Below are 72,089 nucleotides of genomic sequence, written 5' to 3' on the forward strand. Positions count from 1 at the left end.
TGATAATTATATCGTATATACATCCAATCATCATGCCCTATCCAATCACATTTGTATAGGGCATGATTGGATGTATATAGGGTATGAAATCACATATATATAATTAGCTTTGAATGATTGGATGTATATTTGTAATACTCAAAAAGAAGTAAAGTTGGTAATGTATATTATGTCCTATACATGTATGCTCTATACATGTATATCATGTCGTATATACATGTATATCATGTCCGTATGATCCTATACATGTATATCGTGTCCTTATGATCCAGGTGTAATTATGTCGTATATACATCCAATCATGCCCTATCCAATCACATTTGTATAGGGCATGATTGGATGTATATAGGGCATGAAATCACACATATATAATTAGCTAGCTTTTGAATGATTGGATGATATACATGTATGTCCTATACATGTATATCATGTCGTATATACATGTATATCATGTCCTTATGATCCAGGTGTAATTATGTTGTATATACATCCAATCATGCCCTATCCAATCACATTTGTATAGGGCATGATTGGATGTATATAGGGCATGAAATCACACATATATAATTAGCTTTGAATGATTGGATGTATATTTGTAATACTTAGAAAGAAGTAAAGTTGGTAAAGTATTCAAACAAATACTAGCTGTTAAGAGGCATTTCTCCTTGTCAAGCATAAAATGTGTTAACCTGCAAGTAAATAAACATTTTATCTCCAAACATAGATTGTTTTGTATTGTGTTGGCAGAGATTTGAACGTGTAACTTATCCAAACGCACATTTGCAAATAGGTTTTACAAGAACCTTCGGACTTTGTTGGAATTAGAAAACAATGGGATATCTTGTCGAGATACCATATTACGATAACGTCCTTGTGCATAAAACTGAGCTTAAAAACTCTTGTAGCCAAACCAGTTGCCAGCAGATAACATGCCATAAGATTTATTGCATACATGCAAAATACATCATGGAATGTACTAATACTCTGTGATCATGGAACGTAGTAGGACTCGAGAGGCTATTATCTGGAACAAGAAACAGAGAGAGAGAGAGAGAGAACTTGGAAATTAGGATTATAAGAGTGTTATCTGCGATAGTGGAGAGAGAGAGAGAGAGAGCTTGGAAATAAGGATTATAAGAGTGTTATCTGCGACAATGGAGAGAGAGAGAGAGAGCTTAACTGTTTGATGTCATTTGCTCTAGGCTGGCTGAAATCCTCGATGGCGCATCTCTTCATCGCCATGGCTGCTGCAATACAAATACGATAATTACACCAAAACTCCCTTAATTACATTGTGCACAGAGTCCTTCCATCATAATCAGGCTGTAAATATGCCCAGCTGATCGTCAACCCTCTTCCATTATGCTTAGAATTGATCAGCTCGGCGCACGAAAGATTGTTTTGCATTAAATAGAGGATAACCAAGGGATATTGGAATTATTATAACTCACACAGAGCGTTGATCCTGCAGTAGAGTACAATTACGATTAGGATTAGGCAGCGAGTAAGAAGAGAGACTGTGGTGCAGTCGCTTCGGGTAAGGCGATTATCGTTGGGGAGCTCTCTGGTCTCGATACCGCGTTGATTTGCATCGAGTGATAACAGAACGAAATTGAGAGAGAGAGAGAGAGAGAGAGAGAGAGAGAGAGAGAGAGAGAAGGAGAAAGTAACATAACATGGCATGATAGCTGCAACCTCTGTGTGTGTGTGTGAGAGAGAGATGATAGCTCTCAGAGAGAGAAAGAGAGAGAGAGAGAGAGAGAGAGAAGACCAAAGAAACGACGTCGAGGAGCCAAACTTCTGAACTAAAGCAATGATGAATATGGTTTCCAATAATTTATGTATGTATCTGCAATAACTGATGGTGGGACTCATCATGGGAGCTGGCATTTCATAGTAAGTCTCGCCGAGTCCACTGCTTTTCTGGCCCATCTTATCGATTAACGATCCGATGGAAATACCTCCTCGGAACCCTGATTTCTAAGATAGTAAAGAGAGCGTATCCAGGAGAGTAGATCCTGTGGATGTCCTCGTCGTTGCATTCAAGCGACGCAATAGCATGCAGGTGGAAAAATCAAGTCGGATCCATGAATAACCCTAGGGCTCCATCGTGTCGACACTAAAAATAATGTTATATGCATAAGTCACATCATCTGAGAACCCTAGGCATTAGCCTGTCCACATCATATCAACGAGAGAGAGAGAGAGAGACACACACACACACATCATATCAACGGAAGAGAAAGAGAGACAGAAAGGACATGTAATCTTTGGACAATCCCAAAGCATTTTGATTTTTGGGATACGATGCGCAAATATAGCAGAAATTGCTTGTAACAAACACAATATAGTGACATGATGAATCATCGGTGGGGCAGCAATATAGATAGTAACATCACGAATCATCGGTGTCAACAATTTACGTATTCGGGAATCTTAACGATAAATTAACTCATTGGAAACTTTCTATACCACTACGAATTTGCAACATGTTCATGTAATTTGAAGCTCATTTGAGGTGTTTTGAGGATTTGGGGGTCAATTCACACCTAAATTTTAAGAATTAAGACCCCCTCTCTCTCTTTCTTTTCTCCCTCCCTTTTAAATTAAATTCCTTCCCCCTCTCTCTCTTATTTGTAGGGCCTAGGTTCTCTCTCTTACTCTCTCCTTTAATTAAATAAAACTTCTCTTTAAATCAAAAGTCTCTCTCTCTCATTAAACTTTTTAATTTAATTTTTTTAATTAAATATTTTTAAAAATTTTAAATTTAAGGTTTTTCAAGCATAAATTTTCTTAAAATTTTAAATTTAAGGTTTTACTGTTAAGAAGTAAAGTCGGACCATATGAGAGGTTTGGTCATATTCAGGGACTTTATGAGAAATGAAAAATATGTGTGTTTATTTTCGCATCTATAAGCGCGTTTATAAACGCGGATATATAGACACGTTCTGTATACTAGCGTGAATAGACACACTGATACACACGCTTATAAATGCGCCCGCTTTTTCGCGTGTACAGTGCGCGTTTATAGGGCCTTTCTCTTGTAGTGTATGGCAATGCATCTAAGAAGATAATTATGCCTCCAAGAAAGGGGAAAACTGTTTTTGTGTCTGGATTGCAGGAATGGACAATATGTAGTCTTGGCAGTTTTAAGAATATTTCAGCCATGTGCAGGGTTGAAAAGAAATATATAGGATGGGTTGAAAAAGAACTGAAGACATATGGTTTGATGACTGCAAATGAAGGTATTTAAAGGTTAGTTTCAGGTGTGGTTGATGTTGATACGGTGGCTAAAATTTATGTAGCAATTAATGCTAAAAATATGACAGAAAAAGAGGTTACTTCTGTCGACACTTTAGAGATGTATGAAGTCATTCAAGAGTTTGCTGAGCATGAATGTTATGGGCTGCAATATGGGTTACAAAATAGGATTGAAGCAAGGGTGGACATAAAGTACAAAATAGTTGCAAAGAAGGTTAAGCCTATGGATTTGCCTTTACCACCTAAAAGTGATGGGTTGGCTGAAAAAGTGACTCGACATTCTAGTTTACGGGATCCACATGGAGTAGGACATAAATTTACAGTTGAAACTTTGCAAAAGTTGAAAATTGGTGATACAAGCTTTCTTTTGCCTGCAGAAATAGCTTCTTTCTTAGAGATGTTGGCAAGGCATGGGAAATCCTTTGCATTTCAACCAAATGAAATTGGATGTGTTGATCATAGTTGCACCTTTGGTGATCTTTGCAGTACCTCATCTGCCATGGAATTTAAAGCTTATTCTAGTACCTCGGAAATATTTGTCTAAGCTACTTGAGCTTCTGAACGACAAGATCATGATGTGGATTTTGGAGCCCTCTTTAGCTCCATATTCAAATCAGTGGTTTACTGTTCCAAAGAAGAATGGTTCTTTGAGGTTTATACAAGATCTACAACCAGTTAATAAGTTCACCATAAGGAATGTTGAATCGGGCCCGATAGTGGATGAATTTGCAGGCAAGGAAATTTACTCTATGGAAGATTTATATTCAGGATATGATCAGTTCCAGCTTGCATTGGAAAGCCAGAATATCACCACCATGAAGACACTGCTTGGATTGGTTATTAGGATGTGTATGCTTCCACATGGAGCAACCAATTGAGTGGTTCATATAGTGAATGCTATGCATAAAGTTTTGAGGGAGCATATTTCTCAATCGACCAAGAAGAATGAAGAGTTGAATGATCAAGGATGTAGAACGTGTGTGGCTGATCATATTATTGATTGTGACATGATTTTGAGCCATCGTGAAGAAGTGCATTTAACTCTATCTAGAGAAAAGTCTACTTTTGGAATAGAGGAAGTATTAGTTGTTGGGCACATATATGGACTGTATGGGAGAAATCCCTCACCAGTAAAGATTGAAGCCATAAGTAGGATGAGAGAGACATGTTCAAATTTATTCGAGGTGAGAATATTTTTGGGTGCATGCATCTTTTACTTAATATGGATTCCACATTTTCCTCATGTGGCTGAAAGTTTATATCAACTCTTGAGAAAAGGGAAAAAGTTTTGGTAGAGTAAACATCATACGAAAGTAGTTTAGAAGTTAAAAAGCTTATTGATTTCAACTCCAACACTAAAGAGAGAAATTTATGAGAATGGGTAGCCTATTATTCTCACCATGGATACAAGCCCAATTGGCATTGGTTGGGAAGTGGGTTAGGATTATGCTGATGGGAATAGGTATGCCATTTGGTTTGGAGAAAAGGTCCTCAGTGAATGGCAATGGCGGTATTCTCAGGTCAAAAGAGAGCTTTGGGGTGTTCTGACAACCCTTAATTGTGATAGGGGTTATTTTATGGAAGCACGTGTAGTGGTAGAGACTAATTGTCTACCTCTATTGAGCATGATGGTAGATTGCTGAACTTCTGATATTGCCATGTTACACAGTTGATTGCATATATAAAGTCACTTAATCATAATTTTTAGCATATTGCAGGTAGAGATAACCCCATGGTTGACATGCTTTCATGAGCGAGGTTTGAAGATGAAGAGGATGATGTGATAGGTGTTGAAAATGGCTTTATGACAACAGGGAATGAGTATGTTGTTACTGCAGGTACAACTCTTGTAATAGGGATTTCAGAAGTAAGAAAAGAAATTACATCCATGAAGAAGAGATGGGCAATAGAGAGAAACCATCATCAATGTTATGCTTCATTGAGAACACGATTTTTGGAAGAGTTGTATGAGGATGATTGGCTAAAAATAGAGGCCAATATCTTAGCCTCATGACAAACAAGGATGAGTGATCTAAAGCTGAATTCAAAAGGATTAAAAGAAAAGCTTATGGATTTTTCTTGAAAGACTGATATTTATGGAGGCATATAATCAACTACTCAAGTACAAAGACTACTCAAGTAGTTTGCAGATTCTTATTGGAAGAAGTCTTTTTGCAGGTATGGTTGTGTTGGCAATGTGGTTGAAGATAGAGGAGAATTGGATGCAAACTCGTCACTTATTTTCACAATTGGGTATCAAGATGGCTTTGACTTCAGCATATAATCCTAAAGAAAATGGCAAAAGTGAAAGAGATCATCAACCTATGATTAAAGCATTAGCAAAGTCATGCAAGGGCAAGATGAAAGAGTCGCCAAGATTGTTACCCTTTGCTTTGTGGGTTCATAGGACCACTCATAGTGTAATTACAGGGCATATGCCTACTGAATTAATGTATGGACAACAACCAATCATGCCTATTGAGGAGACTATTGCTACTTGGCCTGGAGTGCTCTACCATGGAAAGAGGGTTTGAATAGAGAAGAGTTGCTGACCCTGTCCATTAGACAATTAGAAAGAAGGCATGAAGACATTGAGGCAGCCTTGAAAAAGCTGAAGACTGCTAGGATCAAGAACAAGAAGAGGTTTGAAAAGAAACAGAGACTTCGAGTAGCAAAAATAATACTAATAGTAGCAAAGCAGAAGGAGAAATCAAAGTAGTAATCACAATGATAGTAGTGGTAGTAGTAGCAATAGCGATAGTAGTAGTAGGGAAGTTTAAAAATTCCATAAGGTTGTAATAATAGTGATTATTATGATATTTATGATAACTATATTAGTGCTTCCTATTTCGATAAATTTTTTCATAAACAAACTTAGGAATCATGGAACATGAAACCTCATATTTTTGTGACTTCTTGATGGTTTATTTTTTATGATTCTCAAATTTGTAAGTGTTGTGTGTAAAAATAAGGCACAGTATTGAAGAAAGGTAATGGCAACAATAGCATATTGATTTGTATAGCAATAATGTGTTAACATAGTGCGACATATGTCACGATGTTTTTGTGACCTCTCGATCGATGGATTACTTTTCATGATTTCCAAAAGTGTGGTAGCGACTCTTAATGAGGTTGTAAACCTCGACTGTGTAGCAACGGTGTCGAGAGGGTGTGACACGAATTAACATGATCACGGCAGTGTGGTGGCGACGCTTTTAATGAGGCTATAAACCTCATCCTTGTCGATGGCGAAGGCGGTCTGGAGCACGTCCTCGGGCAGCGGAGGCTTGGCGGCGAACAGAGCGGGGGCGACCTGGGAGGTGCCCGGGTTCTGGCTGTTGAGCGCGGAGATAGCGAGGGCAGGCTTCTTCTTATCCGGGTTGATCTGGAAGTGGACGAGGCCGCGGGGAAAGACGAAGAGATCGCCCTTGTACAGGGTCTGCTTGAAGAGGGTGTTGTTGGTGGTGGAGACGAAGCCTACCACAAGCGTGCCCTCGGCAAGGAAGAGAACCTCGGTGGCACGCGGGTGGACGTGTGGAGGGTTAAGCCCACCATTGGGCGCGAAGTCGATGCGGGCCACGGACAGGCCTTGGGTGTTGAGTCCAGGGAAGGTGAGGGCCGACGCCAGCTGCACAGCGGAGCCGAGCGCCTTGTTAAACTGGCCTTGCTGGCGAAGCAGAGGAGAGGCGAAGTCCTTGGCCTCCACTTGTTGGGGATTCTTGCACAGCAGACCGTTCACGGTTGTGATTCCGGCCGCCTGCGCCCACTGATCAGCCACGCAGAAGTCCTGCAAGGGGTCCTCATCCGCCGCCTCAGTGCGAGTTATCGGGTCGACGAGCTGCTGCGCCAACGTGATAGCTACAATTAGCATAGCAAGCTTTAGTGATGATGCCATGGATACAGTATTGCGTATGGTGAGTGCAGGACGGTAGATATGAGAAAACAGGGGTCCGAATGGTTCTCTACTATCTAGTTAACCTCTTCCGATCAGCGAATACTTTATAAACAGATCACGCTTTTCAGCAAGCACAAATGGGGGTTTCTAACGTCTAGGAATGAACAACTGCTGCGCGGGTGATCGAATGGTGGGAAGAGGGAGCCTTCGATTCCATATAAGTAGTACGAGCTAGATGCGTGGATAATCGTCCGTATACCAGGTCATGAGCTTGTTTACCAGGTCTTTCATGCTCTTGTGGATCCAATCACGCGGGGAGGTTTTTCGTCGCACAGCAGGTTTTATCCGGCCTGCATAACATTAAAATAAGAGACTCTACGTTTCAAGTAAGTTGTATGCAAAAAGTATTTATCTTATGTAAAATACATATGAAGTCGTCCTTCACTCGTTCATGGAATGCTTCCAGTCGCTCCGGCCTACGACTTGGTCGTTAATCGTTTCTCATCGGCTTTCTTGTGACACGGGTAGTTTATTGAAGTTTTCCAACGTCTACGATGTTTTTCCAAAACGGATACAAAACATGTTTTCATGAGCGTGGCCCGTCTATGGCAAATGGCCACTACAAGGTGTGAGCTTAAACCCAAGGTCAAGTGTTCTATTCTTATGGGTAACAATATTCTACAATGTAACAAGGTGATGTAATCATAAGGGCCTACCAAGGTAAAAGTGGAGGCTTAGTTCAGATATAATAACCACACGGGAAATTTACATAGGAATAGTTATAAAGGTGCTAAAATAATAGAGAAATTTGGCCCTAGATCTTAAGAAATAAGTTACTCAAATTACACATATCAAGTTCTTATTTTGCTTAGTCTTAAGTTTTTATTTCACAAGTTAATAGTAAGATATACATAAAGATCTCTTAAACATTTATCTATCATGTTATATTACATATATTTGATTTGGTTTAGGAATTTTCTCAATAACTCTATCTATGTGTGTGTACACGTGTGCATAGATATGTGCAAGTGGAGGATGGGCTTGAGGGATTCACTACATATATATCCTCTGTATCACATGCATTCAAGGCTTGTTTATAGATAACCTTATCAATGAATTTTTCTTGAATAAAACCGAGGGAGTTCACTTAATAGAACATGTAATGTAAAGTACCATGTGAATTCAAAGGAATTTGTATTTTACTTAGTAACATTTTTAGGATTATTTTTACAAACGGTTTTTTTCAATTATTGTTTGAAAAAACCCCTAATTTTAGTAAAGTAAAAAGGGTCATTTTATAGCCTTACAGCATGTAGAGAAAGGGTACTTACTACTACCCTTTCAATACACGTTATATAGATGATTTTTTATAAGTGCACCCTCGAAAATAGAACACAACCCTTATTTATTAAATCTATAAGTAACTCTTTTATATGACACCCTTCTATATATAAAAAATGTATAAAAATAGTATTTTTAAAAGCACTTTATTTTAAATCCATGTGATACACACATATATTCTAGACTAACCGCCTCGAGGGAATGGGTAATATATGTGTAAGTTACACATATATTCTAGACTAACCGCCTCGAGGGAATGGGCAATATATGTGTAAGTTACACATGCGTACATATTTATGTGTGTAGACATGCATATGTATGGATGTTAAAGATATAACATTTCCAAATATTTGTGCATATAGGGATATGTACTCATACATGCGTACTAACAAAATAGTTATCAAGGATGTTTAAAAGAAGTTCAAAAGATTTCTATAGCTAAGTTTAACACTTGCAAGCATGCATCTTCTAAAATAGTAAAGTACTTATTGATTGTAATGCAACTCTATTACACTACACAAACAAGGTTATTTGAAAACAAATAAGGAGGTAGTTAACTTTTGTGAACATCAACCATGTGTGCATATGGGAAAGTGAAATAAGCTTAATAAACTTGTTTTATAGAGATCTTTGCATTGTAGACTAATTAGACATCTTTTTCCTTGAAGATGATGCATTAGAATGATGATAACTGTGAAATTTTCTTTATAATATCATATTTACGAGTGAACAAGAAAAGTAGCACCACATTATCATATGCTAATGAGATCCTTTAAGACATATTTTACTTGCCCTTGTGTGTAGTGTATATGAGAATGTAAAAGCAAACGTGTATACAAGCGAGACCTCCTCACTACGACATATCCTTTGGCAAGTAAAGATTGTAATTACTATTTAACTTGTAAGAATTTGCTCTTCTTAGTGGGGTTTCACTTCCTAGCTTGAATGCAAGAACTAAAACACTACAATAGAAATGAGGCATAGACGCGCATGTTAGACGCGCAAAGTCGGGCGCGTCTATTACAGCGTCTATAGACGCGTCTAAACGTGCATGTAAATAGCCGCGACTTTCGCGTCTATATATCCGCGCAAATAGACTATACATGTAAAAATAGACGCACACGTCAAAATTCAAATCATACTAAATCATTTCTTTTCAAACTACGCCTTTCCTTTCCTACGTTTTTTGCGGTTCTAAAGCTTGAGTTTAGCCGACATGCAGTCTCTTCATGCCTCACCTATTCTTTTCATGCCTCACCTCCTTATGACTCACCTCTTCTTTCATTTCAAACACACAAGAAGGGAAAAAGGAAAGCCAAGGAGAGGAAGAAAAAGAGAACAAGAGAGAGGAGAACAAGAAGAAGCAGCAAGCAAGCAAGTAAGCATCAAGGGAGGGTAACTTACCAAGGAGAGGAAGAAAGAGAAGGAAGAAGCGCCACCAACCGCCACACCAAACACCCAAGGTGAGTCTCTCTCTCTCTCTCTCTCTCTCTCTCTCTCTCTCTCTCTCTCTCTCTCTCTTTCTTTCTATCTTCCTCTCTCTGCTCTGTCTATGTATTTAGGATTTGTGATTCCATTATGTATTGCATTTTGTAAATCAATAATGGCGGTTGTCTGCTAAAATCACCCGACCAAGTGCGTCTGATAGCGCGTCTACATCTCAGTGTAGACGCAGATATAGATGCAAAAAACGTTTCTCTAGGGGCGTGTCTTTGAGTGCGTGTGCGGGCGCGTGTGCTCTGCAGTGTACACGTGAGGATACACGCACTGACAGACGCCCACACAGACGCAGGTATAGACGCGCACAGAGACACAGGTATAGACGCTGTATGTAATATGTTTTATCTACACAGGGTAATATGATTTTTCTTGTGTACATGTGGAATCCTGGATCTTCCAGCACCCCATTCAACAAGGAGCAATTCATGGGGGAGATGACCAATTAACTTGGTCACCCTCCCACTGCAGATGAGGTTTTCAGTGTGATGTCTGGGACACCTATCACATCTTTGCCTACACAGGGATCAGCTGAGGTACATGGATCGGCCGAAGCACGTACATTTGCAGAGGCACGTGTATCGAGTGAGGTAGAGGGTAATGCACGTCGAGGGAGGAGGGAGAGTGGTGCGGGAGGACGAGGAGTTCGAGGGCATTGTGGGGGTTGCCTAGGTGGTGGCTCTCGATCACCCTCACTGGAAAATAAGAGAGGTGAGCCTCCACAGATGTACTACTCTATCACTGATGTTGGTGGTATCTTGCATGACTTCTAGGGGAGGAAAGTGATAGCCTACTTGAGGAGTGTCATGCATGCCATATACAAAGATTGCATGATTCCCTTGAAGCACCAAAAAAATGGTTTGTGGCAAGAGGTGCTGCGGGTAGTACATAAAAGGTACCCTAATCCTGAGAATTCACCAATCAGAACCTATCAGAATATCACAGAACCTCATATCTCCACTGATAAACAATCACGACCCCAACTTATCACCTGTATCTGAGATAAAAATACAACGAAAGGAAAACCCTTTATACATTAACACTTCTTATAAAACTAGAAATCACAACAAACTTGTAAAGGATATAAGAGTTTTCTTCTTCTTCTTCTGCATCATCTTCAACTCTCCAACCACGACCCCATCACCACAATTCTCCAAAATGTAGCTCGCACGAAATCCAATCCAATAGGAAACCACCACGTTCTTATTACATAAATGAACTCACAACACAAACACTACACACAACACAACCATCTGAATGACTCCTCCAAAAAGAGAGATTTTCATTAAAAATCATCCACCATACATTGGAAAGGTATCAATGAAGATGATCCCGCTTGAAAGATTGATGATTTCGGAAACGATCCATAGACAAGGATTCATCTACAAATGTTTTGGGAGGATTTTGAAAAAACTGAAGGCAGCACATCCTTTCCAACAAGACTAGGTATCTGCTAGGCAAACAAAGGGCATGAAAATACAATATATCCAGCTGCTGGGAATCAATGCTCACATTGACATTCATGCACAACTTTGGAATAGGCTTGGAATCATTATGAGAGTGCCTATGCATATACACCAAGTACCAAGCAAAGTGAGCAGTTAATCGCACTGAAGGATCTACAGACTGTGAATACTGCTGAGCAAAATGAATATAGTTCTGATAAGCTTGACTGGCAGCTGTCCATTCTCCTGGAATTACTGGCCAATTTATCTGAGGTCCTGTAAGGGAATCATTCGAGCTCCATCCCCTTCTTCTGGAAATCTGATGATCAAACCCGTCATAGTCACTAACCAACTGAGGTGGATGAGATATAGAAGTGTTAGGAGAGGGAAGTGGAATAAGAAAAAGTGGATGAAGTGAGAGATAGGCAAAATCATAAAAGGAAGAATGATTTAAAGAAGGAGTGGCTGAAATTTGTAGGGAATCAGTTAAGAAGGATGTTAACTGATAAATAGGAAAGGTGGAAGGTACATGAATGGATGGAGAAGGACATGGTGGAGAAGGGAAAAATACTCTATCCTCAATAAAGGAGCAGTATGTAAAAATGGGAATTTGAGGAAAAGAGAAAGGTTGGAAAAGAAGGGGTAAAATGGTTGTGGAATTAGATTGACAAAGGGAAAGATATATATGATATCGGTGAGCCATTTGTTGGTAATACAGGAGGGTAGGAACAGAAGGTCCTAAGAGAGATCTTCTATGATAGGCATCAAAAAAGGTAGAATCAAACAGATTATGTTTTGAAAGATAAGCTAAGAGATCCACCCTCAGTTGATTAGTACTCTGGGCATAGGTAGGGGCTGTGTTCTGTCTTTGATTTAGGACCACAAAATCAATCATGGTATGCCAGGAATTATCAGGGCAATTAGCCACTTTGGAGAAGTAACTCTCGAACATGTCATCTATGCGCAACTCCAAATGGTTGACATACAAAACAGCTTGTAGAACCACATCTCCCACATACCAAGCCATATCCACTTCATCTGGAATTAACAAGTCTCCTCGTAGATACATGTAGGATATCAACATGGTATCTGTCATGACAGAATCTTCAAACACCAGCCTTACCACCTCTGTCAGCAACTCAGCAGACCAAGCCCCACTCCATCCATCCTCAAGAAGAGGTAAATCCATCGTGGAAAGCTTCATGTAGAAGGCCAACTTCTGTAAATGGTAGTGGACAAAGAAAGAATGGTCTGGTGCAACATATTCCTGAAACTACTCAAATGTAGACCATAACAAATCCATTCTGGATTGCAATCTTTCCACTTTATCTTGGAATAGAGGACACAAGGTAGCCTGTCTCTGAAGAGCAACCAAGTCCTGCTGTGAGAGAGAAGGGATCAAGGGAACATTAGGGCTTGGAGGAATAGACCATGACTTTTCCAGTTGATCGTGCAACTGCTTGATTTTGGAAGCTTGCGATTCCACTGTGTCATTAGCAGTCTGTAAGGCTAAAAGTTTGGCATCTAAAAGAGTTTGAAACTCTTGCGCTTCTCTGGACATCCTCTCCTTCTCCTTTGAAAGGCTAGTGACCTCTGATTGAGCCTCTAGTAACTGGATCTTCAAAGAAGATATCTCATCTCTTTGGGTGGCAACCAGTTGGGTTTGTTGCTCCATCTGCTTAAACAAATCTGCTAGGGTATCCTTAGCAGAGGCTAACTCGGATGTTGCCTTATGCAATTGGTCCTTAGACTGCATGAGTTCTTCATAAAAGGAAGCGTACAGCTGTTGAGCACAGACTGTCACTGACAATTCAATGGAACTCTGAATGTCTTTACAAAGGAAAGGAATTGCATCTCCCGAGACTAGATGGTTCAGTGAGGGGACTGATATATCCAACGAACCTTCTCTATGTGCTCTGAATAGGTTATTACAAGTGAGATACCCAGGGAGATCACTGCCAGAGGTAGCAGGAATGGGCACTGAAGGAAGAACTGAAGGAGCTTTATCCGTTACCCACTTCAAGCGTTTGCGCTATATGACCAGGGGAGGTGGAGAATCATCATCCTCTATATCAATGGGTTCTGACTCATCTGAAGGTGGAGAAGGAGGTACTGGATCTGATGGAGGAGGTGGAGGCACACTCTTCTGTAAACCTGAGTAGGTCAAGAAGGCAGACAAATACGATCCATAGGTGACATTGGTAACATTACCCCTGGTGACTTTAACGAAATGTTGAACCATTTTAGTGAGTAGGTAAGTGCTCCAGTCAATAGCGACTCTTTTCAACATCATCCTTGAAGCTGTGAAAAACTCTTTGGACAAGTACTAGGATGGCGTTTTGGCAGGCATAAACCTGTCCTAGAGAAACTGACAGACCATCTTCCACACATGATCAGTGATCATGGAAAAGGAAACTCCTGAAGAGTTTATCACCTTCTTAACATCCAGCATTTCCCTTGTCTGCTTTTGTAACAGCTTCAAAATCTCTTCATTAGAGAAAAGCTGACGAGTGGTAACAAAGGGTTCACCTTTGGAGGAAAGAGACAGAGCCTTTCCTAGGCCTCGAGGTGTCAAAGTCATAGAAATACCCTGGACCGGTCCCGACTTCTTGATGTAGGAGGCCAAAAACTCGTCACACATCGACGGATCCTCTGGAAGCAATGGAAATGAGGTAGCCACAAAAGCAGCGAGTCCCGCCTTCGTGAGGGGCTCAAAAGTGAGTAGGGAAGAGTCATCCCTACTGACTAGTGGGACATACTGGATAGGGGGAGGAGCGTGAGAAGGCGCCATTCAGATGGTTACACACACACCATAAACATAGACAATCAAGGAGAATGCCTGCAAAGCAACAGACAAAAAAAACCAAGGATAAGAAAACAACCAAAATGATAAAACGTGACTCGACCAACTATCTCCAAGCAAACCACAGCCTAGAAAAAATTCGACATGACCTCTAGACTTATGCGACCGAAAGCTTCATGCTATGCATCATACAAACACCCAAATCCCCGTATCAGGCAATAAAAGAAAAAAAAAACTACACACCGTACCCTTAACCGTAACAAAGAAACTAAACCAAAACATTACAACAACCTACACATATCAAGACCACATCATTGATAAACCGGTGTTTGACCATGGAAATAACTCCAAAGACTGCGCATACCCATCCCACGAAACGGGTTCGTTAAAAAGGGAAATTAAGTACGGTGAGGGGGGATTAATTTAATGAAAGGTTCATTTTAATAAATTATTAAGAATGGATGAATTTTTATTAAGTGATAAACCTTAGCAAGAAAACTGTGGTTTTTTCTTAAAAATTTAATTACCAATTATTAGGTTAAAGCGGTGCGTTAATTCAAATCCCCGACTTCGATACCCAGACTGGGTCTCTAAATGCAAGTTCATTTATTACAAATTAAGGTAATGTGGAGCACTTTTTTGCCAGTGCGTGCTCTTGTGACGGCTGGTTTATTTTAATTAAAAATATTAAAGTCCCTCTTTAGCACACTTAGCACGTGCTAAGTGAACAGCGGGTTTATTTTTATTAAAAAAAATGGTGTGTTTAGCGCGAATGCACGTGCCATGGTGGTATTGAGGGTTCATTTTTTAATTATTTATTTGGTTTTTTTTTTGAATTAACCATGGGTTTTAGAGTAGCTGAAAAAAAAACAAATAAAAAGGAAAATACCTGGTAGTGGGTGTATGGAAATGCAAAGAATGCGCCCTCCTCAATCCAAAAATATCTGGATTTTTTTAAAGATGTTTAGTTTGTGTTTGGATGAAAAAGGTTTTTTTAGTATGTTTGTGTTGTATTTTTAAGGAATTTAGGTGTGAAATGAAATAGTATGACAGCTTAGAAAAATATGCCAAAAATAAATAAAAATATTAATAGAAGTGTTAGGAATTTTTTGAAAATTAATTTGGAAATTTTTAGCATTTTTAATGATTTTTTTCATTTGTTTTGGTATTTTTAAAAGATTTTGGAATTTTAAAATGGTCGAAAATGTATTTTTTTGAAATTTACAGGTTTAGAAAAATATGGCTATGGGTGGCAGAAATAATAATAATTTTGCTAGATTTTTCTGGAATTTTTTTCAGAATTTTAAAGGTTGTTTTGTGTTTAATTTTTATTTTTTGATTTTTTTTAAAAGTATGTTAAAGGTTTCGGGTGTTTGAATGAAAAAACTGGGAAAATACCCAGAAATAAGTTGCGTGGCAGCAACCGACGAACAAAGTCCTGCACCCGCACACGATCACGAGCAATCACACGCGCACGAACAGCCACGTGCGTACACACCCGCGCGTGTGTCAAAGGACGGAAAATGGTATCTGCGTGTATGGTGGGAACAGTGGCTTAGGAAGGGGTTCTGCGGTTGTCGGCGTATGAACAGTGGTTAGAGGGGGGGTGGTTGCTACGGGTGTGCCTGTGGGGGGGGTTTAGTGTGTGTGTGTGGGCCTTGGGGAGGAACAAGGGTTTATGAAGGGTCGTGTCTTGCGGGTGTGCCTGTGGGGGGAAGGGGGCTTAGGTGGGGGTGGGTGGGATTGTGGTGTGCTGGGGTGGGGGTAGTGGTGGGAATGGGGGTTAGGTTGGGGGTAAAGAGGTGTGTATGTTAGTTGAGGGAATGGGGGCTAAGTTAGGGAAATGGGGGTTGGGTGTGGTTGATCTGGGGGAATGGGGGCTAAGTTAGGGGAATGGGGGGTGGGTGTGGTTGATCTGGGGGAATGGGGGCTAAGTTAGGGAAATAGGGGGTGGGTATGGTTGATCTGGGGGAATGGGGGTTTGTGTGGGGGTGGGGGGGGGGGGAGTGGGTTTGAATGGGGTGTGAAGGCGGGAGGCGGGAGTCAACGGCGGCCGTGCAGCGCGGGCGGCGACTGGCAGAGGGCGGCCAAAACGACGGCTGAAGGGCGAGGCGTCGAACGAAAGGGCGGAGGCACTGGCAGGAGGAGGGGCCAGGGCGGCGGAGGCTTGGACGTCGCGGACGGGCGCTGCATACACGGACGGGCGGCCTGTAGGGCAATGAGGCGGCGGGGCGAGGGGACGAGGTGCTGCAGGGGGCGGCGCCGGGCTGACGAGGGCATAGGTCACCACGGCGTTGAGGAGGCGTCAGCAAGGGCGCCACAGGAGAGGGGACATGGGCGGCCCGGGCATGGGCGCCAGAGGCGGGCTGCTGGAGGGCGTCCACACGGCGAGCAGGGGCGCTGCAGAGGAGGACGAGGGGAAGAGGGAGGGGAAGGAGGGGAGGAGGGAGGCGGGGAAAGAAGGGAAGGAAGGAGAGAGGAAGAAGAGGAGTAGGAGGGCGTCGTGAGGGAGGGGAGGAGAGGGAGGAGAAGGAGGGAAGGAGGATGAAGATGGTGGAAGAAGGAAGGGTGAAGGAGATGGAGGTTGAGGTGGAGATGGAGAGGGGATGAAAGGGGGCACGCAGGAGCGGGAGAGGGAGAGAGGAAGGTAGGCAGTTGGGGTGGGGAGGGGTCGGGGAGAGAGAAGGGTGGGGGGGGTGAAAGGGTGTGGTGGGGTGGAAGGGTGTGGGGGGTGTCCATAGGGGTGCCCAGGGGGGGGTACCTAGGGGTGGGAATGGGCGGGGTGCCCAGGGGGTGGGTTAGGGGTAGGGCGGGGTAGGGGTTGCGTTATGGGCGGGGTAGGGTAGGGTTAAAAAAGGAGGCGTATCCCCCATCCCGCGCGGGGCGGGGGTAAAAAAATTTACCGTGACGGGAGTGAAAAGGCGCCCGGATGCGGGGACGAGGCACGCGGATGCGACCGGGGCGCGTTAAGACGCGTAAAATCGAAAACCGACGCGTTCATGTGCAAGACGGGACGCGTAAAAACACATAAAAATAGAAAAAAAATTAATAACTCCCAATCCGGACGTCAAAACGAAATGGCATAAAAACAAAAAGTGGGTAGAACGGCAGGGGGAAGACAGGGAAAATGTGCAATGGGAGTTCCGGGGGAAAGACAGGGCGGTCACGTGCAAAAAACACAAAAAACGAATCAAAAAACACAATTAAAAATTAATATCGGAAGATCCGTGCATCGAAACGATGTGCAAGAAAAAGAAAAAATGTGTAGAAAGACGTGCCCAACAATCCTATCACATCAAAACATAGTTCCGACTGAGATAAGACGCGTTCACGTGGAAAAAACCCAAAAAAAACCTGAAAATGAGATCGAAAATTAATATTGGATGAACCATTCACCAGAAGGACATGCAGTAAAAAGGAAAGATGTCCGCAGGAAGGGGTGGCACAGGGTTGTCATGTTAAAACACAGTTTTGGTGGAAATAGGAGGGGTTCACATGCAAAAAACACAAGAAATACGCCCAAAACGCATTTAAAAATTAATAATAATAAATCCAGAAGGCGAAGGAGGGTGGAGGAAAATGGAAAAAGGTGGGGGAAGACATAGGGAACATGGCTATCAAATCAAATTGGAATTCCGATGCAAACAGGGGAGGTTCACATGGAAAAATGTCAAAAAGACGCACGAAAAAGTCTTAAAACACCGGAAAATTAATATTGGACAAATCGTACATCGGAATGACTCGGAGTAAAAAGGAAAAATGTCAGGGAAAAAGTGGTTGTCAGTGTTATGACGTCAGATCACAGTTTCGAAGCAAGCAAAGCACGTTCATATGGAAAACCGATTAATTTACGTAAAATACTTCAAAAATTAATAACTCAAAAATCGTGCACCAGAACGGGGGTAGATAAAAAGGAAAAATGGACAGTTCAAAGGGAGGAACATAGCTGTAAGGTTGGATTTGGACTTCGATGAACGTAGGGTGCATTCACATGGCAAGACCTCAAAATCAGGGAATGAAGGAAAACTGCAAGGGAACAGTCCCAAGGGTGGGTGGAAAATGAACGCTTGGGTGGGAAGGGACCCCATCAAGGTCAAAACAAGTCATGGCATAGAGGCATTAGCAGGTTGAGGCATATGTAGAAGGGTAGGCAATGTAGACACGCAGGGACGCGTCTCCACACTTAAAACCTTAACGGACAGGGGTAACCGAGCAAGAGGGACCTAGGACCACACAACAGACCATCTGCTAACGTCCCCACACTTAAAACATGAACGTCACGGAGAAACAGGATGTAGGGTTAGAAGAACTTGGCCCATTTTGTTGAGGATCACGGTTGATTGTCAATGGCACGTCCTGTATTGTTGTCGGCTATTGGAGGTACCAAGGCATCTTCTCGGCACACGTCCTTCATGGCAGGGACCATGCGGCAGCACCCAGGGAGGTAGTTGGTGGAAGGGATCGCAGGAAAATTGTCGATGATGAGGGATGATACACAACTCACAGGCACTCAAATGGAATGAAAGAACTGTCACTCGCTCCATGACTAATATCACTCGAGAAATAATGATTGAAATCCATATCTCATACCCAGTTTAGGAATCAATAGGGGAATGGTGCAGAAAGAGAGTATGCCAGGGTGCACAGTTGATGATGCATTAGTGCATCCAACCCGTCTGGCATAAGTGCAAGGAGGGAGGTAAGGGAGCCTGATAGTGCAGTGTACAGAACAGGGTGATGTGTCTTGTGTTGACGGTAGAGACCTATCCCGTGGGTGCATAGGGAGACGGGAACATACCTGACTCCAAGTGTCGTAACGTCCCTCAATCTCATCTCTCGGTAATTGATTGAAGAAACTCCAGTCACACTCAGCCCACCCTCTGTCTCATGCTCGGTTGATAGATACAGAAGGGCAACCATGTCCTGAAACCCATTGATGTAATCCTCACAGTCACTTGTGCAAAGGTTGTATGCCTTGTGCGCATTTGATGGTGCAATTGTGTATCCCGCCCTGTGTCGGCATACAGTGCAAGAAGGAAAGCCAGGGAGCCTTATGGTACAGTGCACAGAAACAAATTGTGCTTTGTGCATTGAGAGGCCCATCCCGTGCGTGCAACACTTCATTCACACTTCTCACCTCTCATTTAATTTGAAAGGAAAAGACTAGTCTCTCGGCCCACCCTTTGTCTCACTCTCTGTTGATAGATAGAGAGAGCAACCATACTCACTTCCTCATCCGGTTAGGATGAAAGCTCACGTCACTCGATTGTTTGTCAATGAAGATCGCGTCATCAGTTGCCCAGGGAGGTAGCCATTAAATCGAACATTGTGTTGGATAGGAACATGTCGTCTGCTAGAGGACAATTAGACGCTCTACAGAGAGGCCCAGGACACAGCATACCAAGGGAGGTAGCTTCGAAATTGGATCCTGGGGATATCAATTGATGAATCCGCTGTCTGGACTACTGGGTGTTGCCACCTTTTCCATAGCAAGCTTCCCGCCCAAGGGTGTTTGCCACCTTTTCTTGGAATGAGGCCTGCTATGACAGGGAATTGCTTCCTTTTCTCCCATAACAGATTTGTTTTTCTTATCTTGTTGTTTTCTTCTTCTTTTTTTCTTTGTTTTTCCCTATTCCCGAGGGTGTTTCCACCTCTTCTCGAAGAATAGGTCAGTATGACAGGGACCTAAGTCATTTTCTCCCATGACCGATATGTATATTATTTTTTTTCTTTTTTTTTTCAATTTAAGCAAGGGAATGGTAGAAATACTATTTGTCAAAACCCACTGTGCCACTGCCGCTGGTGAAAAATAGAGGATAAGAGATCAAGGCTGGAAGATGGGGTTGAGGGGACAGAGGGTTGCATCCACCTCATCAAGAGTGGTTGAAGAACGGCTATCAGAATTAACATCATAAGAAGTACAGTGCCGCGCCAACAAGGGAAAGGATCTCGTGACCATGATTGTCAAGATCCCCAAGGAGGAAAGTACTTCTTTAGGTGATATCCATTAATCAGGAAGGGATCATCAGAGGCATCAACGGTCTGCACTTGGACAGAGCCATTAGGGTTGACAACAAGTACCTTATATGGGCCCAACCACCATTGTTGGAGCTTGCCAGGAAACTTGGCAAATCGTGAGTCATAGGCTAGGACCAAATCACCTTCCTTGAACTCCTTGTGCTTGATGAAGCTGTCATGGTAAGCCTTGCGTCGAGCTTGCGTGGCTTCCATGCACTGTAGAGCCATCCTGCGAGTTTTTTCCAAACATTCTAGGTGCAGGAGATGGCGTTGCAGTGAATCATCATTCCCCAGACGCTCTTTGATAGCCACTCTCAAAGAGGGTAATTCCAGTTCAATAGGGAAAACAACTTCTATACCATACACCAGCTGAAAGGGTGTCTGTCCTGTTGCTACTTTATGGGAGGTTCTGTATGCCCAGAGGGCCTCTATAAGTCGATCATCCCAGTCACGACGATGTGCGGCAATTGTCCTTGTCAGAATCGAGCAGAGGATGCGATTCGTGACTTCGACTTGGCCGTTGGCGTTGGGGTAATAAGGAGTGGACTTGCGATGGCGGATCTTATACAACTCCGTCAACTTTTCCATGACTTTATTAATGAAATGCATGCCTCTGTCACTTACCAGCTCTAAGGGACTGCCAAAACGGGTGATGATATTCTTGTACATGAACAGGGCCACGCTGTTACCATCGTCCCGCTTTAGGGCTTTAGCCTCACACCACTTTGTAACATAATCCGTACATATAAGGATGTATCGGTTCTATTTCCTTCTGGTAGGAGGATCGATTGGACCTATGAAGTCGATGCCCCACTTCTCGAAAGGCTTCAAAGGAAGAATAGGTTGCAGTGGCATAGCACTTGTCTTGGTGGATTTCCCCATTCTCTGACAAGCATCACATCTTTTACAGTAATCATAGGCATCCTTGTGGATGGTCGGCCACCAATATCCTACGAGCAGAGCCTTTCTGGCTGTGGCTTCTCCTGCAAAGTGGCCTCCACATGGCTCGTCATGGCAAGCCTTTAGAACAATCGCAATCTCATCTCCTGCAACACATCTTATGAGCACTTCATCTTTGCCTTTCTTGTACAGTGCCCCGCCTAGCAGGGTGTAGGGGGTTGATTCTAACATAAGCTTCTTTCTCTCTCGACTAGAAATGCCATGAGGATACTGTTGGGTTGCCAGCAGATTGGCAATGTCTGCATACCAGGGAGTTACAGTTTCTACCAGGAATAGGGAAGCATCAGGGAGGTTTGGATCATCCTGCTCCTCTTCTGCAGTTTGTGGGATACGCAACAGATGATCAGCCAGAACATGGGAACGACCAGGTTTGGTAATTACCTCAAAGTCAAACTGCTCAAATAGAAGGAGCCATCTCATCATTCGTCCTTTCACATCTTCTTTGTTCATTAGGAACGACAGGGCCTCATGATCCACATAAAATTTAAAGTGGGTGGATAGGAGATAGTGGCGGAACTTTTCTAAGGCAAACACCATTGCCAAGCACTCTAGCTCTCTCACTGTATAGTTCCGTTCCCTATCAGTGACTTTTCGGCTCGTGTAATAGATGGGTTGATCTAGCTTTGAGGAGCCCTTCTGGCAGAGAACTACGCCTAAGCCTTCAATGGATGCATCAGTGTGTACATGAAACTCATTCGTCCAATCAGGAGGTTGGAGAATGGGTGCCTTAATCAAACACTGCTTCAGAGTGTTGAAGGCTTTGTCACATTCTTCCGTCCAAGTAAACTCTGCATCTTTCCTCAGAAGCTTGTATAAGGAGGCTGCCTTTGTTGCAAAATGGGCTATGAACCTTCTGTAGTAACCCACATGGCCTAGGAATCCCCTCAGATGTTTGAGGTTGGTGGGTGCTGTCAAAGCTGCAATCTTTTCGATCTTTGTAGGATCTATTGATATCCCTTGTGCAGAGACAATGTGGCCCAATAGAACTCCATAGGGGATCCGAAAAATGCATTTGTAGGGGTTGAGGGAAATCCCATACCCTCGGCATCGGTCAAAGCATTGTTCTAGGTGTCCCCAGTGTTCACGGATCAAACTATAGACACAGAAGTCATCCAAATATACCTCAATAAAGTCATGCAGATGATTTTGGAATGCGGCCATCATGACTCGCTGGAAAGTAGCAGGGCATTGCAGAGTCCAAAAGGCATCACTCGGTAAGCGTAGGTCCCCCATTTTGTGGTGAAGGTTGTTTTGGATTGGTCTTCTTCTGCGATTTGGACTTGGTTGTATCCACTGAATCCATCCAGAAGGGAATAAAGCTCATGTCCTGCCACTGTGTCCAACAGTTGGTCTGTGAAAGGGATAGGAAAGTGATCCTTCTTCGTTTTGGAATTGAGCTTGCGGAAATCCACACATATACGAAGCTTGCCATTCTTCTTGGGTACAACCACGATGGGTGAAACCCATTCACTATTTGCCACTGGATAGATGAACTCGGCTTCCAGAAGCTTCAGCAGCTCGGCTTTCACCAATGTGGAATAATTCGGGTTCATTCGCCTCTGTCGTTGCCGTACTAGCTTGGCATCAAGCTCCAAGTCAATATGATGCTGACATATTGTGGGATCAATCCCCTTTAGGTCTTTGTAGAACCAAGCAAATACGCCCAAATTTTCTTTCAACAAGTTATACAAGGTTGACAACTCCTCTTCTGGTAGGCTGCTACCCACCTTCAAGTGGCGTTCAGTACTATCTGCATCCACAAAGGTTAACTGCCTTTCACCTTCTTATTCATAGATGAAGGTCCCGCGGACTGCTTCTGGGTACAGATCCCACTCCTTCAAAGGAGTGGTATCCTCTTCTGATGTCCCGCTAGAACCAACTTCTTCTTTTGGTGGAGACTTAGGTTGCTCCTTGAGATGTTGAAATGGAATTAGAGCCGTTTCGGGTTTGATTTCAAGATTAGTTACCTCTTGGATCGAAGACTCATCTTCTGATGACACATCTAAGAATGCCACATAACAGGGACCCTCTGATTTCTGTTGGGTTTGTGGGACTGGTGCTTGTTGGCACGGTGCATCATCATCATCTTTTCTTGGCAAGGATGGGTGAGGACGGCATGAGCCACTGCTGAAAGACGGCTTAGTCTTCTTAATCCATTCCTTAAAAAGATTTTGCATGTGAGAAGATCCATTTACCAGACCAAATGGTACCATCGCCATTCTATCCCATAGCATGAGCTCGTCTGCTTCTGATGCTTCTGAAACTTCTTCTCCAAATGTATCCTCTGCAGGTGGGATAGACTCTTCCGTCTCACTTTCATAACCTTCTTTTTCCATATCATCTCCCTCCTCTTCTGTCTCTGTCTCCGTCTCTGTAGGAGCTCTGTAAGAGAAGGACATGTGCTCTGTTTCATCTTCTGCCTCTGTCTCTAGCTCTGCTATGGCCATGTAGCAGGGAGAGCAGTACATCCATGCTTCTATCTCACTATCAGAAGTGATTTTGGAAATCGTTCCTGGTTCAGGCAGGAAGTATTCACCCATTGATAATGGCTTTGCATCTCTTGGGAGTTGGCTTACAGTATCCACTGTTAAGGAACGTGCCACTGTTTTCTTGGAAAGGATCTGTTTGACAGCATCTTCGTCTGCTGATGTTCCATCTCTAGCCTCATTAGGCGAGTCTGAAGATAATTCCAAGGAGGTGGATCCATGTCCTTTTTGAGCACCATATAGCTTCAACACCACTTTGTTGGGTCCTCTACCCAAGGTCAAGGTTCCTTTGAACCAATCCGTCCTTGCTCGGGCTTCAAAAAGCTATGGTCTTTCCAGTAACAGAGGGTAGGATGTACCATAAGAGTTCGGCTTCACTACTAGATAGGTTAGCCAATAATCTTTTCCAGCCACTATAGTCTTCACATATGGGAGAATGCCCAAAGGCTTGATTCTGCTCTGATCCGCCAATCTGATGAGCCATTGGGTGGGTTGCACACCTTGTAGGCCTAGATCCTTCATTGTCACATCCGTCATAATGTTCACTGATGAACCACCATCAATCAGTGCATTTGCAATGAAGGAGCCTTCTATCCACATGCCAGTCTCTGGGGTACCCGGATCTAGGAAGGCGTTAGCCACATCCACTTCTTTTACAGGCTCTGAAGCTTTGTTGGACTTTGTTGCTGTTGAGGGAGCAATCCTTAATCCACCTCTTTTTATCAGTATACTTTTGAACCTTTTTCGGCAACTGGGAGACAACACCAATAATTGTCGAAATGTGAGATTTGGTTTAAAGGTATCTAGATCTCTGACCAGATCGTATTCCTTAATAGGATCCACTGGCTTCTCTAACCAGTTAGGGAATGGGGCAACACCCATTTTAATTTTCCTTGTTTCTTCCAACAGGGGCATCATGGGAACTTTTTCTGCCACTTGCGGCGCTTCCTCCTTTTCTATCTCCTGGACCTCTGGTCCTGTCTCTGGAACTGTCTCTATAACTCTCTGTGGCACTGTAGTGCTCTGTACGGCACTGTCAGGCTCTGTGATGTTCTGTTCTGGTGGTGAAAGATTAAACTTCACTGTTCTGGCAGGAGGATTATTTTCTTTCTGGATAGGTGGCTCCTTCTTCTTTGCACCCTTTTCTATCTTCTGGACCTCTGGTCCTGTCTCTGGAACTGTCTCTGTAACTCTCTGTGGCACTGTAGTGCTCTGTACGGCACTGTCAGGCTCTGTGCTGTTCTGTTCTGCTGGTGGAAGATTGAACTTCACTGTTCTGGCAGGAGGATTATTTTCTTTCTAGATAGGTGGCTCCTTCTTCTTTGCACCCGTGATGGCAGCAACTTCCAATTCCACTAAATTGGAGGTAGGCTCTTGGGCCTTGGCCGGACTATCAGTAGCACTGTTTTTCACTGGGGCTGGGCTTGGACAATCTTTTGCAGTGTGGCCTTCTCCTTTGCATCGACTGCATAAGGGCTTGTAATCCACTGACCTTCTGGGATTTGGACAATTTGGTGAGATGTGTCCCTTTTCTCCACATCTGTAACACTCCACTTCTGATCTCTGACCACCGCCAGACTGTCTTCCTTTGTAACTTTGAGAGGGAAACCTTCTAGGTACGAAATTAGAACTAAACTCTCTAGGCTTGGGTCCAATATCCTGTGTTGTCATTTTGGATTCCAGCAAGTTGAATCTTGCGTCTTCTTCCTTCCTTCTCCTATCATGCATCTCCTTCAGAGAGCAAATGTCCTGTGTATGGTTCTTCCGCAAACAGTAGGAACAGAAAGCTCCAGGGATGGTTGGTTTTTGTGTACATTCAGTGGCTAAATGACCTGCTTGATGACACTTACCACACCAAGTATTTGACTGCATCACATCTCTTCTTGCTCCTACCACATTGGATATGCTGGCAGTATTCACTTTCAGCGTCTGTAGCTGCTCTATAATCACATCCATCAACTCCTTTTTGATATTTGTAACTGAGTTGGATAAGTAATCCTTCAAGATTTCTCCTCCTGAGGTATTGGTAGTAGGGTTTCGAGGAGTCTCTGTAATCACTGCATAAACAGGTTGGGCTGGTGCAGAAGGGTCTCTGTTCAGATTCGGATTCAGAGCTCCTGTCTGAACTATTGGCTGTTGGCTCTAGTTGGTAGGGTTCCACTATTGCTGCTGATTTGGCATTGGGGAAATTGGTTGGGACCATTGTTGTTGTGGTTGAACCATCATTTGAGGCATTGATTGTGGCCACTGTGGATTTGGTGCATTGTACTGGGATACTGGGGGCATCTGTTGGTAGGGGTAAGGGACTGTCCCTGGGATTGCATTTGGTGGGTACATCATTCCTAGCATTAGAGGAGGTAGGACTCCTCTTCCTGGATTCATCGCTAATCTAGCTTCCACTTCATCGTACAATCGTGCACCTTCTGTTGTAGCTTGCAATGTGGCTGGTCTTTGCAGCTCCACAAACTTACGGACTTCTGGTTTTAATTCTCTGAGAAACACCCCCTTTTGAATGCCATTATCTAGATTATGGTTAGTCCATCTCTTCAGGATGGATTCCATTCGTGAGACATAAGCTTCTACTCTTTCTCCAGAGGATTGACTTAAATTCATAAATTCCTCTCGTATCCGCTCTTCAAAACCTTCACGCCTGAATTTAGTGAGGAAGGCCAACTTCAGGTCGTCCCATGTGCCAAAAGTTCATGCTGCTTGTTCTCATACCACTGAAACGCTGTGCCCTTGAAAGTGGCGGGAAATATTGCTAACTAATGCTCAGGGGTTCTGGCATTGTTAGCCACACATGCTACCATAAACTCTGCTACATGAAGATCGGGGTCTTCATTGTACTCTCCCTTAAAAACTGGCAATGGAACTACATTCGCGGCCTGTCATCAATATTTCCAGGACGGATCTAGCTTGGAAGTGGACCTCCAGCAGGAGGAGGAAGGGCTTGATGTGCCATTGGGACTTCTGTAAAGAGTTTCGCAACGGCGTCAAAGGTGGCTTCTGCTACAAGCTCGTTCTCGGCTCTGATTTTTGCTTTCTCTCTTCTCACGTACATCTGGACTCGTTCTAATGCTTGCCTCTTTATTGTGTCATTCATCAAGGGGTTGGCTCCACTATGTTGTTAGTGCTCCACAGAGGGTTAACAGAAGGCTTCAGTCTCTCGAGGACTCTCTTACTAACATTTCTTCTACTTCTTCCTTTTCAACGTCTCTGAATTCTGCTTTCATGCCACTACACAGAGGAAGGTATTCGGTTCTGAAGGTGTCAAAATGCATACGTCTGAGCATTGTGGTGGTGCCATCATCATAGTAATGCCAGCTTCTGATGGTTTCAACAGTGTATGTTGTAAAGAACACTCTGTCTACCAACTTCTAGTGGGTTGCTAATTGAACAAACAGAAGATTATCAGTGGACCAAGCATCCCACCTATCTTGCTGTTGAGCATCTACGAACAAATTCCAACTCTTTTCCTTCTTGTCTCTATGAACCTCCATAGACCAGGACTCCTGAAGCTTCTTCACAATCTCCCACTTGATGTTGTCTGGAAACTTCTCAATGAATGCCAAATCTTCCATGTATGGTCATTCTCTCTGTTTCTGCTCTTCAGTTTGTCCCCAAACAGTTTGCCACCAAGATGCAAGTTTCTGTTGCTTCAACAGGAAGAGGAAACTGTCCACCACATAGAGCATGCATCATGATGGTGATGTGTTTCTGCCATTGTGGGATGAACTTCTTGTGGAAAGTTGCTCTGATTATGAGAAATTCCAACTCTTCAGTGGAAGAAGGAACTTTACAAACATCCATTGAATTCTTCTCTTCTTGGGAATGCCATTTCCTTCATTTTCAGCCTCTTCTGGTGCTTGTTGATGGCAAGTTTCCCTGGCTGCACACCAAAAACATGGAGCCCCAAGAGGAACACCAAGGAAAAGGGAATTATCTTGCAAGAAAATATATCTTGTAACATCAACAAGCTTTTTTATTATGTTTCATATGATCACAATGAAGAAAAGAGCACCAGGCACAACAAATCTTCATGCAGCATCATGTAGATCTCCCACGGATTTGATAGAATCAACCATATTCTTCAATATCTTCACAAAATCCATCAATAGAACAAAGAAAGTACCATGATAATGTGGTTGGTATACGTGGTTTAGGTTAGTGAAAAAGAGAAGAAGAAGAAGAAGAAGAAGAAGAAGAAGAAGAAGAAGAAGAAGAGGTGGAAAAGAAAAAAGCAGAAGAAAAGAAAGATGGAAAAATGAAGAGAAAGACGATAAAAAGAAAAAGAAAGAAGAAATGAGTGAAGAAGCAGGACAAGAGAAGAGACTTTAGAGATGTATGAAGTCATTCAAGAGTTTGATAAGCATGAATGTTATGGGCTGCAATATGGGCTACAAAATAGGATTGAAGCAAGGGTGGACATAAAGTACAAAATAGTTGCAAAGAAGGTTAAGCCTATGGATTTGTCTTTACCACCTAAAAGTGATGGGTTGGCTGAAAAAGTGACTCGACATCCTAGTTTACGGGATCCACATGGAGTAGGACATTAATTTACAATTGAAACTTTGCAAAAGTTGAAAATTGGTGATACAAGCTTTCTTTTACCTGTAGAAATGGCTTCTTTCTTGGAGATGTTGGCAAGGCATGGGAAATCCTTTGCATTTCAGGCAAATGAAATTGGATGTGTTGATCATAGTTGCACCTTTGGTGATCTTTGCAGTACCTCATGTGCCGTGGAATTTAAAGCTTATTCTAGTACCTCAGGCATATTTGTCTAAGCTACTTGAGCTTTTGAACGAGAAGATCATGATGTGGATTTTGGAGCCCTCTTTAGCTCCATATTCGAATCAGTGGTTTACTGTTCCAAAGAAGAATGGTTCTTTGAGGTTTGTACAAGATCTACAACCAGTTGATAAGTTCACCATAAGGAATGTTGAATCAGGCTCGATAGTGGATGAATTTGTAGGCAAGGCAATTTACTCTATTAAAGATTTATATTCATGATATGATCAGTTCTAGCTTGCATTGGAAACCCAGAATATCACCACCATGAAGACACTGCTAGGATTGGTTATTAGGATGTGTATGCTTCCACAAGGAGCAACCAATTGAGTGGTGCATATGGTGAATGCTATGCATAAAGTTGAGGGAATATATTTCTCAGTCGACCTTACCCTTTCTTGATGATGTGCCAATAAAAGGTTTATGATATCCATGAGAAGAATGAAGAGCTGAATGATCAAGGATGTAGAACATGTGTGGTTGATCATATTATTGATTGTGACACGATTTTGAGCCATCGTGAAGAAGTACATTTAACTCTATCTAGAGAAAAGTCTGTTTTTGGAATAGAGAAAGTATTAGTTGTTGGGCACATATGTGGACTATATGGGAGAAATCCCTCACCAGTAAAGATTGAAGCCATAAGTAGGATGAGAGAGATATGTTCGAATGTATCCGAGGTGAGAATATTTTTGGATGCATGTATCTTTTACTTGATATGGATTCCACATTTTCCTCATGTGGCTGAAAGTTTATATCAACTCTTGAGAAAAGGGCAAAAGTTTTGGTGGGGTAAACATCATACGAAAGTAGTTTAGAAGTTAAAACACTTATTGATTTCAGCTCCAACACTAAAGAGAGAAAATTATGAGAATGGGTAGCCTATTATTCTCACCGTGGATACAAGCCCAATTGGCATTGGTTGGGAAGTGGGCCAGGATTATGCTGATGGGAATATGTATGCCATTTGGTTTGGAGAAAAGGTCCTCAGTGAATGGCAATGGCGGTATTCTCAGGTCAAAAGAGAGCTTTGGGGTGTTGTGACAACCCTTAACTATGATAGGGGGTATGTTATGGGAGCACATGTAGTGGTAGAGACTAATTGTCTACCTCTATTGAGCATGATAGTAAATTGCTGAACTCCTGATATTGCCATGTTACAGTTGATTGCATATATAAAGTCACTTAACCCTGATTTTTAGCATTTGCATGTAGAGATAACCCCATGGCTGACATGCTTTCATGAGCAAGGTTTAAAGATGAAGAGGATGATGTGGTAGGTGCTGAAAATGGCTTCATAACAACAGGGAATGAGTATGTTGTTACTACAGGTACAACTCTTGTAAGAAGGATTTCAGTAGTAAGAAAAGAACTTACAACCATGAAGAAGAGATGGATAGTAGAGAGAAACCATCATCAATATTATGCTTCATTAAGAACACGATTTTTGGAAGAGTTGTATGAGGATGATTGGCTAAAAATAGAGGCCAATATCTTAGCCTCATGAGAAACAAGGATGAGTGATCTAAAGCTGAATTCAAAAGGATTAAAAGAAAAGCTTATGGGTTTTTCTTGAAAGACCAATATTTATGGAGGCATGCAAATAAAAAGAGAGGAGCTCTAGTACGTGTATTGGGAGATACAACATCTCAACGATAGGTGATGTAGGAGTTTCATGAAAGCTTATGGGTTGGACATAGAGGAGTTTGGGGCACATTTGCCAAGGTCAGAGAGAAGTATTGATGGCAAAACATGTATAAAGATGTGGAGCATTATGTGGAATCATGTAGCATCTCTCACATGTATTCCATGGTAAAGCACAGAGATGGGTTGCAACCGACCTATCCATTGTCTATGCATTACAAGTGGGTAGTTGATTTGGTTACTATGCCTAAAGGTTTATGGAATATGATCTTGTGCTTGCATAAGAAAACTTGACAAATAAAGTGGAAGGTCGAGCTCTTAGTACAAAGACTACTCAAGAAGTTTGCAGATTCTTATTGGAAGAAGTCTTTTTGCAGGTATGGTTGTGTTGGCAACGTGGTTGAAGATAGAGGAGAATTGGATGCAAATGAGGCTCATCACTTATTTTCACAATTGGGTATCGAGCTGGCTTTAACTTCAGCCTATAATCCTAAAGCAAATGGCAAAAGTGAATTAGATCATCAACCTATGATTAAAACATTAGCAAAGTCATGCAAGGGCAATATGAAAGAGCCGCCAAGATTGTTACCCTTTGCTTTGTGGGTTCATAGGACCACTCATAGTGCAATTACAGGGCATATGCCTACTGAATTAATGTATGGACAACAACCAATCATGCCTATTGAGGAGACTATTGCTACTTGGAGTGTTCTACCATGGGAAGAGGGTTTGAATAGAGAAGAGTTGCTGACCTTGTGCATTAGACAATTAGAAAGAAGGCATGAAGACATTGAGACAACCATGAAAAAGCTGAAGACGACAAGGATCAAGAATAAGAAGAGGTTGGAAAAGCAACAGAGACTTCAACCACGAGCTATACAAGAAGGGGACTAGGTACTAGTTTATGACAGTAGCTTGGAAAATCAGCATAATGCTAGTCAGAAGATGGCAAAGTGGTGGTTTGGCTGATAAGTGGTAAGGTTTGTTTTTTATAATGCTACGTATGCACTAAATGAGATGGATGGGATAGCTCTAAGGACTTCAGTGGGCTGGAAAACGTATCAAGCTCTTTTAACATAGGGAGTCTTTAGCATATGAGTTAAAAGAATTGGATACTGAGCATAAACATGAGAATATGAAAGAAGAAGAGGTAGAAGATGAAGACATTGACATGGCACAACTAGATACTTCTTCTGACACTACAGATGCATAAGACTTTGGCACATGTAAGAGGATGTGTAGGTTAGGAGGGGATGGATGCCGTGCCGCTATGCCATCAGAGTGTGTAAAACTCTAGAGTGAAGCTTTCTTATTGATCTAGTAAGCAAATGCCATTTTAGTCATTAATGTTAGTGTCTGTAGTGTGGATGGTTCAGAAATATTAGATTTTTGGACAGTTTAGCCAATTTTTGATATTTAAGATATTATCTCTTGTAAAAATCCAAAACTGTAGACAACTTCTAGAATAGGATGACATGTAAAAGAAAGTAGTTTAATCATTTTGAGATGATTTTATGTAAAAAGAAGGATTGAAAAAATTGCGCGACGCGCAATCATTATTTTAAAGCAATGAACAACACTTTGAAGTGGGAGATGAAGGAGTGATATGCCAGAATTCTGGTCACGTGTCATGCTATTTTACGCCCCTTTCAAAGCCAATGGAGGCATCAGATTGGCGGTTTGAGCAGCATAGAGGAAGGTATTGTTTTATGCACTTTTTTGTCTACAAGAGATTTATATTCTCATAATGGAGAAATAAACTAAGAGGCTTCATCTCTGTGAGTATTCTTCTACATCTTCTATTTCTTTGAGCTCCTTCTCTTTCATCTAATCCTCTCCTTGAATCTCCCTTCACCCTATTGTCTCTTACCCCCATGGTAGAATTTCGACCCCAAATGCTCTAACACTGCTCCTAGCTCCCACATATGACTCCACCCATCATCCTATCCTCTATCATGCCATCGTGCCACTTGCTTCTATGCACCAACATTGCCTCTTGCTCTTCATCCTTCCTTGACCTCCCTCTGTACCTCACTATCTCATCACTTGCCACCTGCCTATGGTCACATCCACCACACTCTTGCCATTGCTACTAGTTGTGGCCTTGTGCTCACATGTGTAAGAGAGCATCAATCAACCTTCTCTATCCACTAGCCTATTCATATCTCCTTACCTGCCATGTCGACAACTCGCTGCCCATGCATCCCATCTTTCCCACCACTTGCATGTGGCCTACAACCTCACAACCAAGGCCTTCCCCTACATATCTTATCCTCCTGCCATCATCCGTGTTACCTTCCCATTTTCCATTCTAGTTGGCCACTCCTACCATGGTGCCAATGCCACACTCCCCACTCTTCTCCATCTTAGCATTCTCCACCACCCTGCCAACAACTCAATTGGTGGCCTAATGGTCGTTGAATGGCTACTAGGCCCTTCATAGTGTCCTTCTTTTACCACTCAACATCATCTCCTATGGCTCCCCCTTGCCACTATTGCCAGTCACCATCGTTCTCCCCATACCCATCTTCACCTCCCTCAATCTCCACCATGACTAGTGCCTACTTCTCTTATCCACCTCCTCCATGCTACATGCCACAAGCCACCCATCCGCTATCTCAAGTAGCCACTATCATCCTCCAACCTCTTCCCACCACAAGTTTCCATTGCCCTATTGCATCTACCGCAAAGTTGCACCACCATCAACCATCAAACACACTCACCCCTACCACATAAATACACAAACACACTCATACCCCACCACCCACATTAACACATAAACACATCACACACACCACACCACATGAACATCATCCCATGTACACACATAGACTACACATTCCTCTTTGTAGGGGGATATAAAGTAGTAACTCATTTCCTTGCAATTATTTTTAAATCTTCCTCTTTTCTCCATTTAAGGGGGGATGTTGGAAGAATATTCAAATATCTTATGTAAGCCTTCCAAAGTCAATAAATATTATCTACTCGAACTCTTCTCATTTATGATCATCTTATCATGTAGCACATACCAAGTGCATATCGTTTTCCACTAACTGCCCACCTTCCAGAATGACCTCTTTATGAGGCATGCTTGTATATAAACACTACTTGTACAACAATGAATACAATTAAGCTTCAATCAAGTGTTTTGTTTTCTTGCACTCTTGCATTCTTTTCTCCATTTTCTTAGAGTTGGTTTTAGAGTGTGAAGTAGCCTAGGGGGGTTTACCTATAAGTAATCATCTATATAATGTGCATTCAAAGGATATTAAGAAATACCCTTTCTTTATATGCTATAAGATCTTAAAACGACTCCTTTTCCTTTAGTAAACTTATAGCTTTTTTAAATTATAAATTAAAAATCTAAATTTTAAATATAATCTTGTAAATTTTACAAAATATAATACCCTTTCTTTTGAACTTATGTAGTATCTTACATGTTCAATAAAGGAATCCTTGGGGAAGCAACAAAGTTAAACATGCATTAGTGCATTTACTCCATACAATTATAATCGCCTTTATTGTTTGAATGTGTCTGTCTTTTCTATATGGTGAAATTATGCTCGCTAACATAAAGACTTGATATGTGCCACATTGGCTAGTGACACCTAATCTAGTGGCTGTAGCAAAAATAATACTAATAGTAGCAAAGCAGAAGGAGAAATCAAAGTAGTAGTCACAATCATAGTAGTGGTAGTAGTAGCAGTAGCGATAGTAGTAGTAGGGAAGTTTAAAAATTCCATAAGGTAGTAATAATAGTGATTATTGTGATATTTATGATAACTATATTGCATAGAAGGGTTTTTCTTGCGTAACGTTATTAGTGCTTCCCATTTCGATAAAATTTTTCATAAACAAACTTAGGGAGCATGGAACATGAAACCTCATATTTTTGTGACTTCTTGATGGTTTATTTTTTATGATTCTCAAATTTGTAAGTGTTGTGTGTAAAAATAAGGCACAGTATTGAAGAAAGGTAATGGCAACAATATGGATTCTTTAAGAATAATGCCTAAGCATATTGATTTGTATAGCAATAATGTGTTAACATAGTGCGACATATATCAGGATGTTTTTGTGACCTCTCGATCGATGGATTACTTTTTATGATTTCCAAAACTGTGGTAGCGACTCTTAATGAGGTTGTAAACCTCGACTGTGTAGCAACGATGTGTCGAGAGGGTGTGACACGAATTAACATGATCACGGCAGTGTGGTGGCGACGCTTTTAATGAGGCTATAAACCTCGTCCTTCTCGATGGCGAAGGCGGTCTGGAGCACGTCCTCGGGCAGCGGAGGCTTGGCGGCGAACAGAGCGGGGGCGACCTGGGAGGTGCCCGGGTTCTGGCTGTTGAGCGCGGAGATAGCGAGGGCAGGCTTCTTCTTGTCCGGGTTGATCTGGAAGTGGACGAGACCGCGGGGAAAGACGAAGAGATCGCCCTTGTACAGGGTCTGCTGGAAGAGGGTGTTGTTGGTGGTGGAGACGAAGCCTACCACAAGCGTGCCCTCGGCAAGGAAGAGAACCTCGGTGGCACGCGGGTGGACGTGTGGAGGGTTAAGCCCACCATTGGGCGCGAAGTCGATGCGGGCCACGGACAGGCCTTGGGTGTTGAGTCCAGGGAAGGTGAGGGCCGACGCCAGCTGCACAGCGGAGCCGAGCGCCTTGTTAAATTGGCCTTGCTGGCGAAGCAGAGGAGAGGCGAAGTCCTTGGCCTCCACTTGTTGGGGATTCTTGCACAGCAGACCGTTCACGGTTGTGATTCCGGCCGCCTGCGCCCACTGATCAGCCACGCAGAAGTCCTGCAAGGGGTCCTCATCCGCCGCCTCAGTGCGAGTTATCGGGTCGACGAGCTGCTGCGCCAACGTGATAGCTACAATTAGCATAGCAAGCTTAATTAGTGATGATGCCATGGATACAGTATTGCGTATGGTGAGTGCAGGACGGTAGATATGAGAAAGCAGGGGTCCGAATGGTTCTCTAGTATCTAGTTAACCTCTTCCGATCAGCGAATACTGTATAAACAGATCACGCTTTTCAGCAAGCACAAATGGGGGTTTCTAACGTCTAGGAATGAACAACTGCTGCGCCGGTGATCGAATGGTGGGAAGATCGAGCCTTCGATTCCATATAAGTAGTACGAGCTAGATGCGTGGATAATCGTCCGTATACCAGGTCATGAGCTTGTTTACCAGGTCTTTCATGCTCTTGTGGATCCAATCACGCGGGGAGGTTTTTCGTCGCACAGCAGGTTTTATCCGGCCTGCATAACATTAAAATAAGAGACTCTACGTTTCAACTAAGTTGTATGCAAAAAGTATTTATCTTATGTAAAATACATATGAAGTCGTCCTTCACTCGTTCATGGAATGCTTCCAGTCGCTCCGGCCTACGACTTGGTAGTTCATCGTTTCTCATCGGCTTTCTTGTGACACGGGTAGGTTATTGAAGTTTTCCAACGTGTACGATGTTTTTCCAAAACGGATAGAAAACATGTTTTCATGAGCGTGGCCCGTCTATGGCAAATGGCCACTACAAGGTGTGAGCTTGGGGATTTTCATATTTATATCATTAACCCATCTAATAATATGATTGGTAGGATAAACTAATGCTATTCTTGTAATGTGTTGTAATGAACCCAAGGTCAAGTGTTCTATTCTTATGGGCAACAATATTCTACAATGTAACAAGGTGATGTAATCATAAGGGCCTACCAAGGTAAAAGTGGAGGCTTAGTTCAGATATAATAACCACACGGGAAATCTACATAGGAATAGTTGTAAAGGTGCTAAAATAATAGAGAAATTTGGATAGATCTTAAGAAATAAGTTACTCAAATTACACATATCAAGTTCTTATTTTGCTCAGTGTTAACTTTTTATTTCACAAGTTAATAGTCAGATATACATAAAGATCTCTTAAAAATTTATCTATCATGTTATATTATATATATTTGATTTGATTTAGGAATTTTCTCAACAACTCTATCTGTGTGTGTGTACACGTGTGCATAGATATGTGCAAGTGGAGGATGGGCTTGAGGGATTCACTACATATATATCCTTTGTATCACATGCGTTCAAGGCTTGTTTATAGATAACCTTATCGATGAATTTTTCTTGAATGAAACCGAGAGAGTTCACTTAATAGAACATGTAAGGTACCATACGAATTCAAAGGAATTTGTATTTTACTTAGTAACATTTTTAGGTTTATTTTTACAAAGGGGGTTTTTCAATTATTGTTTGAAAAAACCCCTAAATTTAGTAAAGGGGTCATTTTATAGCCTTACAGCATGTAGAGAAAGGGTACTTATTAGTACCCTTTCAACACACGTTATATAGATGATTTTTGATAAGTGCACCCTCGGAAATAGAACACAATGCTTATTTATTAAATGTATAAGTAACTCTTTTATATGACACCCTTTATATATTAAAAATGTATAAAAATAGTATTTTTAAAAGCACTTTTTTTTGAACCCATGTGATACACACATATATTCTAGACTAACCGCCTTGAGGGAATGGGCAATATATGTGTAAGTTACACATGCGTACATATTTATATGTGTGTGTAGACATGCATATGTATGGATGTTAAAGATATAACCTTTCCAAATATCTATGCATATAGGGATATGTACTCATGCATGCGTACTAACAAAATAGTTATCAAGGATATTAAAAAGAAGTTCAAAAGATTTCTATAGCTAGGTTTTAACACTTGCAAGCAGGCATCTTCTAAAATAGTAAAGTACTTATTGATTGTAATGCAACTCTATTACACTACACAAACAAGGTTATTTGAAAACAAATAAGGAGGTAGTTAACTTTTGTGAACATCAACCATGTGTGCATATGGGAAAGTGAAAAAAGCTTAATAAACTTGTTTTATAGAGATCTTTGCATTGTAGACTAATTAGACATCTTTTTCGTTGAAGATGATGCATTAGAATGATGATAACTATGAAATTTTCTTTATAATATCATATTTATGAGTGAACAAGAAAAGTAGCACCACATTATCATATGCTAATGAGATCCTTTAAGACATATCTTACTTGCCCTTTGTGTGTAGTGTATATGAGAATGTAAAAGCAAACACATACACAAGCGAGACCTCTTCATTACAATATATCCTTTGGCAAGTAAAGATTGTAATTACTATTTAACTTGTAAGAATTTTCTCTTGTTAGTGGGGTTTCACTTCCTAGCTTGAATGCAAGAACTAAAAGCTTAACACCCATACAATAATGGAAGTGTATTTGCCACCGGTATGTGGCTTCTATGTCGTTGGTTAGATTTCCTAGATAAAAGACCAAGAATGGTAGCTCCTTTTGCATGTTTTAATAGTACACATTGTGGCATGGCATTTATTGGGCCCCTTATATTAGCAAATACCACTATGCAACTCATGATCCTAGTAGCTACTACACTTGCATGTTTGGTTGGATGGACAAAGACCCACGTAGACTACTATGGTAATCTCTCACTACAAGGATATAGGATAATAATGACCATCATTTCCGATGCAAATTAGCCGCGTTGTTATTAGCGTCGCAAATGCGATGTAAATAGTGACGGTAGTCAGATGAAAAAATGCAACGCGGCATTTTGCACAAAAGAGCGAAAGAGGGAGGAAAAGAGAGATTGATCTGCATCTTGCATTTGAGAGGGAGAGAGAGAGAAAGAGAGAAAGAGGGAGAAGGAGAGTTTCTCATTGGCGCTGCCGCCATTTGCGAAGAAGATGAGGAATTGCACGAAGGGAGAAGAGAAGCCGCCATCGTGAAGAGGAGCTACCGAATCCATCCTCGGACCTTTGCGGTGAATGCATTGCTCCCTCTTGGTTTGTTTTTGTTTTTTCTCTTTTTGTTTTGCTTGTTTTTGTTAAAAATGATGTGTATTGAGAGAGAAAGAAAGGAAATGAGAGAGGGAGAGGAAGAGAGAAAAAGAAAGAAGGAATGAGACAGAGAGGGAATAAACATGAAACATAATAAAGAAAGAGAGAAAGAGAGAGAGAGGAAGGAGAGAGGAGAACGAATGGATAAAAAACAAAGAGAGTAAGATCTTGTTCTTTAATTTCTTATTTTCTTGTTTGTTATAGTAGTAGTAATTCTTTAATATCTTCTTTTCTTGCTTGTAGTGGTAGTAGCAGTAGTAGTAGTAGTAATTCTTTAATTTTTTCTTTTCTTGTTTGTAGTGGTAGTAGTAGTAGTAGTAGTACTAGTGGTAGTGGTAGTGGTAGTGATAGTTCTTTAATTTCTTATTTTCTTATTTTTTGTTGTTGTTATTATAGTAGTGGTAGTGGTAGTGGTAGTGGTAGTAGTAGTTCTTTAATTTATTCTTTTCTTGTTTTTTTTTTCTAGAAGTAGTAGAAGATATATATATATATATATATAATGAAAGGTGCACCTTTAGTGTGTTCGAGAAGGCGAGTACTAGTAGTAGTAGTGGTTTTGTGCACTACCACGAGACGGAAAACACTTCGACATAGGGTAGCTACTCCCTCGTCCCCATACATAGCATAATAGCCTTTACATACTGTAGGCATGAGCCTTGGAATACGGGTGCTACTCCTCACTCCCTTGCAGGTTCGAGAGAGCGTGGCTCATGTGGTTGTTGTGGAGGTACCGACGTAGTGTCTCTGTCTCGTTCTACTACATTACCTATGTGATTTATCACACCGGTGGGACGTCTACTCTAGTCACTCCAACTTTTTCTCAATCATCCGCAAATGACACCCCTATGGGTGCTACTTTGAGAGATACTGTCCTTGTAGGTAAACCAGATCATGTACAGGGTCTCATAGATATGCCCAAGAGCGTAATTGTAGGTACTCGGGGGGTTCACTATATATATATTCTCTATATAACGTGAGTTCATGGTGTATTTATAAATATCCTAATTTGTGAATTTTTCTTGAATAAAACACAACCCTTTTCTATTCAATCTGTAAGTAACCCCTTTATATAACACCCTTTTATATGTAAAAAAAATATAAAATTGATGTTTTAAAAACCCCTTATTTTGAACTCACATTATATATACATATATTCATGAGTGACCCCCCCCAACGTAGGTGGGAGAGGACAAATCTTAGGCTTATCCTAGAGGGATATGAATATGTTGTAGATTATAGGACCGAAGCTATCATCATGAATGATGAAGGGAGGAGAGTAATGGCTTGTATGAGAGAGTTGTGCCAATAATTTTTTCAGCACGTCTTTGATCATTGGAAGAACATACTAGAGTGGAGCAAGGACTACATAGTAGCATCCTTGGATGAGGAGTTTTCGATACCCACAGCAGCAGCAGATAGGTTTTTCATAGGATGGATGATGGAGTGCATGCGTGCATATACACACGAATGATCAGACGTATGCAAGACACTTAGGAGTGGGGCTTCAAAGCCCGAGTGGCTAGACGTAGATGACTGGCATCGACTTAGAGAGGAGGCTACAAATTCTCCAGGACATTGGAGAGAGAAACAGATGAGGCGGCGAGGGCACGATTGGAGGCATGAGTGGTCCATCATCTTGGGAGTGCTGTCCATAGGACTTATCTAGAGGACTTTGTAAGTTTTTCTTTTGTTTTACTTACTTATTTTTTTGCAATATCCCTTGTACTAACAATTGTGTTTTTAACAGTTATATTTTATTTTCTTTATAACACTCCATTGCAAACCGTGATTTCATTGGCCTACAGACTTGATATGCAGAGAGACACGGTTTCATGCATTGATCGACCGATTGTATGGACACGGTGGCCCAATAAGTCACTCATCTTTCTTGTTCGTAATTACTAATTTTAAAATGCATTATTATATGGTGGACTGATATGTAGTTGTTTTTTTTTTTGCAGAGTCTGTTTGATGCTCCTTTGTAGTGGGATGAGCTTTCAGATGGCGAGGATCTATAGCTCACCCTTTGATCTGTGGAGCACATATCCTCCTCTTTTTTTGTCATGTGATTTATGTAGGCATTTTCTATATACTATCTTATTATCATCATTTGTAGCTTGCCATGATTGTACCGTTGCATTCATTACGTGATCTTGTATTTATTTTATGTATCAGTTTTACAGATTCAAGTACACTTTTCCTTTATGGCGACGAGCATTGTACACATGACTATAACTCTTTTGTATGGCCCAAATAAAGCACATAGTGCTATTTGTGGCATGGTAGCTTGCTGTCTTGCCACAAATTTTTTTTCCCATGTAACCATTACTATTAGCGTCACAAATTTACTACACATGTCGCTATTAGTATTGCAGTTAGTATTGCAAATCATCACTATATACTTCGCTAACTGCGTCGCTATTAGTGTCGCATATGCGATGCTGATAGTGACACAAATAGCGACGCATATAGCGACGATAATAGCGGCTTGTCTATGGCATCGTTAATACCAATGTTTTTTTTTTACGACAGGGGAAAATTTTTTTATGAACATTTTTGTCGCCTTGAACGTTGGTACGAGACATGTATCTCGTAGTGTATATGTTCTAATATGGAGATAGGCATCCTTTGTTGGAGAATCTCTATATCCATAAAGAATGTAACTACAGTTAGATGATTACCAAGGCTAATTACTACACCATATTGGCCAACTTGGCACTTGTGAGCTAGCCACTTCTTCACTTAGCATGATTGGTCTCTCCTTTTCTCTCAACTTGATAGGATTGTTGAACTATTTGAGTCCCATGATATAATGTAGCTTTATGGACTATTTAACTATGTTTTTTCCTTTTCCTATGGCTAATTTATCACACCTATTAGAGGCAAAATTAATTTTTCTAGGCCATAAAATTAACAAGTGCTATAGGCCAGCAACCTTTCTGTACGTTTTTGTCACATCAAAAAGTATGTAAGTGTTTCCTTCTTTGCCCAAGTAATGTATCATAACTCCTATTATCATTGCTTTCTATCTTCCCTTACCCTATATTTCTCTCACCTTCACTACAAGGATATGAGCCTATAGCGATGGGCATTAGCGATGATAAATAGCGGCGCCGCTATTAGCGTCGCAAATGCGACGCTAGTAGTGACACAAATAGCGACGGTACCTAGAGCAAAAAAACGCGGGCCAAAACTCGAGTGTGTCATTTTTTGTGCATTCACGAAACAGAGAGTGAGAGGGAGAGCAACCATCTTGCAGAGAGGGACAGAAAGAGAGAAAGAAAGCTTCTCACCGTTACCACTGGCGCCGTTCACGAAGAAGAGGAGGAGATGTACGGAGGGCGAAGAGGAGCTCCGGTTGCAAAGAGGGCGAAGAGGAGCTGCCAAGCCCTTCTTCGAGTCTTTACAGTGAGTGCATTGTCCATTCTTGCTTTGCTTTTGTGTTTTCTCTCTCTCTTTTACTTGTTTTTTGTATAATTTGTGTATATTGAGAGAGAGAGAGGAAATGAGAGAAAGAGAGGGAGGGAAAGGAAATGAGAGAGGGAGAGGGAGAGGGAGAAAATGGGAGAGGGAGGGAGAGAGAGAGAGAGGGAGGGAGAGGGAGAGAGGGAGGGAGAGAAAATGAAAGAGGGAGAGAAAGTTTTCTCTCTCTCTTTTCCTTGTTTTTGGTATAAAATATGTGTATTGAGAGAGGGAGATGAAATGAGAGAGAAAGAGAGGGAGAGGGAGATGGAGGGAGAGGAAATGAGAGAGGGAGAGGGAGAGGGGGAGGGAGAGAAAATGAGAGAGGGAGAGGGAGTTTTCTCTCTCTCTTTTACTTGTTTTTGGTATATAAATTCGTGTGTATTGAGAGAGGGAGAGGAAATGAGGTATATTTCATGTGTATTGAGAGAGGGAGAGGAAATGAGTGAGGAAGAGGGAGAGGGATGGAGAGAGAAAGAGAGGGAGAGGGAGAGGGGGAGGGAGAGAAGATGAGAGAGGGAGAGGGAGTTTTCTTTCTCTCTTTTACTTGTTTTTTGTATAATTCATGTGTATTGAGAGAGGGAGAGGAAATGAGAGAGAAATAAAGGGAGAGGGAGAGGGAGGGAGAGAAAATGAGAGAGGGAGGAAATGGGAGAGGGAGGGAGAGGAAATGAGAGGGAGGAAATGGGAAAAGAAGAGGGAGGGAGAGGGAGGGAGAGAGAAAGAGAGGGGGAGGGAGAGAGAGGGAGAGGAAATGAGAGAGGGAGGGGAGAGAGAAAAAAAATGAGAGAGGGAGAGGAGAGAGAAAAATAGAGAAAAAACATTAAACATAACAGGGGAAGAGAGAAAGAGAGAGAGGGGGTGAGAGAGGGAGAAGAAATGAGAGAGGAAGAGGAAGAGAGCAAAAAGAAATGAGAGAGGGAGAGGAGAGAGAAAAAATGAGAGAAGGAGAGGAGAGAGAAAAAATGAGAGAAGGAGAGGAGAGAGAAAAAGAGAGAAAAATCATTAAACCTAATAGGGAAAGCGAGAAAGAGGAAGAGGGTGAGGGAGGGAGAGGAAATGAGAGAGGGAGAGGAAGAGATAAAAGGAAATGAGAGGGAGAGGAAGAGAGGAGAGAGAAAAAGAGAGTGAGGTTGAGGGAGAGAGACAAAATGAGAGAGGGAGAGAAAGAGAGAAAAGGAAATGAGAGAGGGAGAGGAGAGAGAAAAAAAATGAGAGAGGGAGAAAAGAGAGAAAAATAGAGCAAAATCATTGAACCTAATAGGGAAAGAGAGAAAGAGAGGGTGAGGGTGAGGGAGGGAGAGGAAATGAGAGAGGGAGAGAAAGAGAGAAAAGGAAATAAGAACTTACAATAAGCCCATCCTAGGCTCATAGGGGTTAGGCCGATCCTCAACAAACCTAAGGGATATAGGGCTAGAGGATCCTAGCACGCTTGCACCTCCTAGCATAATGTTCTTCCTACAAAGAGACCTCTTATACATGGGGCTTGTCCTAGCCTCTACCACGTTCAAACTATCCCCTTGGTGAAGGAATCTAGCCACTAACCTTGGGGGAGGTTTAGTTGTGTGTAACCAAATATCCACCTATGAGGGCACAATAACTTTTGTAGAAGTATACAACGAAGGCAATCAGCCTATCAGTTAGAAAAACATTCATTTTTCATAAAGTAAATCTAAAAATAACTTTGAATATTCTATAAAAATCAATCTCTTCTTAAAAAGACAAATACAAAAAACTAAAGCAGCATCATTCTAATGCTTCACAAAAACTAAAACAGCATCACCACAAGATCTCTTAGGAAACTCATCTTCAACTATCAATTTTAATTTAAAAATATAATATAAAATCACTTGTAAGAAAGGATACTCTTTAATCATTAACCCTCTTTCATCCTTATAATAGTCAACAAATTTCTGCTCTAACAAGCATATATTTGAGCATAATAACTATTTTAAGGTTTCTTCCATGAGTAGTAGTAGTATATATGCAACCATCAAGCTACAAATCATGCTTTGGTATCTATGGAGATCCCAATCTCATGCCCTCATAGAGATTGTAGTGTGCAATAGTATGGAGAGAAGGTGGGTGAGTTGTAAATGGTAAAGGGGAATTTGTAGTCGTGGTCGTGGTCGTGGTTGTAGTTGTAGCCATAGTCGTAGTCATAATCAATCTGTGCTTGTGTTTTCCATGATGTGTTGGCTATGGGTGTCAAATGCTCTAGTCGGATCTCTCTCTCTTCTCTCAACCATTCTCTCTTCCTCAATCTTCCCTCTTTCTCTCTTCCTATACTCTCTTTAAATCCTTCTCTCTCCCCCTATTTTTTTTCTCTTTCTATCTCTCTTTCTATTTCTACCTCTCTCACTTCTCTCCTCTTCTTTTCTAACTTTACTCTCTCCCTAACTCTTGTCTCTCTCTTTATCTCTATATAAGTAGTCGTAGTCGTAGTCTTAGTCATGGTTGTGGTCATGGTCGTGGTCGTAGTTGTAGTCGTAGTCATAGTCGTAGTCGTAGTAGTGGTCATAGTCATAGTCGTGGTTGTGGTCGTCGTAGTCATAGTCATAGTCGTGGTCATGGTCGTGGTCGTGGTTGTAGTCGTGGCCATATTCATAATCGTAGTCGTGGTCGTGGTAGTAGTCCTCCTAGTCATAGTCGTGGTCTTGGTCGTGGTCGTTGTAGTCGTAGCGTGGTCGTGTTCGTGTTCGTAGTGGTAGTCGTAGTCAATTTGTGCTTGTGTTCTCCACGGTGTGTTGGCTATGGGTGTCAAATGCTCTAGTTGGATCTCTCTCTCTTTCTCTTCTCTCTTCTCTCAACCATTCTCTCTCCCTCAATCTTCCCTCTTTCTCTCTTCCTATACTCTCCCTAAATCCTTCTCTCTCCCTCTATCTCTTTTCTCTCTCTATCTCTCTTTCTATTTCTACCTCTCTCACTTCTCTCCTCTTTTTCTCTAACTTTACTCTCTCCCTAACTCTTGTCTCTCTCTTCATCTCTATATAAGTAGTCATAGTCGTAGTTGTGGTCGTGGTCGTGGTCGTAGTCGTTGTCGTTGTTATAGTCATGGTTGTGGTCATAGTCGTGGTCGTGGTCCTCGTAGTCGTAGTCGTGGTCATGGTCATGGTCGTAGTCGTGGTCATACTCATGGTCGTGGTCGTGGTCCTCCTAGTTATAGTTGTACTCGTAGTCGTAGTCATGGTTGTGGTCGTGGTCGTGGTCATAGTTGTAGTCGTAGTCATGGTCGTGGTCATAGTCCTAGTCCTAGTCAATTTGTGCTTGTGTTCTCTACACTGTGTTGGCTATGGGTGTCATGCTCTAGTCGCTTTCTCCTCTCTCTTCTCTCAACCATTCTCTCTCCCTCAATCTTCCATTTTTCTCTCTTCCTATACTCTCCCTAAATCCTTCTCTCTCTATCTCTCTTTCTATTTCTACCTCTCTCCCTTCTCTCCTCTTCTTCTCTAACTTTACTCTCTCCCTAACTCTTATGTCTCTCTTCATCTCTATATAAGTAGTCGTAGTCGTACTCGTACTCGTAGTCGTGGTCCTGGTCCTAGTCATAGTCGTAGTCGTAGTCATGGTCATAGTTGTCATAGTCGTAATCATAGTCGTGGTCATGGTTGTCATAGTCGTAGTTGTAGTCGTGGTCATGGTCGTGGTCATGGTCGTGGTCATGGTCGTAGTCGTGGTCATGGTCGTGGTCGTGGTCATAGTCGTAGTCGTAATCTTAGTCGTGGTTGTGTTCGTGATTGTGGTCGTGGTCATAGTCATGGTCATAGTCGTGGTCGTGGACATGGTCATCGTAGTCGTGGTCATAGTCATAGTCGTAGTCGTAATTGTAGTCGTAGGCATAGTCGTAGTCGTGGTCCTAGTCCTGGTCGTCGTAGTCATGGTCATGGTCGTGGTCATGGTCATGGTCGTGGTCGTGGTCGTAGTCGTAGTCGTAGTCGTGGTCTTTATAGTAGTCGTAGCCGTGATGGTTAAAGAAAATGAGAGAGGGGGAGGAAGAGAAAAAAGAAGAAGGAACGAGAGAGAGGGAGAGGAAATACATGCAGCATAATAAAGAAAGAGAAAGAGAGAGAGAGATGGAAGGAGAGAAGAATAATTTAAAAAAGAAAAAAAGAATGATAACAAAAATAAATTGTTTGTTGTAATGTAGACAAAATGGAAAACGATGAAGGTCTTGTTGTTCAAGATTGCGAGGCGTATCTTAATCAACATGTCCCATGTCCTTGCTCTCAATGCAAGTTCGAAATTAGACGAAAACGTCGATTGTCTATAGAACAAGTACGAGCTTCGGCGAGTTTCAATCTCAGATCATTGATCATGCAATTGCAAATTTTCAGCAAACGGTAAGAAAAGTTAATATCAATCATGTATTATACTCGCAAGCTAATTGAATACCATATACAAGAAGATTGGGTGTGGTTGGAGAATTTTATATCCAGGGAGGTGACGTCTCATCCCAAGGCGGAATGCACCCTTTACGGCCAATTAGAAGAGTTCATGGGCGTGGGATGGATGGAGTGCATGAGCCAATCCACCACTTGGAATGCACTACCCAATCTATACCGTCAATACCAGAGGAGACATGAAATCTTCGAGACCTGCCATTAATCTTGGAGCTTGAGATGGAGGCAATGATCGATGCTTTGATTCCCATGGATGTCGAAACTTCTAATCTACTTAGAGAGGAAGCATCCATACCATTATATGATGAGTGCCGAGTATCTCGCCTGAAGACACTGCTTACACTCCTAAGTGTACAAGCAAAATACGGGTGGAGCGATGCGAGTGTGATCAAGTTGTTCAAGTACCTTATACGTACGCTTCGTTGATTTCTTTTCAGCACTATTATTAAAAACATTTGTGCTTTTTCAAGGTGTTTTATGATTTTTTTCAAGTTATTGAAATATCATATATTACCACCTGCAAATACCATGCCTGAGTCTCGTGATGATGCACGACATGTTTTACGAAAGCTTGGCATGGACTACAACAGTATCCATGCATGTATCAACGATTGCATGCTGTTTCAAGGAGAATACAAGACTATGGAGACATGTCCAAAGTGTGGTGCTCACAGGTATCGACAAGAATTGCAAAGGCAAACCATCCCTCAAAAAGTTCTCAGACACTTTTCGCTTATCCACCCTATAAACCACATGTTCCGTACGTTCGGCATGGCCAGCTTGACAACGTGGCATGCGCAGAATAGGTCCACAGATGGAGTTCAACATATATCAGCGGATTCACGCGCATGGAGCCACATATACTCTACCTTCCCAGACTTTGTCGGAGAGCCAAGGAATCTTCGGCTCGGTCTTGCAATGGATGGCGTGAACCCATTCGGTCTACGCTCAACTTCTTACAGTGTGTGGCCTATAGTCCTTGTTAACTACAATATCCCTCTATGGCTCTCTACGAAGAAAGGACATCTCATCCTTAGCTTACTCGTCCCTGGCCGCTACAAAGTCAAAAATATGGACATGTACCTTCGTCCATTAGTCCATGCGCTTAAGATTTGTGTTTGATGGCAAGGTAGGTGGTCGTGTCCAAGATTTATGCAATGAAGATGGAAGAAAATGACTTTGATTGAATTTTCAAAAATTTGAATTGAATTGTTTGGAACTAAAGTTACCACTAGTTGGAAATTGTTGTGGTCGCTTATCTCGTCCGCGAATTTTGTCTTCAGTGTCATGGGCCAAGGAAATTGCATCTTCAAGGGTTGTTGGCTTGAACATATTGACCTCCGCATAAAAATGTCCAAGTAAGCTAGACATAAACTTGCGTTTATGAGTTGCTTCAAGTACATCTTCGAGCATTCGTAGTTGCAATAGAGCATTCCAAAAACGCTCAGTATATTGTGAAATAGATTCGTGATCCCTTTGTTGTAGAAGATCCCATTGTTTGATTGCTTTTTCATGGAATTGAGGTGGAAGGAAATTCTGCAAAAATTCTTTTGGAAAGTCTCCTAGGTAGTGGAACAATCAACGCTTTTGCGAGCAACAGTCCACCATAAGGAGGCTCGGTCAACTAGATGGTTAGTGACACATTTAATTTTGTCTTTCTCAGCATATGATTCTTCATGAAAATAATCATCAAATTGACTGATAAAAGCAAGTACAGTCTTTCTATCGCATGATTCATTTAAAGTACGAAATTTGAAGTTTTTTTTACTTATCTTTGTTTCTTTCCGAATAGATTGGGCTTCAAGTGTTGCATTGATCGTACGTCGTATAAGATCTTTAGGTTGCGATCCATCTTGGTCGGCGATAGATCGTTGTAGATTGGCCAATTGAGCTTACAAAGTTTGTCGTGCTCTTCGTTCCTCTTGATGTTGCATCATAATCAAATCCAATTGTTGCTCCATTGTTAGTTCAGGTAGATCACCTTCAGCCATAAAATCTTCCATGGTTTGATCAGTCATCCTACAAAATTCCAAAAGACCTCACACACTCGAAACCTTGTTAGTGGGATGAGCGTAGCTCAAAGGCGGGTTTACAAGGCTTATATATATATATATATATATATATATATATTAGTTTGGCTTTTGTAGTATTTCTCCTTTACAATTGCAAAATTAGATGTCAGAGTCGTCTTCCAAGAAAATAATTTTGCGTATAAACTGTGTGTTGCCGATTATTCGCTGGAATCTGATTCTGTCAATTCATAGGTGTGAATAGGGGCTTCCAGAGAGTAGTAAGCAGATTCGTGTATTATCGAATAGGAACTCTCTCTATGGTAGTTGATGGAGATTGGAGCTTAGGATCTTTAGAACCTTTGTAACTTAGAGCTTTTAGTTTTTTTGACTAATCGTGATTTTGAGGACAAGAATATGTCTTCGTCCGTTTTGGCGACGGGCAGTACATACTGCCACCACCGATGGATTAAAAACGAATTTTGAAGCTTTTATAAAGCTTCTCTTTAAGCCTTCCAAGCTTAAATTTGAAGATTTAAGAGCTATGGAGGAAATTGGCTTATCTGTTAAGAAGAAACCAACGACTTGATGTAGGATCTTTCCGCGTGGTCCTCCGCCTGCAGAGGCCGGTCCCTCGCGATCTAAGTGTGCAGCAGGGGGTTCTTGACTGCCAGGAACATGATAGTATCGACCGTTTGCCACGAGACTGACTGTAGAGCTCGATCGTTCCAGAAGCTCCGCACACAAGAATAAAAGAACTCTACTTTTGCACAAAAAACAAGGAAGAAAGCTTGCACGACATGAAGCAAGAGACTAATTGGGTACAATTTCCCCCATGCCTTGTGTGAGCGCTCCACAAAGCATGTATTTTATATATTATTGATCTTCAAGCTCAAAAAATAGCCCAATTTACAATTAGCACGCTTTAGCTTTTGTGTTTGCCTTTGTGCCACTAAAGAATTAAAGCTATTGGGCACCCAAGGAGTCAGACGGTACCCAAATACAATGTCCAATACAAATATTTAAATCATGCGTCCATGCGCATACAAAAGTAATAAATAAATATCAAGAGATGCAAGCCTATCAAAAATTGATAATAATTTGAATACACGCTATCCTCCAATGCTTCCCAATGCCACCCTTGCTTGCTCTACACATCAACTGAAGCATTCACAATTGTTAGAAAAATAATACAATTAAACCGACAAAAGTGAATACCTAGCAGTCTTCAGCTACAAAATAAATAAATTGGTTAGAACTCAATCCTAACCTTAATTTATTACGAGTGCGCACTCTAAACTCATAAACGTTTATTAATTTAAATATGTATTTTGCGGAATCACCCACTATGGAATCATCCACTTACACATAAAATTAACAAGACGCCCGAAAGGATAGGCGTCCCCATCGACTTTTCGCACAAAGAATCCACCTTGTGTATGAGCCCCAGTAATAAAATTTTACGGAATCCACCGCAAAACCTCACGGAATCCACCATGGAATATGCCTCCTAGCATCAAGCATCCCCCATGTAAGAAACAATTGCCACTAAAGGAATACAGTTTGTGCTCTTGCACACAAGAATTGCAAAAAAATTCTTCTCAAGAGCCCACTTCCAAAATAGCCCTTGCTTAATGTCCCTTTGCCTCGATGTTGTAGGTGGCTAGAGTAAGGCTATCTTGGTACCTAGCCATGCTTGTCATTTTGAATGTCAGTTTTGTCAAAACCTTTGTCTCCTGGCAAGACAATGAATGTGAATAGAAGACACGATAGGAAACAAGAATAGGTGGCAAGCCTCTATTACTGCTGCAAATCGATCCATCCTCTATTTTTCTTGTCCACGATGTAGGTGCCAAGGACCACCATGACTCTTGGCTGCAACTGTTTAACTACTTTACAACATAGAAGTCGGAAAACTGATGCAATTACATACCTTCTAAAAAATATGAATTTTTTTTTGCCCCCAAAAAAACCTATAAAAGAATAGCAAAAAACGAAGCTTATCACCTTGCAGATTCCTTCTTTTTCAAAGTTTGGTTGCAGTCTACTAGTGAGCCAGCCATAACCCAAAGAGCCTTGATAGGAGACCCTTTCTATGATTATGGTGACTGCAGGTAACCACACTAATATATTGTTAGACATTACTTTGCATGTTTTGAAAAGAAAGTAACTCTCAAAAATGAAATTTACTTGTACATTCAATATAGAATCTCGAGTCTCTCTCTCAAAATAGTAGGTCTCATGAATAAGATATGGTTATAGTGCATGCTCTCTCTCTCTCTCTATACTAGGAGGCTACACAGGCATAGCACCATTTCTCTGAGATCCAGGGCATTGAATGGTGCATAACCATGATAATCATTGTTGAAATATGCATAAACATCCAATCCAGCTTTCATTTTCTCTTTTATCCATGAGGCATAAGTTTGCAACTCTTCAGGCTGGTAGTATCTTTGATAATTATATCCATGAAAGCGAATGCAAGTCCAGTTTGCAATAAAAGCTTGAAACATCACATTAATATAGAGCTTTCACTTACAAGGACTCACCTTTCAATATTCAATATAATCAAAACATAGTGCACATAGTCTTGATGGTGAAGATTATAAAGCTTTTGCTGCAAGATGATCAAAAGAAAGGTACAGAATTGATGATGGATTTAATGGATTTGGATGATCAAGAAAGATCATTAATCTCCTTTCTGAGATCAACCATAGTTGATGGAACTTTGATATTCCATTGTTATGCTACAGAGCAGAATCACAATGGATGAAATCGATTATAGAGGAATAGAACACTTAGCTTTTATAAGTCCTAGTGGTCTCTCTGGGCGACATCAGGTGGGTCGTCCGCCGCTGGGCTTCTAGTGCTACATGGCTGTGTACCTCCATCTACGGTGCAAAAGATCTCGAATTACCAAAATGTATAATCATCTACAAATGGCCTGTATCCGAAAATAAAGTGATTGGTTTCTCGGAGCAACAGTAGGCAGAGCATAAATAGTCTTCCACGGAGCCAACTATTTTGGTTTCAAAACCACAGTAGTTATTGGACAAGTTGATTGCTTGGTATGTGTAATCACGATTGCCACTATCACTGCCACAGCTACTGGATATGGATGATAGAGGCAAGAGGTGAATTAAAACTGTAGTAGCTGGTTCAAGGCAGGAATCTCGATGTCTAGTACTTGTTGTTGTAGCTAGTCCTTCACACAAACTACTTAAATGATCTTCTGCGTAGTATTTTGTACAAGTATCTTTATGGCCTGCTCTTCTCCTTACTTTCTTAAGGCATGGATTGGAATCCTTACAAAAGTTGATGTTGGTGTAGCCTGAGTTGGATCCAGCGCAGTGCTTCTGTCCAGCAATGTGATGATGGTGATTATGATGCAAGCTCTTGAGGTCCTCTTCTTGATCTGTAGGTCCCTTCGATGTGCAGTATTCAAGGTCAAATTCATCCAAGTTGATTGAGTTGCAGTAGAACATTGGATGTCCAAAGATGTTCCTCTTTGAATGACCAACAACACATGATTGCAACATCTTGTGCTAGTGGCTGTGATCATGCCTCTGGTGCAGATGATCATGACAATGTTTATGTCCACTGTGATGATGATCATGATTATGTTGACCTGTATTGTAAGAGCCATTAGCTCTAGTCTGTCTGCCTAGCAATAACATGCTATTGAAGATCACGAGCAAGCAACTGCCAACATTAGCAACAACAGCACCCCATAGGGATGCATATCCAGCTGCTGCAAGCACAATAACTAGTAGCTTGAATCTGATTGACAGGAATATGTTTTGCTGGATCTTTTTTTGTGCTTTGCGTGCTAACTCCACAGCATGTGCAAGGTTCTTAAGATTATTGGTAATGAGAGCAACATCTGCAGTCTCCATGGCCACATCTGAACCAATAGCACCCATGGCAATGCCAACATCAGCTCCTGCTAAAACAGGTGCATCATTTATGCCATCTCCCACCATGCCAGTCAATCCCTTTTTCTTGAGTTGCCTAAGCACACTCATCTTTTCTTCAAGAAGTAGTTGGGCATGCACTTTGACAGAATTGGTGCCGAACTGCATTTTAACCAAATTAATCACATGATCACAGTGATTTTGCTAATTAGTATTTATATGAGCATATATATAATAGATGTCAAGAGATGCCTAGTAAACTGTATTGTAGGTGAGCTAAAAATGTCAAATGAGCATCACCTTCATGTTTACAGCATTTGCTATAATTAGACTATCTCCGATAAGCATGACAATGTGGAGGCCCAACCTCTGCACATATCTCCTAGTTATCTCTCTTTGATTAGAATAGATCGGAAGAAAAATTTTAGTTCTCATTAGGTAATGGCACAATCAGACATTTAGAGTGGGTAAATGATTAGAAATAAATTTCTCACCTTTATATTATGCACAACTTCAAGTGCTTCAGTATGAAGCTGATCACCAGTACATAAAATCCCTTCCAGTTTTTCGTTCACACCTATCCAACAAATTGTCCATCCTTGACTCTTTTAGGTTTCTATGGTCTCTTCTATGTCTGTAGGTAGTACAAATCAAAATAATAACAAACAAATGAAGAAACACACTTATAGATGTACTCTGGCCTCTACCAAATGGCCCTGTTCTATATCCATACATACCGTGATCAATCCATTGAAACCGGTTTGCTAGTCTCTAATTACCGATGTGTATTCGGTGGCCATCAAGCACACCACTAATGCCTTCCCCATCTATAATTGTGAAGTCCTCAACTTGACCTGAAGTCTCAATTCCATATTGTAGCTTTGCATATGAAACCAGGGCCGAGGCCATTGGGTGGCTTGATTTGCTCTCGACACATGACATCCTGTAACAAGTATTTGGGTGTTTTGAAATAATTAGTGAAAATGAGAGAGACAAGTTTTACAATTTTCCGTTCTAATCTAGTTTCAACAGGTGCAAGGTACTAACTTGTTAGCCACAACTAATGATTTTACCAGTACATGAGCCTGTATAAGTCTGTGTTATTGTTGATGGGCAGCACCTCTACCACTTGGAATTGTCCCTTTGTCAAAGTCCACTACAAGAGCCTGTATAAGTGTGTGTTATTGTTGATGAACAACACCTCTACCACTTGGAATTGTCCCTTTGTCAAAGTTCCTATTTTGTCCAAGGCCATAACCTTAAGCTTCCCAACAGCCTCCAGAGAGCTTCCACTTTTCACAAGAAACCCCATTTGAGCACATAAGCCCCTGATCTGTACCGTCTTGGAATTTGGGTTCATCGATGAGACTTGATTAGTATCAGATTATAGCCTAAAGATCGATTATCAGGCTTTAACCTAAGTGATTGAAATTAGAGCTCATAGATGATTGATGTCAGCATAGGTCCCATGGCCTGTCAATCGCAGGAGCTAAAGCTCAGTGGACACCTTGACCTCTTGAATAGCAAGTAGGTCCAGCTTCCTCAATCTGAGGAGTCTCATGCATACATCCTTCTTGGGTTCACAGCCCAATCCTCTAACATCCCATGTTACCATTGTGACCTTGGACATTGAAGCTTCACTCATAAATGTGAATCTCATCACTCTCCCCATGGTTCTCATCGAGAACGACATACTAGTTTCTATCAATTAGTGGCTTGTGGGTGAGTTTTTGAGTGATACCTTCTTCCTGTCCTTGCCTTTGGCTTTGTTTGATAGATGCACATTCTCTTTGTATGCTTCTTCAATATTTTGATTAGTTGTATCTTCTGCATGCGCCGCTCGGGCCTTCTTCTGCTCCTCTTGGACTAGCGCATGATCCTAATGTTTGCCATTCCCCTCCTCCTTCTCACATGTCGGGTTCTTTTGTTGCATGGCTTGCACATCAGGTTTTTTTCCTGTCATCCAATGGGGTAGACTCTATGGACTAGATAAAGTATCTTGCCCAAAAAGAACATGTAAATACCACAGCTAGAGTTCGCAGCATACCTTTGTTTGAGAGAGAACGGAACAAGTGTTTTGAGAACCACCTTATCCTTACTGAGCTCATCCTTCTTGCTTTGGTTGAAAGCCTTCTGATCAGCTGATTGATCATAGTGAGCTCTTGATCGAATCACCAAAATCCGTAGTATAGCAGTAGCAGCGCCATGCCTGGCCTGCCATTCTTCGAAGCCATGGATGCTCTGTGCAGTGGCTGCTATGTTGTGCAGCTACCCGCTGTAATTCCTGATGTGCATTGTGGGTTAATTATAATGCCTGGTCAGTCCCAGTCTTCTGGCAGCAGTACTATATTGACTACAGTGTGCATGTGAAGACATCATGCATGAGAACTAGCCATGTGTCTGTTACATCATGATTCATGCTTAGGACATACCTCTCCTCCTTTATTGCAATTGTCTCGAGGTCTCCAACAATGTTTAGGACATACCTCTCCTCCTTTATTTCCCTCAAGTAGCTCTAGTGATTCCTCTATGATAACCACAAAGTATGTTGCTCTAGAGCCCCACTTGGACTCTTCATCACAAGAAAGAGCAAGCTTACACCTAGCTCCAAGCCATTAGTCTTCCTCACTCTTCCTATCCTTTTGTTTTCCCTCATTTTTCCTCGACTTTCCAATCCCTTATCTTGGCCTCATACCCACTTATGTGCTCATCAACTAATGCCAATGTTTACAAAATTTGACCCCATCACTTTAAGGAAGTGTTTAGGAAAGATTGCTTCTTTTTAATTGTTTTTAATTATTTTTAATTGTTTTTGAGTAAGTGTTTGGAAAGTGTTTGAGAAAGATTGCTTCTTTTTAATTGTTTTTAATTGTTTTTAAGGAAGTGTTTGAGAATAACAAACTAGTATAGACTATGATATTAACTGTGCAACTAAAATATGTTATTAACGTAAACTATGTTATGGGCCGTTTTTTTGCAGTCTTGGAGTTTTAATTGTGGAGCTCATAATTTCATCAACCTTCGATTGAAGATTGAAGATACTCAAGTAAGGGATGTCTTCTTCTACAAGCACATTAAGAAAATGCACATGTAACTATAAGTATGCACATAGTATTGAAGGTTGGCAATCAGTGAATCATAGTACTTACTTTAGACATGCTAAAAATGACATGCTTGGGATTACACATTCTTCTCTACAAAGATCACATCCTAGTGAACCAAGGGACTCAAATGTGCAAGAATATCATCTTGAGAACTGAAGGCATGAAGAATCATCTCTAATGCATGGTGAAACTAACATAGATGAATTAAATAGATGACGTAGGTGGTGTGATTGTGTTGCATATTGTAATGGTGGGAGGAGTGTTGGTCCACAAACTTTTATTAGGCACCAGGAGTTGAAGGCCAAATATGATGCACTAAGTATGCAAATTGGTCTTACTCCTTCTAATGAAAGGCAACATGAACAAGGCAATGATCAAACTATCAATACTTCTATAAGTCCCCCCTTTAGTCATGACAACAACTTAATTAACCATGTTGAGGCTCCTCAAATAGATCCTTCTATAGACAATCACATATCTATTACTGGGCCATCATTATATCAACAAACTATACAAAAAATAATTGAGCTTCAAGCTCTTTGGGATGAGAACCAAATATCAATTAGTGCACAAGAGAAGATTATCAAATTATTATTTGGAGACATGGGCAATCCAAGGGCTAGGGCTCAAAGAGTTGAAGAGTGCAAGCCAAGTTTAAGTAAGCTATTAGTGCAACTACCTGATACATGCGATGTAAACCTTGATGGAGTGAGAGTTCCGACATCTTGGGAGCAACTTGACTCTATGTATCATGGTCTTGGCATGGTCCAACCTAAGCGCTATAGGTTTTGCATGGGAAGTAAAAACAATGATTATGAAATTGAACTTCTTACACCTAGTAAAGAAGATTCTTATGCCAAAGATATAGTCTTGTGTTCTTGCAAACAAAATATGTGAAAAAGAATAATAAAGAGTGATTGTATTGAATGTTGTGAAAAGTGTAAAAAATGCAATAAACCAAGGAGAGAAATGTTAGCTATTGATTGTTTACCTCTAAAGAAACAATTAGAGCTTTTAGTGTGATCTAGGACACTTTGTCATGATTTCCTAAGCATGTGGCGTCATAAAACAATATGGTTAGGGAAATATATCCATATGCAAATCAGAATTCATAAACGAGTTTTGGGATGGAACAAAGTGACGTGAGTATCAAGATTTTTGGAATCCTGATGCTAAGTATGAGATGGTTGTTGCATGCAACAACCCTACATGTGGGAAAGTATATACAACTTTTCCAAGGTCTTGTTTTCCAATAGTTCTAGAACAGGGTTTTGACCAAGAGATGCAAGAGTATAATTTTGTTTCTAAAAGATGTGGACATATCAACAAATGTAAAAAGAAAATGTGTAGAGGTGATCCTCGGAACTTGGCACTTCTTTTACATTGGGATGGCTTCCAAGCCTCTCATACCACTCAAAAGGACTGTGGTGTGGTTGAAATTAAGGTCCTTAATGGTGGGAACGGTTCCATATTAGGCATTATTCTTGTTTTATTCATACCTTTTAGTTTCTCTAAATTTATTCGTAATACTCCTGATGTATTTCAAACTTTTTTAAGACCACTTATTAGTGAGCTACAAGACCTTTACATAAATGGTATGCAAGTGTCATACAACTACCCTGTAGAAAAGATTTTTGAAAATCCAATGGGAAAATCAAACTTTTGTGTTGTTAGATTAATGCTAATGATGGTTACAGAGGATCATCCAGCACAATGCAAAATAGGATCCTTCAAAGATGGTGGGCAATTCTTTTGTTGTAGAGACAAAGCCCAAGCTACTCTTGATACTTGTAATCCCTCATTCCAAGGACGTTACCTTTATGATGGCAGTCGATATGAAGCAAGATATCCTCCAACCCAACGGTCCATAAGTGAAATGATTGATGCCTTATCAAGTTCAAAGAGGGCATCCACGCAAGAAGCTGAAAAAGATGGAAAACTAAAGCTTGCAGGATTAGCTGGAGAGTCTATTCTATGGAAACTATATGATTTGTATGGTTTTAACTTGTCAATAAACTTGGTATATGATGCGATACATGTGTTATCTCTAAATATATTTCAAAAATACATACGAGTACTCATGAGAGCCATGTCCAATGAAAAGAAAAAGATGATAGATTTTTGTTGTGAAAATGCTTATAAGCTCTCTCCACCCTCTATTCGTCATGGACGGTGGCCTCATAATCCAACTAAGTACAATGAAAGCTTTAAGGCTGAAGAGAACCAAAAGTTCATCCAATGGTGCTTACCATATATTTTAGGTATAGTTGATGAGATACCAATGTCAATTTTTGACCTAGGTTTGTTGCTCATAGATATTGCACATGCCTTCTATAGTTATAGTCGATGTATTGGTTGGTCAAAAGAATGTTTAGGTGTTGTACGTACTTTGTTTTCTGCTTGGAGAGTTTGAAAGGAAGAAGCCTTTGGTGCTACTTCTTCTCCCTTAGAACACGTTGCAGGAAATGGAGAACTACTAGATGACATATTGAGACATGGATCGCATGATGTATATTGGTGTTGTGACTTCGAGCGAATGGTAGCATTATATATAGTGGTAAAGACTAATAATCGCTTTAACGAAATATCTTATGTATATTATTATAAGACGACATTCTTCACTTCAATATTTAAGTTATTAGAAATGGAAGTAGATGGGCTTTTGCCACATGAAAGAATGCTTATCCAAGTACATGCCTGTCTTGTTTTACCTGATGGTTATGCTTTCACTGATTATCAAACACCGTGTTGTTATTCATTTCATGAGAATGGCATTGTGGAGGTTTCTTCAATTGAGAAGGCAAAGGAGATGTGGAAATTTTTTGAAAGAGATGATTCCCAATATCCTTGTAACATAATGATGTGTGAAAAAGGCATTTTAATCACAAAAAAGAGAAGAGAACGTAGGCGCCTTTCATCAACAGAACAAAAATATATTGCGCAATTTCTTGGTCTTTAAAAGAATGCACTAGTAGGACATCTAGTTACCACATATAGAAGAATTCTTTATGATGGAGAAATATACAAGATCGCAGACGACGTCGTGGTAAAAACTGACACTTTTGTAGTATGTTAGAAAGTATAGGTCATTGGAAAGCAAGACTCACTAATTTTTTTTCCATTCAATGGGATGGAGAGTATTACACCTTTTTCAGTGGAGAATATTACAAGCAATGCATAACTATAAAAGAATATGAAGAATGCTTACTTATAGATCCAATCATGGGAATGAGTGTACTACAAACTCAACGACTTCCATTTACATGGGATTGCATAAGACCATTGAGTTCTTTATTGCATAAGTTCATTCCTTTACCTTTACATAATAGACTTGTTGCATATGAGGTAAAAGATCTAATTCAAAGAACAAGATTATTACAAATAGAGGCAGTTGGTTGTATACCTCCTTAGTTGGAAAAATATGATATTATATTGGCAAGAAAACATGATGATATGGATGGGGAGTGCATTCATGCAATGATAAGAGAGGTAAATTATGAACAAAAAATGTACAAATTGTCATGGTTGAAGTGTGATCATAATAGAAGTACATGGAGAATTGATATTGATGAAGATATTTGGAGGGACTGGAACTTGTGTAGCATGGTAATGTCAAACTTTGAAGTTACAAAGAGAAGGAGAGTAACATTATTAATTGGAGAGTCTATAGATGTTCCAATAGTGTGGAGATCACGTGATGTAACTTGACTGCTTTAGAGAGAGTGTGTGTGTGTGTGTTGCATTCTTGGAGATCCAAATGGGTGCTAGTAGCATTGGTCATAATGGATCATTATCTGATCGCAATCCCATTGTGTATATCATAATGCTTTATCTATGGGTGTTTGTATATTAGGACGGTATCTCGTGCATATAGCTCATGTTGTGTCTCATGTATAGGTAGTTGGACCTTTGTGTGTATGTGTGTATGTGTGCATGTGTGATTATTAAAGAACGAGAAAATTTCTTGCTTAAAGAAGATTAATGTATGGATATAATCTCTTATTTGAGGAATACTAGCATATAAAGTTGTAAAATTGATTTTAGCTTGTATCTTGTTTGATTTTAGCTTGTCTCATGGTTTGTATAGTTGTATATTGCATTGTTGTATGGTGTTTTTCTTTAAAAATTAAAAGCCCATTAAAATCATTGAGAGAGAGAGAAAAAGAAAGTACGATCATTGTTGTATTCTTTTTATATGATTGATTGATTCTTTATTGGTTGAATATTAACATAGTTTCTTGATTTAATTTTAGCTTGTCTCATGGCCTCCCCAAGTCAACAAACTCTAGATTCAATGATGCAAACTATCATCACTCTGCAAAAAACAATTGAGGAACTAAAATCAAAGAATGATAGTTCCATACAAAGAGTGAGCATGAGCAAACCAGTTTTAATACAAAGTAAAAGAGTCTAGTTGCCACCTCAAAACCAAATCAAGAGTATACAAATAGGGGATGTATCTCTGATGAAGACTCCTACATATGACCAGATTTTCAAACCACCTAAAAGGATAAGTCGAGAAGACCAAGATGAGTTTGGAAAACCATTTTTACTAAAATACTATCGAGATACGCAAAATGTTAGGTATTGTGCTAATCACAGAAAAGTGTATAATTGTGCAATGATTTGCGGTTTCATAATATTAAAGATGACAAACATAGAATTTTAGAGATCATAGATCAAAACTATGATCAACTTTTACCCCTTGAGTTTCCTGGTGCTACTTACCTTTGGAAAAAGGAGGATGTATATCTGTACTATCTTTCTGTTGCTCAAAATCTTAGAAAGAAACTCAAGAGGAAAAGATAATCTTTGGTGGATATATCTTTGGTAAGCATACTTATTTATCAAAATTTTCTCACCATAGATTATATACATAAGAAATTGGTACTGATTGGCACAACTATATTTTTTTAATAGAAGAATCATAGCTTCGAGCAAGTAGATATGCAACAAAAACCGGTAAGATTTGTAATTTTCATCTCAAGTTTTATTTTTTCTATTGTATAATTTTTATTATCTTTATCTTTATTATAATCATTTCACTTGAAGTTTCTTAGATATATTTACCTTTCATTATATTTTCTCTAAAATTTTAGGATACAAGTGACGAGGTGTATTATCCACAACTTATGGTGGAAGAACAATGTATCTTTTCTGAGAATAGTGTAACACTTGTATATACATCATTCACTCATTTTAATATTTTAATATTTGGAGTTTTTAGTTTTTGATATTGACTTCAATTTTCTTGCTTGTACTAGTTGAAATCTCACAATGATGGTCCGCCTCTTGTTTCAATTTCTGCTTCCGAAAAATGTCAAAAAAATAATGAAATGGTTAGTATACCTTTGTTTGTAGTCTTTTTCCATTTGATTGTCTCTAACACTTAACCTATGTTCCAGGACTATTTAAACTCAGATCATAGTTGTATGGAGCTACTACAAGGAATTCCATCAGTATGAGGAATATATACATATATTCTTAATTTCTGTATACTTTTAAACTAAAAGATATTCTATTTTAAGTTTTACTTTTCTTGTATTATAGGGTTCATGTAGTAGTGAACACTCTCTTCCACAAGATATGATCCAAGATCTTGAGGAGGTTGAAGTAGCACGGAAAAGTCTTCGTGTACGAAAGGTATGCTTAGCCATCTCTTGATATTTTATTTTAATATATGCATTTAATAAATTATATCTAATTATAAACTTATTGTGATAAGATGAGCAAGAAAATGTAGCAAAGCAAGAAACAACAAAAGGAGAGTAAGGGAAAAAATAAGAAATTTTCTAAGGTACTTCTTTGGATTTTTTAAAAATAAATGTGGCATAATTTAATTTTGTTAACTTTATTTTCTTGTCTATGCTATAGGATCTCAACCATGTTGAGTCATCAATAAGTGTGGATCCTTCTAATATAGAATTGCCACCAAGAACTTCATTGCGGTAACTCAATGTTATTAAATATTAAGACAATAGAGTAGCTAATTAACTTATGATGTAGTAGCACAGTAATCTATAATGTATTTCTAAAATGCAGGTTCTTAATGCATTTGAAAGGGAAGACCAAGAAACCATTCTCCTCAAATATTTAGACATCCAATCCATTGATAAGCTATATGCATCGTTAAAATCTACATATGGTATTATAAAGAGAGATCCTACTTTTTTAGGAGGACGCTATGAGCAAACATTGCCAGCCATGAGAAAAGCTCTCGTGGATTGGTTACTCTATAGAGAGAAAATTCATGTCACAAAAAATTACAATAAACCTTTGAGTATTGATGATATATGCATCTTGAATTGACCTCTTTATTAATGAAGATAACATCTTTTAATTATTTTTATTATTTTAATTTATATTTTTCACCATAATAGTAATTTTTAAAACTATCTACATGATTGCAACTATATAAAAAAAATACTATATGATTAATTCTAACTAGTCTGTTTATATAGTAAAATTTCACTACATGGATAACTAGAGAATTTTGAAATTCCTACACAGAAATATTTTACTATATCGCTAACTTATAAAGTGTTCCACTTTTACTAGTTGACACTTTTTCTAGAGTATCTAAAAAATTTCTCTTTTTCTTCTATATGAATAGGTGTCTAAAGTTCCTTGTGATGGTTGTGTTTCCGGCCGCCTGTGCCCACTGATCAGCCACGCAGAAGTCCTGCAAGGGGTACTCGTCTGCCGCCTCGGTGCGAGTTATCGGGTTGACGAGCTGCTGCACCAACGTGATAGCTACAATTAGCATAGCAAGGTTTAGTGATGATGCCATGGATACAGTATTGCGTATGGTGAGTCAGGACAGTAGGTATGAGAAAGCAGGGGCCTAAATGGTTCTCTACTAGCTAATTAACCTCTTCCGATCAGCGAATACTGTATAAACAGATCACGCTTTTCAGCAACCACAAATGGGGCTTTCTAACATCTAAGAGTGAACAATTGCTGCGCCGTGATCCAATGGTGGGAAGATGGAACCCTCGATTGCATATAAGTAGTACGAGCTAGATGCGTGGATAATCATTCGTGTACCAGGTCATGAGCTTGTTTACCAGATCTTTCATGCTCTTGTGGATCCAATCACACAGGGAGGTTTTTCGTCACAAAGCAGGTTTTATCCGACCTGGTTAACATTAAAATAAGAGACTCTACATTTCAGCTAACGTGTATGCAAAAAGTATTTATCTTATTTAAAATACCTACGAAGTCGTCCTTCACACGTTCATGGAATGCTTCCAGTCGCTCTGACCTACTTGGTAGAGAATCCTTTCTCATCCACTTTCTTGTCACACACCTAGTTTATTGAAGTTTTCCAACGTCTACGATGTTTTTCCAAAATGGATAGAAAACATGTTTTCATGAGAGTTGCCCGTTTATGGTAATGGCCACCACAAGGTGTGAGCTTGGGGATCTTCATATTTACATCATTAATCCATCTAATATTGTGATTAATAACATAAACTAATGCTATTCTTGTAATGTGCAAGGCAATGCAATATAACTCAAGACTTGCTAGATAGAATGTAGTGAGATGGTGTAATAAACCCAAGGTCAAGAGTTCCATTCTTATGGGCAAGAGTATTCCACAATGTAATAAGGTGATGTAATCATAAGGGCCTACCAAGGTAAAAGTGGAGGCTAAGTTGAGATATAATAACCACATGGGAAATTTACATAGGAATAGTTATAAAGGTGCTAAAATAATAGATAAATTTGGATAGAACTTAAGAAATGAGCTTCTCAAATTACACATATCAAGTTCATCTTTTGCTCAGTCTTAAGTTTTTGTTTTACAAGTTAATAGTAATATATACTTAAAGATCTCTTTAAAATTTATCTATCATGTTATATTATGTATATTTGATTTGGTTTAGGAATTTTATCAACAACTCTATCGGTGTGTGTGTACACGTGTGCATAGATATGTGCAACTAGAGGATGGGCTCAAGGGATTCACTACATATATATCCTCTATATCACGTGCGTTCAAGGCTTGTTTATACATAGCCTTATCTGTCAATTTTTCTTGAATAAAACCTACAGAGTTCACTTTATAGAACATGTGAGATACCATGTGAATTCAAAGGAATTGGTACTTTACTTAGTAAAATTTAAAGGATTATATTTACAAAATGGGGTTTTCAATTATACTTTGGAAAAAACCCTAATTTTAGTAAAGTAAAAGGAGTCATTCTATAGCCTTACAACATGTAGAGAATTGGTGCTTCTTAATACCCTTTTAGCATACATTATACAAATGATTTTTAATAGGTGCATCCCCGAAAATAAAATACAACCTGTATTTATTCAACTCCTTTATATGACACCAATCTTTATATAAAAATAGTTTTTTTAGAGCACTTGTTTTGAACCCATGTGATACACACATATATTCAAGAGTACCCGCCTCAAGAGGATGGGCAATACATGTGTAAGCTATACATGGGTACATATTTATATGTGTGTATAGACATGCATATGTATGGATGTTAAAGATATAACCTTTCCAAATACCTATGCATATAGGGATATATACTCATGCATGCATACTAACAAAATAGTTATCACGGATGTTTAAAAGAAGTTCAAAAGATTTCTGTAGCTAAGTTTTCACACTTGCAAGAAGGCATATTCTAAAATAGTAAAGTAGTTGCTTGTAATGCAACTCTATTACACTGCACACACAAGGTTATTTGAAAACAAATGATTAGGCATTTAACTTTTGTAAACATCAACCATGTGTGCATATGGGATAGTGAAACAAGCTTAATAAACCTGTTTTATAGAGACCTTTGCATTGTAGACTAATTAGACATCTTTTTCTTTGAAGATGATGCATTAAAATGATGGTAAGGGTGAAATTTCATTTATAATATCATATTTACAAGTGAACAAGAAAAGTAGCACCACATTATCACATGCTAATGAGATCCTTTAAGACATGTCTTACTTGCCCTTGTGCGCAATGCATACGAGAATGTAAAACCAAACCCACACACAAGCAAACCCTCCTGACTACAACATATCCTTTGGAAAGTATAGATTGTAATTACTATTTAACTTGTAAGAATTTTCTCTTGTTAGTGGGGTTTCAGTTCCTAGCTTGAATGCACAAACTAAAAGCTTAACACCCATACACTAATGGAAGTGTATTTGCAATTGGTATGTGGCTTCTATGGAATTGGTTGGATTTCCTAGATAGAAGACCAACAATGGTAGCTCCTTTTGCATGTTTTAATAGCACATATTGTGGTATGGCATTCATTGGGCCCCTTGTATCAGCAAATACTATTGTGCAACTCATGATCCTAGTAGTTACTACACTTGCATGTTTGGTTGGATGGTCAAAGCGCCATCCACGTAAACTACTATGGTAATCTATATGTTCTACTATGGAGATAAGCATCCTTTGTTGGAGAATACCTATGTTCATAAAGAATGTAGTTGCACTTAGATGATTACCAAGGCTAATTACCATACCATATTGCCCAACATGGCCCTTGTGAGCTAGCCACTTCTTCACTCAGCATGATTGGCCTCTCCTTTTCTCAACTTGGTAGGATTGATGAATTATTTGAGTCCCATGATATAATGTGCCTTTATGGACTATTTAGCTATGTGTATACCTTTTCCTATAGCTAATTTATCACACCTATCAAAGATAGAATTAATTGTGACACACTTTACATGGATGGCCGCTAGTTGTGTATCATCGAATAAGTCGATGAGAAACCCCTCTACAACCGTTTCTAGGGCCTCCATAGCTACAACAGTCTACCTTCCTGTTGGTGGGCCATCCCAGACTCACGCCCAAAATCTTACCATCCTTTCATCTCCAAGTCTTGCATGACTTCCTGGACAACCTTATGAAAAGATATTTTCAAGATGAGAAGCTTGTATCCACGCTGGATTCTCCTTGTCTCACAAAGGGTGACAGTGCCCAATTTCCATCTCCTCTTCTTTTGTGGTGGTCATTGTGCTCTATGGGGAGCGCCTGCTGCTGCACTAGAGGAAGCTTCACCTTGTGCTCCAAGTGGCAGGCCTTGGGATGAGGCCTTTCCATGGCTAAAACAATGACATGCTTGCTTAGTGCATGTCATCAAGCTCGAGGAGAGCAAGATGAAGATGAGATAGAGATTGACGGTGTGAAAATCGGGTTGATGCAATTTCATACACATTGTCCATCGTGTGATCATAAATCCATAACCTTTTATCAGAATGCGACGAAGCTTCACACACGCACTCGTTAGGTGGCCAAGAGCCCAAATTTTTCTTTTTTGGAAAAAAAGTACATGCAAATCCTTGGTCTGAAGTCTAGCATCTAGAGCCACTTTCTGCCACTACAGACCCTGGTTTGAAGTCTAGCATCTAGAGCCACTTTCTACCACTACAGACCCTTAGTTCAAAGTCTAGCGTTTGGAGCCAGTTTCTTGGCTAGAAAATGGCTCTAGATGCCAGATCTCAAATTAGGGGTCTGCATGAATTTTTTTTCTCAAAAAAAAAAATTGGGCTCCTGGCCACCTAACGAGTGCGTGTGTGAAGTTTCGTTGCATTCGTATACAGTTTACTATTTTAAGAAGTATCCCATACCAAAATTTTGGATGGATTAATAATGGAGAAATCAACATCACAATTACTGGCCCTTAGAAACTTCGCACCACATTGACTATACAGAGGCATCAGGAGTAGAGTTTGCAACAAGAAATGGCAATTTTTGCATGTTTTTTCTATTGAAATTGACAATACTAGCAAAAATTGTAAATAAGAGTTGAAAATACGACGAAGATACACAATCAAAGTTAAGAGTAAAGGATAAGAGTAAAAATTTAATTCATATTTTAAGGGTGTGTACCATAGTTTTGCATTGGGACATAGTCTTATGTCCAATGCACGAGGAGAACACTGTGCCAAAAAAGATAACATTACAAATTGTGTTAATTTCATTGGAACGAATGCATCCTTCACTGCTTCACATGTATTACACAATGTTGAGCATCACTCATCATGTCAACTAAAAAGGCCTTTGTAGTACACTGAAGAGCATAAAGACATTCTTTTGTGAAGCAATCAGGTCTATCCTAACCTTGTGCCAAAAACCACCTCCTGCTTTTTGTTCGGTAGAGGTCTTGCATAATCTTGCAAACAAGTCTCGAGAAGCTTACCTTCGTAATGATGAGATCAAAAGAGCGTTGATAATTCCTAATTTCTCTTAGGGCCACTGTACCTCAGTTTCACTTGCATTTCTTGTGGGGATGTTGAGGAGGATCCTTATGAGGGTGGCTTGAGGAAGCTAGGTTAGGTTGAGAAGGGGGTGCATTTGAGCTAGTAGATGCTCAAAGGGACTGAACACGATATGGGGCTCTAAGCAGAATCTTATTTGCAACTACCTTAGGTCTAGCCATCTTTCCCGCATAAGAGATTTGAGAACTCAATGAATAAGATAGAAAGTAAAACCCTCTTTTATACAATCCTAAACTGTAAGACTCATTTACTTAGATACACAGTCTCTCTTTGTCTCTTAAAATATGAATTGCATTCACACTGAACATATTGTTCATCTTACTATCTTAGTTATCTTCGAAACCATTTGCTGCCTTGTCGAAGCCTTGTTTCTACCCACTTGGCATGGTTTTCTTTGGCACTTGAGGCTTTATAATGCACTCTTTTAGTGACACGACATGATTCCATCATGTCTGCAACCGATTCATCAACACTTTCATTTGCTCTCTTCTGTCAAAGTTTAGCTTTATCAGCTACTATAATCCTATACCACCAAGATAGAAATTGAATCATTGGATTGCTACCATTCACCCCTCCACCATGATCAGTTTTTCTTTGGTGTGCACCACACACTATCTAATGTGAATTTTACGTCACTTGTGTGGACTAAAATCCAATGCTTTCCTTTTTTGCAAAGTATGGCCCATGTGCCTGAAGGATATGCTACAAAGACACATATCACACATGAGTAAAACTATACTCAATCATTTCTACAATTCATACAATTTTAAAATATCAACTTAGTATGCACCATGTAATGTGTGATAGAGCTTTTGCCCCACACTTCCACTATGTTTGTGTAGACGCTATGCATAGCATTGATAAATTCTTGCTTATCTTAATTGTTAAACACCATCTTGCGAAGTAAGGGAGCCAATTTGTTAAGACTTATCCAAACCTTAGCTTTGGATAACCTTGTTTTTCCTCCATTACTTCGATCAGGAACTGCAAAATGTAACTTTTTCCACCCATCATAGTCATGCGGCCTATGAACCATGACATTCCCTTCCTCATTGATGGGTGCTGAGAGAAACTTTCTAGGCTTTGCTCCTCCAAAGCAAGGCTTTTTTGGCAAGTTACCAGATTTTCCTTATCTCTTTTAATCTTTTTCAATTGTCACTTGATGCTTGTGTAGCCCGATTTCTGATAGCACTCACTCCACATTCCTACATGTTGCAATGGCTTTTTTTTCTGGTTGCATTCTATAAGCAAAGAAAATGTATTCATATACAAGTTTCTCCATGATTCTGACAAAAGCATGAAATGAACAAATGTGAATATGATCCAATGGAATGTTGAAGATGGGCTTCCAAGTGGGATCTTCTCTATTGCGCGTCGGTGTAGCACTTGCCATCCTTTGCCAGTTTTTCTTTCCGTCCTTTCCTTCCACCCTCTTTGTCAAGCAATATAGGTGTGTATTCTTTGTATTTGCACCATTGGAGATTCCACACATACAGTTTAAAGTTTTCAAGTCTCATGCAAGATGCCATTCAACCAAGTATTGACCATACCCTTCAACCGAGAGTATCTCACCATGTTCCTAATGATCAATGATGCTTGGAATGCTTGTGTGTATAACGAATAGTTGCAACACCTCAAATGTTTTCTTAGGAACATCAAATGTAGCGAGCCATCACACATGGCGCTCGGATTGAACACTAAAGTTCCCTAGGTTGTTCTTATCAAATTGTAAAGCTCTATTCATCAGAGTTACACTAACTCTTTCAAGCTTTACGCCTTTGATGACCTCACTTTCATCTAATTTTATAACAAACTGCAATTTACCATTACATTTCTCAACAGACATATTGTAGTACATTACCATTTTCGATTGCACCTTGTACAAATCTAAATAGTAATTGTTGAGTTCGGTATAATTCACCTCATATGCATTCTTAGTCCCAATCTTTAGTGTTTTCACGTGTTGAACATGCATGGGATCTCCTATCAGCTCTAAAACCTTTGTATTAAGCTTCCGTTGGGCCTCTATTAACTTTGAAGGTTAAGGAAGAGGCATGATTCTATTTCTCTTTAGCACACGACCAAACCTAGCCTTTATACCTTTGAATATCTTTGAGTAAGTCGTGCTAATATCAGCCCTGTCACAAATGAATTGTGCATCCATAGCTAAGAACTCATTTGACACATCTTTTAATGTGCACTCAATCACCTTTTCCTTCATAGCCTTAAACCTAGGATTTCTCAAACGGTTTTCCAATGTGCTTGCCTTCAGGAATCTACTAATACATGATCCAACCTCACCCTCGCCTAGATTCTCATTCTGAGCTACCTTACATGCTTCGAAACATCACTTCTATTGGCCGCTATTTACATTTAACTCATTGATTGGCTTCTTTTTTCATTTCTATTAGCTGCCTAGTATAACTGAGCAACCCATTTTCACCCTCACACACATTCTTTAGCAAATTTGTGATTCCTGAGAATGTTGGAGGTTCTTGAGAATGGTGGATTCTGTGAGGTTTTAAATATTTTTTCGTCGGGGCTCGTACTACACAATGTGGATTCCTTGTGCGAGAAGTTGACAGGGGCGCTTGTCCTTTTTGGGCGTCAGATTAATTTAATGTGCACGTGGATGATTCCACAGTGGGTGATTGCGTAAAATACATATTAAATTAATGGACATTTAAGAATTTAGAGTGCACTCAATCAAAGTTCGGACAGAGTTCCAACCTATTTAATTATTTTGTAGCTGAAGACTACTAGATATTCACTTTTGTTGGGTTTATCTTATTATTTTCTAACAATTGCGAATGCTTCAATTGATGTGTAGAGCAGGCAGTGGTGGTGTTGGGAAGCACTAAGTGATGACATGAATTCAAAATACTTAGAATAATTATTATTTTTGATGCACACATGCCTTATCACTAAAGGCATGGCACCAATATTTATTTAGGAGCACTTATTTATTAAAGCGCTTGATAAATATTTATTATTTTGTATGTGCATAAACTCTTGGCTAAATATTCCATTATTTAACATTATATTTGGGCACATATTGACTTTTGGGATGCCCAAACACTTTACTCTTTATTTGAAAAAAAGCAAACACAAAAGCCAAAAGCATGTTAATTGTAAAGTGGGCCTTTTTTTAACTTGGAGATTAATAAATCTATAAGTACATGGCTTGTGAAGTGATCACACAAGGTATGGGAGGAGATTGCACCTAATTCGTATTCTTGTCTCTTGTCGTGCAAAATCTCTTTTTTCCTTTATGAAGCTTTTGTAGAGTTCTTTGTTCTTGGGGACCTCCGGCATTCACTACATATGCATACAACATCCGATTTGTGCAACAGTGGTATTAGAGCGAAGCTAAGATCAAGGGCTTCAAATCGCTTACCATCTCGCGCAAAGGCGAAGCTCTTGGAACGAACGGGCTCTATAGACTATCTCATGATAAACTGTCAATACAGGTGTGTTTCTAGAGGTGAAGAACCCCCTGCTACATTCTCAAATCACAAAGGACCTCTCCCAAGAGGCGAAGGACCACCCCTAAAGATCCTTTGTAAGTGGTTTTTGTGACAGAGACGCAAAGAAGAGGTTTACTAACTTTGGAGTTAAAAAGCTTTAAAAAATCTTAAGAAAGGCTTAATCTCCATGATTTCACGAATTCGTGGCAGCAGTATGTGTTGATCGACGTTGACATCATCTAAAATATACCGCCATCCTACGCACTACCAATGACTTATTAAAGTTTTCCTTTACAAAGCTTAAAAATTCTAAAGCTTATACTAAGGCTTTAAATCAACTATTATTCTCCTATCTAGCAAGTATTCACACCGTGTTACTCTTGAACCAGTTTCGTAAATCCATCAAGCCTCTATTTACACTTGTGATTTGGCAAAGTTGATTCACAGCAAGCATGTTGTCACACACAGTCTATGCGGAAGAATTTTTTTGCGCTTCCGTCATCAATTGCTGTACTTGCAAAAAAGTAAGATCGTAAAAGAAAAAAGCCAATTTTTTTTTAAAAAAAAGCAAGCCTTCTAAACCCAAATTTGAGCTACGCTCATCCTTCTAACAAGATTTCGAGTGTGTGAGGTTGTTTGAGATTTTTGCAGGATGTTCGATCATCACATGGATGATTTAATAGACGAAGGTGATTTGCTAGAGCAGACTATGGAGCAAAAATTTAATCTAATTATGATGCAACTTCAAGAAGAGTGAAGAGCATGTCAAAATTTGCAAACACAACTAGCTACACTACAATGTTCCATTATCGATGAAGATGGAGTGTGACTTGAAGATGTTATTCAACGTATGATTGATGCAACACTCGATGCACAGTCTCTTAGGAAATAAGCCAATATAATTTTAAAGAAACTCAAATTCCATACTTTTAATGCGTAACATGAAGGCGAGATGAAGGCAAAATTTTTCTTGCTTTCATCAGTTAGTTTGATGACTATTTTCATGAAGAAAAATATGCTGAAAAAAATCAACTTAAATGTGTCACTAACCATCTAGCAGACAGAGCATCATTATGGTGGACTATTGTTCGCAAGAGTGTTGATGGATTGTCTCTCTACTTGGGAGGCCTTTCAAAAGAAATTTTTACAAAATTTCCTTCCACCTCAATTCCATGAAAAAGTAATCAAACAATTGGATCTCCTACAACAAAGAGATCATGAATTCATCCCACAATACACTGAGTGTTTCTAGAGTGCATTAGTACAACTTCAAATGCTTAAATATATTCTTGAGGCAATCCACAAGCGCAAGTATATGTCTGTTTTGCTTGGTCACTTCTACAAGAAAGTGAATATGTTCAAGCCAAAGACCTTGGAGGATGCAATTTCTTTAGTGCATGATGCGGAAGATAAAATTCGTGGATGAGAAAAGCGACCACAACAATTTTCGACTAATGGTAACTTTGGTACAAAGAAATTTAATTCTTATTTCCAAAGATTCAATCAAAATCGCTTTATTCCTTCTTCTTTCCATAAACCCTAGACTCGACCTCCTGCTTTACCATCAAACACAAACTCAAACCCTAAGCCTTCACAATAGCCAAATTCCAATATACCCAAACTTCTATCCATTATCAATAATGTCTTCAAAGAAAAGTCTATAGTTTGCTACAAGTGTCATCAATCTAGACACTTAGTAGTGAATTGTCAATCCAAGAAGCAAGCTATTCAAATCAATTACTTGGGAGGCACTAATGATGAAGACCATGAAGATATGCTAGACTTCAGTGAAGATGATGATGATATCAACGATGCTTCAAATACTTTACCAAGTATGCAAAATCCTCATTCGTTAATAATAATGAAATATTTTGTGCATGGTCAAGAAAAGATTGTTTTGCATAATGATGGAATTTTATTTCCGCAAAGTTGGTAAAAGAGTTGAATTTACCTACTATTCCAACTCATCATCACATAAAGGCTGCATTCTTAGGCACAAGATACAATGATACACAATAAGTTCATAATTTATAAATTAAAATTGGTGATTATGTTGAGCACAAAAAATTCTTGATTGTGCCTTTGCAAGCTAGTGATATTATTTTAGAAATGGATTGGTGTCACAAATATAATCTCGACATAGATTATTCTACACATTCCATGAAAATTCATTCTAACGAAAAATAAATCACATTACATGGATCGCATAACTTTGATAATTTTCCCCTGCTTAGTCACACGCAAGCTAAATGCGCATTGCGAAAAGGTAGCAAATCATACGTAGCATGGGTGAATGAAATTGAAGCTAAGAAAAATCATATGTATCCTAGGCATGCACAATTTCTTTCACAATTGAAATATTGTTTTACTGCTGATTTACCACCTACTTTACCATCTACATGTCTCAAAGATCATAAAATAGACTTAATCCCTCGTTCT

At 40.1% G+C, this 72,089-nt stretch overlaps 2 pseudogenes; both read right to left on the reverse strand.

Annotated features, from left to right (window-relative positions):
• Nucleotides 1-6,260: 6,260 nt before the first annotated feature.
• LOC148009351 (germin-like protein 8-2 pseudogene) lies at nucleotides 6,261-7,328 on the reverse strand (annotated as a pseudogene).
• A 26,750-nt stretch (nucleotides 7,329-34,078) lies between these two features.
• LOC148009352 (germin-like protein 8-2 pseudogene) lies at nucleotides 34,079-35,223 on the reverse strand (annotated as a pseudogene).
• Between the last annotated feature and the right edge of the window lie 36,866 nt (nucleotides 35,224-72,089).

This window comes from Lygodium microphyllum, unplaced genomic scaffold, assembly GCF_053477565.2.
Source record: "Lygodium microphyllum isolate KBCC unplaced genomic scaffold, Lygodium_microphyllum_v1.1.10 scaffold_31, whole genome shotgun sequence".
In the NCBI taxonomy this organism is placed as follows: domain Eukaryota; kingdom Viridiplantae; phylum Streptophyta; class Polypodiopsida; order Schizaeales; family Lygodiaceae; genus Lygodium; species Lygodium microphyllum.